The sequence below is a fragment of the Caretta caretta genome, chromosome 6 (genome assembly GCF_965140235.1).
Source record: "Caretta caretta isolate rCarCar2 chromosome 6, rCarCar1.hap1, whole genome shotgun sequence".
NCBI classification, from domain to species: Eukaryota; Metazoa; Chordata; order Testudines; family Cheloniidae; genus Caretta; species Caretta caretta.
Genome location: NC_134211.1, coordinates 84,013,515 through 84,085,603, shown reverse-complemented (window position 1 = coordinate 84,085,603; position 72,089 = coordinate 84,013,515). Strand labels below are relative to the sequence as shown.

Genomic DNA, 72,089 nt, shown 5'->3' with positions numbered 1-72,089 from the left:
GGGAGGTGAAATGGCAGATGGAGCTTGTACCAGTGCCAGTGGAGTAGGATGAAGGGAAGGACACTTCTGCCCTCCTTCCTAGTATTTCCACACACAGTTCCAACATGCATGGTGATGGCTAGAGAGGCTTTGCCAATAGTTAAAAGCTAGAAGATAGTAATTTGACCTCAATGTTTGTGTAGGAACTGGCTAGTAATTGTCATGATTATTCATATACTTACTTGAGTTCCCCACTGTGTGGGATATGCAGGTTCTGGCATCTGTGCCAGGGTTTCAGGCTGGGTCTGTGTTAAGTTGGATCTGGACCACACCTGGACTTTCCAGTGCCTAGCTGTACTCACTCCTCATTAACATTGGGCAAAAGATTTTCAGACAAATAGTTTATTCACACAAAAATGTGGTTTTGGGTTGACTGAAACTATTTGTGAATTCAAGTCGAATTCAGAGAATAGTTTCAACCAAAAAAAACCCAACAACTTTTTTTTCAAAAAAAGTCAAAGCAGTTTGTTTTGACATTTTGAAGCAAACTATTTTGAGACTTTTCATCTTGAAATGTTTTGTTTTAAAATGTAGCTAGATTTTTTTTAAACTAAGGGTTAAAAAAGCAACCCTAAGCATGAAATGAAACAAAAAAGAGAGGAGAAATTGTTTTGAGTTGAAGAAAATGTTTTGTTTGACCTGAAATGAATCTTTTATTTTTATATTTTTTGTTGTTGCAGCCCCCATATTTAAAAAATCAGTTTTGTTTACTTCTCACCTTGTGGGCCAGGAAAATCAATGACTTCCTTTCTGCACCATCCTGAAACCTGAGCCTGGCCCTGAACAGAAGACACTGTTTGCACAAAGGAATATTCTCTTGAGGGCTTAGTAGTTTTAATGCTTTGTAAGCCTTTAAAAACCTAGGGGACTTCTGGTCACTCTGACCCCTGAACAATAGAGGTCAAACAGATTACCAGACAAGTCTCTACTGAAGGGAATGATGCAGGATGGGAATGCAGTCAGAGGCCTTCTTGTACTGTTTGCCCCAGCATCAATATAACTTTATCAAGAGGGACTTCGTTATTCCCAAATGAGAAATAATTATACCAAATAACCTGAGAGAGATTTCAGTGTGAGACAGAGGTAAAAGTAGCCACAAACATGCTCCACCAAAACAAGGTGCATTCTACCAGTGCAAACTCTAGTGCAACAACCAGTCACAAAGCTCATGTTCAGCTGCTTATCCCCCATGAACCTTACATCTATTTCGAAGTTCCTGCTCTCCAGGATGCTGTCCCCCAAAGCATAATATAGATAGTCCATCATTGTGAGCTACAGTCTTTATTCCTAGATGTCTGACCTTGCTTTTGGCTGTATTAAAAAATGTGGAGTTCAAATGAGCCCAGTTTACTAACTGATCCACATTTGCTTTGTATAACTTACCTGTCCTTACTATTAATTATAAAATTATTATTAATACTACATTAAAATGATTTATTGGTGAAACAGAAACTTACTTTTTAAGATGATAATATAGCTTGATTTAGTTTGTGGGGCTTTCTTTGGAAAGGGTATGGGAGTTTTAATAAGCACACAAATTGATGAGTGATGAAAAAAGTGAACAAAAAGTGATCCATTCCATTATCCATATATGAGCCACTGATGTCGTTGACATCTGGAGTGCTTAAAAACTCATATAAAAAGAATATGTATATTGGGCCTGATCCAAAACACTCTGACATCAATGGAAAGACTCCCATTGACTCAAATGGGCTTTGAATCAGGCCCTTTGGTCCTACACATAGGAAGCACATACAATCAAGGAGTAAATATATCTTGGCCTCAATGATAAACTCCTTAGCCTCAAGAATAGAATCCAATACAGCACACACTTGATGTATCGAGGTAATTGACTTCTCAGATCTCACCCATAGTGTGGCAGAGATCTCTTGTTTAATTATTTGTTTTTAAAACAATAGTTTGAGTTTTTCTTCCTTATGGGAGAGAGAAATGGGACAACTTGAAGCCAAAGTTGCAGCCATTAACCAGATTGACACTAATGTATTGCACCGTAACAAATATTTATGCTCCAATAATCACAACTTAATTTTTAAACTAACTTCTTTACCTTAACTAATTTCCAATTAGTTTTTGGGAGGGGTGGCTTTAGTATGAAACTTTCTGATTAAAGGATAGATCTGTCCCTTCCCCCTTCAGATCACATCTTGATTACATCCTGGCTTCCTGGTAGATACCCATCTAGAACTAGCCCATAGAATCGATGTAATCTATTTATTAGATCATGTCCTAATCTGGCAGAGGTCTTTGTGATATCTCACTTTCCAAGCCAGAAAGTATGATTAGAGAATCCCTGTTAATTAAAGATGTGGTTATTTAATGATTCAATTAAAATCTATGAGAGTTGAGGGCGCTGATGGCCCTTATGGGTGGAGTCATGGAATTTGCCATGGAGTTTATCCCATGCTGCAGAATAGTATCTCAGAATCTATCTGCCTGACAACAGGATACTTCACGTAGTGTGAATCGTGTGTTTCAGTGGGCTAGCCCCACTGAAAACAAGGCGTTAGCTTCAATAAAAATGTTTCTTGTTCTTATCATTGCAAAGTTAACCTTTCAAATGTGACCCAATGCAAACCAAGGCTGCATTGATTTAATAGACTCAAAGAAATGTAGGGCTGGAAAAGACCTCAAGAGGTCATTTAGTTCAGTCCCCTACACTGAGGCAGGACCTAGTAGACCTAGATCAGGGGTCGGCAACCTATGGCACATGTGCCAAAGACGGTACGCGAGCCGATTTTTAATGGCACGGTGTTGCCTGCCGGATCCCAGCTGCCAGCCTCACTCAGCCCGCTGCCGAACACAGGCCAGGGCCCCGGCAGGCAGCAGCATGCCATTAAAAATCCTGCCCACCCTGGCCCGCTCTTCTGCGCCTCCCACCCTGGGCCGCTCTTCTGCGACCCCCACCCCCACCCCCGAGCAGGGTGAAGAAGCTTGGTCCTGCCAGCTGCTGCTGCAGGGCAGGCAAGCTCCCCCCTCCCCCGCCTCTTCCCCCAGCATGCTGCATTCCTGCCCCTCCTCCTCTCCCTGCCGCCGATCAGCTGATGGCCCTCGCATGGGAGGGGGAGAAACAGAGCCGCAGCACACTCGCTGCTCTGGGGAGGAGGCGGAGAAGAGGTGGGGATGGTGCCTTGGGGAAGGGGGGTGGAGTCAGGGCATATCCCCTCCAGCCCCCTGCCGTGAGCCGCTCTGGGCAGGGGGCTGGGAGCACCCCCACAACCCCAGCCCACACCCCCAGCTCTCTGCCCTGACCCCTACACCCTCCCACACACACTCCCAGCCCCATGCCCTGAGCCCTGCATCTCCCTCACACACTCCCGGCCCTCTGCCCTGACCACTGCACCCCCCACACACCCGAGCCCTGACTCCAGTACCCCATACATACCCAGCCCTCCCACACCCCATTCCCTGACTCCTGCACCGCCCACACATACCCAGCCCCCTCACACCCGATGTCCTGATTCTTGCACCCCACACATTCCCACCCCCACCCTGAGCACCAAACAGGAGCTCCTGCACTCCCCGCCCCACATTCCCACCTGCACCCCTCGCACCAAATGGGAACTCCTCAGGTAAGCACTCTACACCCAAACCTCTTGCTCCAACCCTGAGCCCCCTCCCTCATTCTAGCTCCTGACCAGACCCTGCACCCCAACCCCCAGCCTGCTCCTCCACCCCCAGCCCTGTGCTCACTGAACTCTCACCCTCAGCTCAGTGCAGAGAGAGAGAGGAAGAGAATGGGTTGGAACCAGGGAGAAGGTAGGTATCCACTCTATGTGGGCAGGGCCAGGATCCCAGACCGGCAGCGGGCTGAGCGGGGCTGGCAGCCGGGACCCTGGCTGGCAGGAGCAGGCGGACGGAACCCCAGATTGGCAGTGGGCTGAGTGGCAGCGGGCTGAGCTGCTCAGCCCACTGCCGGTCTGGGGTCCCAGCCGCTGGCCCCGCTCAGCCCACTGCCGGTCTGGGGTTCTGGCTGCCAGCCCCTTGCCAGCCAGGGTCCCGGCCGCAGGCCCCGCTCAGCCTGCTGCCAGCCTAGGTGAACGGAACCCCAGGCTGGCAGCGGGCTGAGCGGGCCGGCGGCATAAGATCAGCATTTTAATTTAATTTTAAATGAAGCTTCTTAAACATTTTGAAAACCTTGTTTACATACGACAATAGTTTAGTTTTATATTATATATAGACTTATAGAGAGAGACCTTCTAAAAAACATTAAAATGGATTATTGGCAAGCGAAACCTTAAATTCAAGTGAATAAATGGAGACTCGGCACACCACTTCTGAAAGGTTGCTGACCCCTGACCTAGATCATCCAGACAGATGTGTGCGTAATCTGTTCTTAAATACTTCCAACATCAGGAATTCCACAAACTCCCTTCGAAGCTATTCCAGTACTTAACTATCCTTATAATTAGAAAGTTTTTCCTAATATCTCACCTAAACTTCCCTTGCTACAGATTAAGACCATTACTTCTTGTCAGACCTTTAGTGGACATGGAAAACAATTGATCACCATCCTTTTTAGAACAGCCCTTAATATACCTAAAGACTGTTATCAGGTCCTCACTTAGTCTTCTTTTCTCAAGACTAAACATGCCCAGTTTTTCTAACCTTTCCTCACAGGTTTTCAATACCTTTTATCATTTTTGCTGAGCTCCTCTTGACTCTCTCCAATTTGTCCACATCTTTCTTTATGTGTGTGACCCAGAAGTGGACACTTCATGCAACACTTGTGTTAATATACTCTAGAATGATTTTGCAACTGCATCACATTGTTGGCTCATATTCAATTTGTGATTCACTATAACCCCCAGATCCTTTTCTGCAGTACTCCTGCCTATTCCCCACTTTGTATTTGTGAATTTGATTTTTCCTTCTTAAGAGTAATACTTGGCACTTTTCTTTACTGAATTTCATCTTGTTGATTTTGGAGCATTTCTCCAAGGTGTCATGGTCATCTTGAATTCTAATCCTGTCCTCTAAAGTGCTTGCAGCCACTCCTAGCTTGGTAGCCGCAAATTTTAAAAGCATATTCTCCATTCCATTATCCAACTTATTAATTAAAATATTGACTAGTACCAGACCTAAGACAGACCTCTGTGGGAGCCCACTAGATATAGCCTCCCAGTCCGACGGCAAACCATTGATAGTTGATCTTTGAGTATGTTTTTTTTTCAACCAGTTGTGTACCCACGTTACAGTAATTTCATCTAGACCACATTTCCCACTTCCCTGACCTTATCTACACTAGGAAGTTCTGTAGCCATATTTCAGCACGAGCGTGTCTGCATGGTGCTACTCACTGTGTAAGCTCTAACACTGACTGGACAAAAATGATTTACATAGGCAGAATTAGGTGGTATGGAAGTAAAATGCCTGTACCAATCTATTCTACAGCTTTCCTCTTCACAAGATAGTAAAACGTTTGCACCCAGTCTCCACTACAGTTTATACTATGACCCAGTAGTAAAAATACCTGTGCCAACTCAAGGACTGAGTTAGCACCATCATTAAGACCTGTGCAGCTGTAGCAGCACTGAAAAAAAAAAAGAAGTTGGTTTCCTGGTGTAGGTATACTCTCTGAATCTGTAGACAGCCTGATACAATAGTTCTTTGCGAAATGTGAGCTGCTTCCATTCATCTCAAGAGGGTGTTAACCCAAAGATGTTACATGGCCAGACAGTTAACTATTTTGCTGCTGAATACTTTTGCAGAAACATCCCGCTAATGTGTTTATCGCATAATTCCAAACCATTTCCCATACCTTTATAGTGTCAAAAGCTCTAACTCTCCTTACCCAGCTTTCACAACCTTCATTCCATGGCAATTTCTGTGGTGTAGTTATGTGTTGTCAGTTACTGAATGTGCTTGAATGTGTTGAAGAATTTCCATTGAGCTTTTGTCAGTAAATATCTACTCACACTGTAAATTGGAAAGAAATTGTATAAGTCTTGACAGTTGTTGTACAGTCATTATGTGGCTTATCAGTATGCCTGTGAAGCAATTAGAAAATGGAAATGATGTGCTTATATGTATTATGTATCCTAGCATAACAGTGTTAACCAAATATAGATGTGCAAGACCTTAACAGGAAGGCCAGTTCAAACATATCACTTGTGAAAAATAGTCTACTTTGTGGCTCTAAAAATATATGCTTCTTCAAAAGCAGGTTATAGATATAGCAGGGGTACCAGTTCCCCACCATCTCAGCATCTTGTTGGGTTATAGTGGGTATTAAGTGGGTTGAAGGAATAGTGACATGACAAGGTTCTCTCTTTAAAAGGCACTTTTATATTAGAGTACAGTTGAATAAAGACAGCATCTATGTAAACAGCTATTTCCTTTCATTGTGATACTTTGCATTTCCTTTGCTATTATTGCTAATTATGTAAGATAGTTGTTCTAAAAGGTCTTTCTCCCTCAAAGCCCACTTTTCTCTTTCCCCTTTATCCTGCAGTTAAGTCATAATCCTGTGCTCGCAACATACAGATTCTGCTTCACACGTCCCATGGGTTGTAGAAACCATAATAAATAAATAATTTCGACTCTTATGAAAAAAGAACTTGACTGTGTCTTTTAAATAAGATTTTTTTTAAATTAAAATCCTTTTAATAACCCTCATTTTACTGTACATTGTAGGAATTGGATTTTCTTTTGGAAGATTCTCTGAGGAGAGACATTTCATACTGGCTATAAACTGGGCAATGTGTTTGAAAAGACAGTTTTTAATTACAGTTGGTGTTTTTCCTGAGCCTAGCATGGCCTACATGCTGGTGAAAGGGGATATAATTTGGGAAGACAACAGTGTGGGAGGCCAATGTCACAGATTGTAAAGCTGTTTCCATCCTGTTTAAACATTAGGATAAGAACTTTAAGAAATAGGGTAATGTTTGCCCAGCATGAGTTGAAAGCTGTGTAAGCGTGATAGCTACTGAATTCACACTCTTAAGTTTTAACGTATGATAATCACCTAATAACGTATTGATTTTTGTTGCTAATAAATTGCTGGATGGCATGTGAACAGCTCTGGAGACAGGAAGAGATTAAAAGAAGAAAAAATTGCCTATCGGAAGATCAAATTTATGACTAATGGGGTTGCCACCAGCAGGATTCTCAGAAGGGAAGAAGTGCCATGTTCTTAATTAAGCCTTATTTTCAGAGAGGGAATTAAGATTTTAGACCTAGCAAAGAGTGTTCTCCACCATATTGGATTCAGAATTCTGCACTGAACAAAACAGCTGCAGCTTAATGTTAAGGCTGACATTGTGGTTGTTCAGATACACCTACATATGAGGCTATATAAATTGAACAATTGATGTTTTTAAATTGTCTGTTATTTTTGGCTATTTATAATCTCAATACATGAACAATAGGTGCTCAATATACTCCAACCGTTTTAAGAACTAGCAGCCATATTTTGCTTCCATTTGTGCTCAGAGAACTCCAGTTAAGATGTTCCAGTGTAACAGAGCAAAATTTGTTCTTTGATTTATCATATCAACTTTCATGGTTTGTACTTGAGCTAAAGTTTCCACTGCAAAAGAGAATGTTAGGGAGCAGACACTTTCATAACTCTGTGAGCCTGAACTGCCTATGCAGTTGCTGTGCTTAGATACGATAACTGATTAATTGTGCTTGCTAGGGCATAGGAAAGCAATTGTAGTTCTGTAACTGCATATGCAACTAAGGCATCATCAGTTATAAACTAATAACCCTAATCAGTACATTAAAAAAAATTACACTTGTATAATTTTTATAATGGACAAAAAGTAAAACCCCCAACATTGTACGGCCTAAAATAAAAAAGTTATCCTCTTCTCCTTTTTATCTTGTAGATAACACATTTGTAAATACTAACCAATACACTCCCCAATTGTTACAAACCTATTTACTGCTATACTCGTCGTTTCCAAGCTCAACAAGCTAATAGAAGTTAAAACCACAAGTGCCTACCTTCACTAGGATGTTAACATGGGTTTATTTAACTGTGGTAAAAATATACCGTTTTTCCTAGTGAAGCCACAGGCTTAGCCAAGGTAAAGAATAAAGGTCTGCAACCTGGGAGTGTCCACACTAGCCTTTACAAAGGTGTTAGCTATCTTAAGTTAATTAGCAATCAATTAACTCTAGGCAAAAAAACTATTGCAGGCAGGACCATATCAAATTATATGACAAGAATGAAGAGACTGAAAACTAAAGCTATGTGTACACAAGCACTTTGTCAGCAAAACTTTTGTCGGTCATGGGTGTCAACCTGCATGCCTCCCACCCCGCACGCATTGCCCCTGCACTGGGGTGTGAAAAGAATTCTTCCGCTGACCTAGCTCAGTGGTCTTCAAACTTTTTTTCCCAGGACCCAGTTGAAGAAAATTCTTGATGCCCATGACCCAACAGAGCTGGGGATGAGGGGTTTGGGGTGTGGAAGGGGCTCAGGGCTGGGGCAGAGGGTTGGGGTGCAGGGGTGAGGGCTGCAGGGTGGGGCTGGGAATGAGGGGTTCAAGGTGTGGGAGGGGGCTCTAGTCTGGGGCAGGGGGTTGGGGTGCTGGACGGAGTCAGGGCTCTGGGCTGCGGGTGCAGGCTCTGGGGTAGGGCCAGGGATAAGGGGTTTGGAGTGCAGGAGGGGCCCCAGGTTTGGGGTGGGGCTCAGAGCTGGGGTTGGGATGCAGGAGGGGGTCAGGGCTCTGGGCTGGGGGTGCAGGCTCTGGGGTGGGGCTGGGAATGAGGGCTTTGGGGTGCAGGAAGGCACTCCAGGTTTTAGGGTGGGGCTCAGGGCTGGGGCAGGGAATTGGGGCTTGGGGTTGAGGCGCAGACTTACCTCCGGCGGCTCCCGGTCAGCAGCGCAGCGGGGGTGCTAAGGCAGGCTTCCCGCCTGTCCTGGTACCGCAGACCGCACTGCACCCTGGAAGCAGCCAGCAGCAAGTCTGGCTCCTCGGCGAAGGCACGCAAGCATCAACCCCCCTCAGAAAGAAATGGAGGACTTGTGGCACCTTAGAGACTAACACATTTATTTGAGCATAAGCTTTCGTGAGCTACAGCTCACTTCATCAGATGCATGTAGTGGAAAATACAGTGGGGAGATTTTGTATACACAGAGAACATGAAACAATGGGTGGTACCATACACACTGTAAGGGGAGTGATCAGGTAAGGTGAGCTATTACCGGCGGGGCGGGACACCTTTTGTAGTGATAAGCAAGGTGGGCCATTTCCAGCAGTTGACAAGAATGTGTGAGGAACAGTTGTGGGGGCGGAATAAACATGGGGAAATAGTTTTACTTTGTGTAATGACACATCCACTCCCAGTCTCTATTCAAGCCTAAGTTAATTGTATTCAGTTTGCAAATTAATTCCAATTCAGCAGTCTCTCCTTGGAGTCTGTTTTTGAAGTTTTTTTGTTGAAGAATTGCCACTTTTAGGTCTGTAATTGAGTGATCAAAGAGATTGAAGTGTTCTCCGACTGGTTTTTGAATGTTATAATTCTTGACATCTGATTTGTGTCCATTTATTCTTTTATGTAGAGACTGTCCAGTTTGGCCAATGTACATGGCAGAGGGGCATTGCTGGCACATGATGGCATATATCACCTTGGTAGATGTGCAGGTGAACGAGCCTCTGATAGTGTGGCTGATGTGATTAGGCCCTAAGATGGTGTCCCCTGAATAGATATGTGGACACAGTTGGCAACGGGCTTCATTGCAAGGCTAGGTTCCTGGGTTAGTGGTTCTGTTGTGTGGTGTGTGGTTGCTGGTGAGTATTTGCTTCAGGTTGGGGGGCTGTCTGTAAGCAAGGACTGGCCTGTCTCCCAAGATCTGTGAGAGTGATTGGTTGTCCTTCAGGATAGGTTGTAGATTCTTGATGATGCGTTGGAGAGGTTTTAGCTGGGGGCTGAAGGTGATGGCTAGTGGCGTTCTGTTATTTTCTAAGGTGCTACAAGTACTCCTTTTCTTTTTGCAGATACAGACTAACATGGCTGCTACTCCGAAACCCCCCTCAGTTCCCATTGGCTGGGAACTGGAGCCGGTGCTCGGCGCGGGGGCAGCATGCGAAGCACCGTGGCCCCCGCTGCCTAGAAGCCAGATCCGCTGCTTGCCGCTTCCGGGGCGCAGCGCAGTGTTGGAAAAGGTAGGCACTAGCCTACTAGCGGTGCTGACCAGAGCACGGCAACCCAGTAGTGGGTCACAACCCACAGTTTGAAAAACACTGACCTAGCTAATGCCTCTTGGGGAGGTGGATTACCTACGCAGATGGGAGAATCCCTCCCGTCCGCATGGGTTGTGTCTACACTGAAGTGCTGTGCCAATGTAGCGTTATGCGTAGACATACCCTAAGAGCTAAATTCACATACTTGGAGTCTGTCAAGCCATTCTCCAGCAAAACCAGGTAAGGACAGAGTTCATATTTCTGACATTTCTAAGATTAAAAGACCAACAGATGTGCACACAAAAAAGTTCTCTCTTTCGATAAAAACTTTTCAGGCCTTTATATACCTCATAAATAAGCAAGAAAGGGCATAAGCTCCGTTTTTAATAAAATCCTTTGCAGATCACCTGTAGAACGGCTTTTTAAAGCTTGTACTGTGATTGGAGTTTCAGCTGGACAGTCATAGTTGGGAGTCTAATGGAATTTCAGTTTTAGTGGATAGAAGGAGAACTCCCAGAGTCAAGTTAAAAGTATACTAAAATAGTATGTACTCAGAACCTCACAGTGGAGCCTTAAATGATTAAAATGCAGCTAATAAGCTGCTTACTTTGACAAGCTAATAGAACTGAAAAAGTGCAAGTCAGTTGCTTAACTTTAAAGGTGATCTGCAAAGGGGAAAAAATTATTGGATTTGTGCTCTTTACTTTTCTTTTGCTTCTTTATGATTTATAAAGAAGGCCTAAAAGGGTGTGTGTGTCTCTCTCTCTCTCTCTTTTTTTTTTCCTGGTTGTTGTTTTGTTTGTGTTTTAATATTAGAAATTCAGGTCTAAACTGTCTTGAAACATCGGTCATGACTGGAGAACTAGTGAAATGATGACATCGTAAGAGCCAAAAGAGTAAAAGATGAGCAATTGAGAGTAGAAGAATAGTCAATTTTTTGGGGGGGTGGGAGTGTTGTGTGTGAACAGTTTGTACAACTTCAGTGTCTAACTTGAATTTTGGAGAAAGAAAGCTGTGATAGGGTGTGCTCTCCAAACGGCCCTGAGAGAGTAGAATTAGGCCAGGAAGGTGCAATCGGCCAATTAAGCTGCAAATAGGGGAGATTTAGGCTGTGTGGAGGGCACTAACTAGAAGGTAGCTCACCTGTGAGGGAACAAGCAGTGATTCCATAAAACCAGGCGGCTAGCAACAGTGTAAGGCTACATGGAGGAAGCCTGCCGTGCAGTCTGTCTCTCTGAGGAACCTCTGAGAAAGCGTTTACCTAGCAGGCCTAAGGGAGAAGGATCTCAGTAGGAAGGCTAGAAAGTGAAAAGCTTTGGGAAGGTTGGCAGGAAGTATTCCGGGGAAGAGAGTGGTAAGGTAGGTCTAGCCATACACTTTAACTGCTTGCTGTAGGGCCCTGGACCAGAACCCAGAGTAGAGGGCCATCTTGGATTCCCCTACCATCCACTGTAGAGTGGTATTGCTAGGGGCAGTGAATAGGAAGACTGAGGGCTTGTCTACACTACCTGCTGGATCGGTGGGCAGTAATCGATCCATCGGGGGTCAAATTATCGCATCTAGTATAGATGCAATATATTGAGCACTCTCCCATCGAGTCTGGTACTCCACCAGAATGAGAAGTGCAAGTGGAGTCGACGGGGAGCGTCAGCTATCGACTTACCGCAGTGAAGACTTAGATCGACCCTGTGCGGTAGTGTAGACAAGCCCTGAGGGAGGGACCTAGGGCATCAGGCATGAGGACTGATGCTGCTGGCGCAGAAAGACTTGAAAAGACTCCCCTTGCAGGGGACATGACTGATCTGGCTGGAGGGCTGAGTCATAAAGCAGCTGTACTGTGACTTTGTGAGTGGGAGGAGAGCTGTGTGTTGAAAGACCAGAAAGGGGATGCTGAACTAGGTGAAGCTAATTGCCAGAAGGAGACTCCACCCAGTGGTGAGCAGAGCACACCCTGATAGAAGCCTTTGGTAGAGATTCCACACCCTCATCCCATCAATAAAGGTCACCTTTTACATAACATGTGGGTTTGCTATTTGGCTGTGTAAACTTTTCAAAGTTTGCGGATATATGACTCTGAGGGCCCCATGAGATCCCGCTAGAATAGAAAAGGAAAAAGAGATCTGACGCTACTGTTATTTCTAAGCTAAAAAGCAGGCAAATATGCTATGAAGCTTTCAGGATTTCTTTATATCTCCTAAAAAGGCCAAAAAAAGGGCATATCCAATTTAAAAAAAAAAAAATCCTCTGCAGACTGTTGAAGTGTAAACAAGATACAATAAAATACTACTTCTACTAAACTCTGTTCATACCCTGATAGCTTCCCCTACCTACCCCTGACAGTTGCATATAAACTAGCTACAGTTTCTGTCTCTTCATTGGTGACCTATGAATCTGTGGTTCAGGAGAGAGCAGTGTTCTGTGCAGACCTGTACTTATATCACTGGGATTTAGTGTTTAATTCTAGAAACACTGGAATATGATTTTGGGAGAGGAGGTTGATGCCTGTTTAAAAAGAATCCCCTTTCTTAATCAAAAAGTGATTTATGAGTCACAGGTTACTAAGCAAGATCTGAAAACTTGCAAGATAGGAGGGGAAAACAGTTGATCCTGTTAGGACCAGAAAAAAAAAAAAGTCAGTATTTCAATGTATTCTCTAGGCGACAACCTGAAGCAAATACTCACCAGCAACCACAGAACAAAAACGGTAACCCAGGAACCTAGCCTTGCAACAAAGCCCATTGCCAACTCTGTCCACATATCTGTTCAAGGGACACCATCATAGGACCTAATCACATCCGCCATGCAATCAGAGGCTTGTTCACCTGCACATCTACCAATGTTATATATGCCATCATGTGCCAGCAATGCCCCTCTGCCATGTACATTGGCCAAACTGGACAATCTCTATGCAAAAGAATAAATGGACACAAATCAGACATCAAGAATGATAACATTCAAAAACCAGTCGGAGAACACTTCAACCTCCCTGGACACTCAATTTCAGACCTAAAAGTCGCAATTCCCCAACAAAAAAACTTCAGAAACAGACTCCAATGAGAAACTGCAGAATTGGAATTAATTTTCAAACTAGACACCATTAACTTAGGCTTGAATAAAGACTGGGAGTGGATGGGTCATTACGCAGAGTAATAACTATTTCCCCATGCTAATTTTTCCCCCTACTGTTACTCACACCTTCTTGTCAACTGTTTGAAATGGGCCAGCCTGATGATCACTACAAAAGGTTTTTTTTCTCCTGCTGATAATAGCCCACCTTAATTAATTGGTCTCGTTACAGTTGGTATGGCAACACCCATTTTTTCATGTTCTCTGTGTATATATATCTTCCTACTGTATTTTCCACTGCATGCATCAGATGAAGTGGGTTTTAGCCCACGAAAGCTTATGCCCAAATAAATTTGTTAGTCTCTAATGTGCCACAAGTACTCCTAGTTTTTTTTGCTGATACAGACTAACACGGCTACCACTCTGAAACCTATTTTAAGATAAAAAGAAAAGGAGTACTTGTGGCACCTTAGAGACTAACCAATTTATTTGAGCATAAGCTTTCGTGGGCTACAGCTCACTTCATCGGATGCATACTGTGGAAAGTGTAGAAGATCTTTTTATACACACAAAGCATGAAAAAATACCTCCCCCCACCCCACTCTCCTGCTGGTAATAGCTTATCTAAAGTGATCACTCTCCTTACAATGTGTATGATACTCAAGTTGGGCCATTTCCAGCACAAATCCAGGTTTTCTCACCCCACCCCACACACAAACCCACTCTCCTGCTGGTGTGTGTGTGTGTGGGGGGGGGGTGAGAAAACCTAGATTTGTGCTGGAAATGGCCCAACTTGAGTATCATACACATTGTAAGGAGAGTGATCACTTTAGATAAGCTATTACCAGCAGGAGAGTGGGGTGGGGGGAAGTATTTTTTCATGCTTTGTGTGTATAAAAAGATCTTCTACACTTTCCACAGTATGCATCCGATGAAGTGAGCTGTAGCTCACGAAAGCTTATGCTCAAATAAATTGGTTAGTCTCTAAGGTGCCACAAGTACTCCTTTTCTTTTTGCGAATACAGACTAACATGGCTGTTACTCTGAAACCTATTTTAAGATAGTGCATCTGTAAAACATGTGGCATTAAAAACTACACGATGGTATGTATAATGTAGTATAAAGGCTTTACCGGTACTAATAAGTTATGCAAGTCATCCCAAACAAGAGCCATTAATACCATGCTATCAACACACACTTTACTGCATGTATTACAGAGAAACTACTGCAAATGTAAATGTAAGCAATAAGCTTATAATATCCTCAGGGCTTCTAACTGAGAATTAAATAGAATCTTTCAAAAATGAAGGTGTAGGATGGCACAGGGGCAGTTCATCTATCATTGAAAGACAAGTTTTCTATTTACAAGGTGTCATCTGTCAAATATAGGAAACACAACAATTATGAATAAGGCTTTTTGTACATCCAGATGTTGAGATGACATTTATAAATAAGCCTAGCTTCACACACCTTTACTTTGTTACATTTGTAACATAATTATTGGCTATACTGTGGCATTTTGCCATGGTAGGGGGTTGTGTGAAGCATCTCCAGCAGGTGCTTGGTGAGGCAAGGTGCTTCAGGAAGCAAAATTTCATTGGGTGCTCCCCATTCTGCAGGGCAATAAACACATGCTACATTATTCCTTGGGTTGGTACAACTTGCTCCTCAATGGGCTTGTTGTGTGGGCTGGTGCAGACGGATAATAGGGCCATGGTCCCAGTTTCTCTCCATTCCCCTTTGGGGCAATTTGCATCCCTTGGGGTGCTAGAATTATTCCTTGCACATGGCCTGAATGGCAGGTGAAAATGTACATCCTCACTGCACACATGTCCTACTATCAGGGACCATTTGGTCCTATAGCTTAGCTGTAATGGAAATGTGTGTACAACTTAAACTATGGCATTTGTTGTTGCAAATGCTACCTGTAAAATAAATAAGATAGAATGCAGCATGCTTTGGGGTCTGGATTTTTGCAGTGGAATTTTAGCAGGTCACTTTTCTGTACAGCTGATAGAATTCTTTGGGTTTCAGATAAAAACTAATTGGACCTAGCAGAATCCAGATGCTGGAGACAGATTTTTGGTGTGCTGCTGCACCATTTTGCAACAAGGTCTAGGATTTTTGATGTATAGGAGCTGCTGCATTTTTTCTCTATGTAGATTATAAACTGGGATGATCCAGGTTCTTCCACTCCTGTTGGACCAGCCCGCATCAGATTCTTTTAAGTGAAAGAGGAATTTAGGGATTTGGAGGCAAAAATTACTAGGATCTGACTGGATCTAGGTGTTGAATCTGGGGTTTTGCACCTGCCATGTTCCAGCATGCATGGGAGCAGGATATTCTCGGTGGCGCCTGAGGCAGCTACAGTTGTTAATCTATTTGGGCAGTGGTGCCAACAATTGGCAGGATCCCTCTGGAGCCAGGTGTGGATCTGGGGGGGTTGCAGCAGTCCTGTGCCAGACTCTATCATTTTTTAGTGCAGGAGAGGCTAGACTTTTCTCAGATACTCAACTTTGGGGCTTTGTGGCCAACATTTTGCTGGGACCCAGCAAGCTCCCGTAACTGGATCCCGGTTTGTGCAGCCCTCCCACTTACAGCTGCATTGAGGTCTCTGGATTGTTCTCCGCCCCCAATGTTTTTGATGGTCTAATTTGGGAGCTTAGGGCCAAAAATGAACCGCACCCAGCTTGTCCCCTGGGCGATCACTGGTGTCTTTCAGCTGGGAGGAAACGCACCTTGCAGGCGGGGGCTGGCGCGTTCTGCACGTTCGGCCTTCGTGCGCTTCGCTGGAACTGGCATGCTCCCAGCCGCTGTCCCCCGGGATGGAGGCGGCTGTACGGCAGGGAGGAGGAGGAGGAGGCGGGTGAGCCTGCGCGCTCCCGCCGGTACGTGTGCACGCTCCCGCCCGGCGGCTTGTCCTCTGTAGCATCCTGTTGGTGGAACATGGCACTTCCCATTCCCTCGCACGGCTCAAGGGCTGGCAGCAGCATGTGAGCAATGCATGGGGACGGGGGACCGCAGTGCAAATGGCAACGAGCTGGGGAGCCGAGCCGCCAATAGGCAAGAGCAGTTGCGAATCGGTAGCCAGCATGAAAAGGGGTTTGATCCATGCGGATAACCCCGAGAGCAGCGAGAAAGCCCAGGGCAGGAGTGAGGCGCAGCGAGCTGACCCGTCGAGATGCACAGGAGGAGGCGCTTGCCCAGTGAAAGCGGGGGAGCCCAGCGCCAGAGCGCGCTCTCTGAATCTGACCCCTCGCAAGAGGGCTCCTGCTAAAGAACACAGAGGTGGCCAGAGACTAGTGGTACAGTACCTCGTGCCCTGCATGAACTCCTACGGCTTGTGCATAGTAGACAATTTCCTGGGACACAAAACTGGAGACAAAGTCTTGCAAGAAGTCAAAGCTCTGCACCTGAGTGACAAATTCCAGGATGGAGAGCTGGCAAGTCAGAAATCAGGCAGCACTAAGGCTATTCGCGGGGACAAGATATTGTGGGTGGAGGGCAATGAACAAGGATGTGAAAATATAGGCTACCTTCTGTCCAGAATGGATAAACTCATCATGTACGCTGATGGGAAACTTGGGAATTACAAAATTAGAGGAAGACATAAGGTTAGTAACTGCAGTGACAATTACTTGTTTTAAGGTACCCCTACCCCCCCTAGTTTCTAGTCTGCGTTAAATGCACACAACATCTTACATTCAGATTTTCAGCAAATCCTGGGCACGCTGAGTGTTAGTGGACTTTGTTAAACGAGTCTTTATTTGTACCGTCTCATAAACTAATTACTTTTCATTAGAATACATTTTATAAACGAGTAGAGATTAAATGCTTTACAAGTAACATGGTATCATATTTGATAACTGGAGGGGAATGTGAAAATCTTACAATGCAGTGGTTACAGTAGCTGCAAGATTGCTGGGTTGTTTCTTAAAAGGGAAAATTGAAGCTGTACGTATCAGATTGAATTTATCACATGCAGTGTTACTTCCAGAAACTGACAGAATCCCATGCACTTCATGCCACAACACAAAATAGACCATTAAAGCGTTTTCAGTAAATAATTGGGGAAAGTACAGACGAGGCTCTTAAACAAACTTTTTTAAAACTTCCATTAAATTTTCCTACCCCCCAAAATTGTACCAGGCTGTTCTGATGTTGAAACTGGCATTGCTATTATTTCAGGGGACAATTTAAATGACGGACAGTTTAAAGCAAAAAATGAATGAGATCTTTAGTTTTAAACGTCTCATTGAACCATATAAGAGCGTTTGTCACAAGAAGGAGATACTTTTAAAAACTGATTCGGGAATGGGGGATTCTGTCTCCAGATGAATAAGACTTGGGGCAAGTTTGTTTTTAAACTAACTTTAAATCACCTCCTGGTAGTTTGTGTGTCAAGGTGTATGGGTTGAGGGGCGTCTCCCCCCTCCCGGAAAAAGATTATAGACCCTGGCAAACTCTTGCCCCAGCCCGTATTATTGAGTTAAGATAATTGCCACGAGCAGTTCGATTAGCACTTAATCTTTCAGCACCATTTGTTTACATTGCCTTGTAGTATGTGACTGTAGTAGCTGTGTACATGTTGAGGGAGAATTCCTCAATGGCGGAGACCACGCCCCCGGGATGGGTGGGTGGAGCCTGCTAAACCACAAGACACACCTCCTTTAGACTCATGGAAATCCCCCCGCCCCCCTCATGCGAATCCAACGGTGAAGCCTTTGAAGGGCTGAACTCGGTGTAACTCGTTGGGGGTTCTGACGGAGGCCACGCCCACTCGACCCACTGATTGGCTAGGTAAGTGCTGAATCGGGTTGGAGGGGGGACGGGGCTCCACCCACGTGCTGATCGCTGCTGAGTAAGAACACATTCTGCACGTAGCAGACGTATTAATCAGAAAGGGGCCATCTGCTGCTTTGGTAAATAAATCGAAAGGAGTTTGCACTTTGCAGGACTCATGAGCTCCAAAAAAGGGGGAGTTCACACACGTGGATCACATACAACCAGATAAAAAAGAATTCCAGAATCAGCAGCCTTCTGGTTAAGCACTTATCTGTCAGCAAAGGTGCGGCTGGTAGGCGGGAGGTGGGGGAGTCAGTTCGGGGGAGTAAGTGCACTCACCGTGCATTTAATTATCTAGTCTGGTAACCCAAAGGCTGGGTGGAACTGGAAATCTCCACTGAGGAGAGACATTGCTGTAGCTAAACTTTCCCACGCTGTCTTCGTACTTAACCTTGCACTCGTTTGCTTCGTAAATTAAAAAGTTGTACCTGCTGGTTGACTCAAGTTACTAGAGCGATTGTTCATCTCCAGCTCTACTAAGCACCGCTTTGGTGCATATTTGACTTAACTCTGGGAGGGGAAACGACCTAGTCAAGATGCCTCTGGGACCTATAATGAGATTAGATCTAGAGAAAATAGCTCTCGACTATATTGTGCCCTGTTTGCATGATATCGGCTTCTGCTATTTGGACAATTTCCTGGGCGAGGTGGTAGGGGACTGTCTGTTGGAGCGAGTGAAACAGATGCACTATAACGGGGAGCTGCAGGATGGTCAACTAGCCGGCCACAACAATGGTATCTCCAAAAGGCATTTGAGAGGAGACCAGATAAAGTGGATCGGAGGCACTGAGGAAGGCTGTGAGGCCATCAACTTTCTCTTGTCGTTGATAGACAGGCTGGTGATGTATTGTGGAAGTAGACTGGGCAAGTACTATGTCAAGGAAAGGTCCAAGGTAAGAGAGTGGTTCAGTCACTATTTGGATTTGTAACAGACTCTGGCTTTGTGGTTTTTCCTAAATGTATTTCCGTGTTCTAGTTTTACCAGGTTTCAGAGGAACAGCCGTGTTAGTCTGTATTCGCAAAAAGAAAAGGAGTACTTGTGGCACCTTAGAGACTAACCAATTGGTTAGTCTCTAAGGTGCCACAAGTACTCCTTTTCTTTTTGCTAGTTTTACCACTGAGTTATAAACCCCCTGCAATAGCACCTTACACTTTTAAACTCCTGAACTGTAGATATTACTGCTCCCAGATTTTTCATCCTCCTCCCCAATTTAAGCCACACTGTAGATTTTTCCTGTGAAGCACAGTGTGTGCATTAGCTGCCAGATCTGAAAGTACAGGAAATTGTTTATAAACAGTTCCTGTCAATTGTAAAGGGGAGGAATGAATATGTATATTAAATAAGAAAGTTTGTAAGTACATGACATACATTGACTATCTTGTCAGATTACTCTCCTTTTACTTCGCCTTAGAGAGTCTGCTTGGTCACTGTAGTATTAATGTTCATTGCTAGGCAGGCGCTTGGCGGCTCGTTATTATAAAACATAATACATTTAATCTCTAATTTATGCACATGTGTACCAGTAGAGGCCACAGCTGAGTAAATAAACAAATTTACATAGCAATCATTTAATTTTCTAGTGAGGGAAGACCAGAGCCTGGGTCCCAGCATAAAATGTTTTCTGGTATTTGACCCAAAGGAGAAGCTTTGTTTGCTTACAACCCTGTCCACCAGTGCCTTTCTTATAGTGCTAAACAGACCTGGAAGGGATGGCAGAAGTGCACCTAAGCACCGACTAATTGATCACAACAGACTAGAGTACTCTAACATGGGCTCTTTTTATCCCATCCCTTTTTGTCTCTAACTTTCAGAGGGGTTTTGAGGTAGATGGCTTTCCCTATCTGAAGGCGGGGAGGGTGATCTACATTTACTTGTGCACGTCGGCTGTTCAAATATGTTTGATTTTATTTGGCTGTTTAATACTATCTGATGGATGAAATGTTTCACTCCAACTAATTTCAATTCAGTGGTCACATATCAACTGTTTCATAACTAAAGAGGGGATATTGTGATTGATTGAACCATTAGTATCGCCATTATAGGTGTGAAGCCTGAAAAGAGAGATCTAGTGCTTTAGTGTTAAGAGCAAGGAGGTATAATTCTGTGAAAAGGAAGGCATAAACTGCCATTTCAAGTCCCCATTCCCAGTAGAGTTTGAACATTAGTTCATTTAGAGTGGGCTAACTTGGTTTCTCTTCAGTCTGTTTCACTATGGTAGAGTGATCCTGTATGGAATTACAATGGACAAAGTTATTAATTGTTGAAAACTTCCTTGCCTATTGCCTGCAATTTAGGACGCTGCTCGCCTCACTAATGCTGAAAGTGAGGCACTGCATTATTTGGCCACTAGGGGGAAGAAAGGGGAGTTTGTGCTAAAGCTAGAGCCAAACACGAAGGGGGATCACCATAATTGCACACACAGACCCTCACTAGATGTAACTTGTAGGGTTAGGGCAAGTTCTTCTGGGACTCACCTTGAGTAGTGGAATTTTTTTTTATAACCAATCTGTGGTATTCCGCCAGCCCTCAATGTTTGTGAATCATAGTAGTTATTACTCTTTATGGATAAGGAGTAATAACTGACTTTCATATAGTATCCTACAGAGAACTCAACCACTTTACAAACAGATGACAAAATATTTGTATACATAGATCTCTTCAACCATGAACATTTTTGGGTAGAAGGTGGCAGACTTTAAACTGTGCATAGAAAAATTACATAACAATTCAGGACTGAAAGGGAGGAATGTGGTATCTGATTTTAAATGCAGGGAGAATTTCAATAGGAAATTAACAAGAACACACAGGCTAACATCCCTATTCTCAAAAAAAGTGCTGTGGAATTTTTGAGGATCACAGGTAGCCATTGTTCTACATCTCCACTGAAAGATGGCAGCTTCAGTAAGACAGTGCCTGCTTGCACTGTACAAAGTTGTTGATTCAGAGGGAAAGATTTTTTCCCCTTTTGAATTGCCATAATAACTATCACAGCTTCCTGCACTACATGCCTGTTTCTTTGAAGCCTCCCATCCAAAATCAGGCCCATCTGGCTTTGTCTTGTGAGATTGGTGAACTTGGACAACAATTGCAATTATTTTAAATCTAGATATGTTTTTGCTATATACTATATTGCATCCTTTATTAAAAGATGCTTTGAGTTTTTGGATACTCGAAAACCTTCAGTAGCCTCGGCATGAGTGTATGTGTGGGGTTTTTTTTGTTGTTTTTTTTTTCTTTTCTTTTTTTTAAATCAACAGTCTCAGCATTTTTCAGTTTGACACGTTGTTATAATTACTCTTTTAGGAAAACTGGCATTTTGTGGGAGTGGGGTAGATCATGGGGGTGGAAAGGGGAGGGGAGGAAGGGAGGGTCACAGAAGGTGTTTACAAAAAGAAAAGGAGTACTTGTGGCACCTTTAGAGACTAACCAATTTATTTGAGCATGAGCTTGCTCATGGTTAGTCTCTAAGGAGCCACAAGTACTCCTTTTCTTTTTGCGAATACAGACTAACACGGCTGTTACTCTAGAAGGTGTTTAACAATCCAGAACAATTTGTGTTGTTTTTGTGTGTGTTTTCCCCCCCCCCCTCCCATGTAAAACTTTAGCTATGTGATAAGTATTCTGATTGTGGAAATGAATACAAGTGTCACAAGACTGATAATTATTTAGAAATCTACTCAAACTTTACATTTAGTAAAGTTATAGCATATTCAATTAAACATGAACCTTGAGTACTGATGGAAAGGAATTGATGGAATTGCTTAGGCTATGGGTATGTGTACACTTAAACTGCTTCAACGGCACAGATGCTATAGTGCTTCAGTGTAGGCCCTCCCATCAGCATAGGTAGGCCATTTCCCCAAGAGGTGGGTGACCTAGCATTGTCTACATCAGGGATTGGGTTGGCATAGTTATGTCTCTCGGGGTGCAGATTTTTCACACCAGCTATGCTGATATAATTTCCATCAGTTCAGGAACGCCACCTCTCTGAATGAAATTAGCTATGCCAGTCTTGGTTTACACTTGGAACAACCCGTTCTTTTAAGGCTTGTCTGCACTGACACTTTACAGCCCTTTACAGGGGTGAAAAAACACCCCCCTGAGCGCAGCAAGTTTTAGCGCTGTAAAGCGCCAGTGTAGACCGTGCCCCAGCACTGGTAGCTACACCCCTCGTGGAAGTGGTTTTTTTTAGAGCGCTGGGAGAGCTGCGGAAGTGCTTTAACGTTGCCAGCGAGTACAAGCCCTCAGCGTAGGCTGTGTCTACACTAGAGGGCTATGCCGATATAGCTGTTCTGGTGTAGTCTGCGTAGTGTAGACATACCGGTAGGGCCTGGTCTACACCTGAAACTTAGGTCAACATAGCTGTGACACTTGGGTGTCGACTCAGCAATTTCAATGGAAGATGCTTCCATTGATCTAGCTACTGTTGCTTAGGGAGGTGGAGTTCCTACAGCAATGGAAAAACCCATTCAATTGTTGTAGTCTGCATCTACGCTTTGGGGTTATGCCAGTATAGCGATGGCCCCAAAGCTATCCCACTGTAGTCCAGACATGGCCATAGTTTTAACTAACTAAATAAAGCTGAGAATCTGGAGTACAAGATTGCTGGTGAGAAGAGGTGTTGGTGCACTATCCTGCCATGCACCCCACAGTTCAAGCCCTGGGGGAAATTATATTGCTATGTAGTACTGTGCAGGAACTGGAATTTTTGTCCCATGGAAAAATTTTCATTTCTGAAAAAAAATCCATTGGAATGAGAAGTTGGAGATGCAAAATTTTCTGCAGGAGGGATGTTTTCAGAAAATCCCATTTTTGGAAGAACCAAAATGTACACTTCTGAAAATTTACCAGTCTGAGCTCATCAGGCTCCTGAGAAGCCCTCAGAGGCCAAGCACCCTGCCAGCTGAGCTGCTGAGGAGCTGGGAGCGGTGGAGCTTGGGAACCCAACCACCCTGGCAACCGACCAAGTGCTGGGGAGCCTGGGAAGGCAGGTAGGCTGGCCAGGCTGATCCCTGCCTGCTTTCCATCAAAAGCTTTCATGGATTCAACGCATTCCTGTGACCCCTTCCTATTCCATTGAATTGGCAATTTCCAAGAGAGAACTTTTTTCCACTGGAAAATATTTCAGCCAGGTATATTGCTCCTCCCTTTGCTGTTTGTTCACTGGATAAATCTGTCAGCCTTGCACATTTTACAGGCTCTAAATTCACTTATCTTAAGCCTGGTCTATGCCTAAAAGTTAGGTCGACAGACCTCTGTGAGGTAGGGGTGTGAAATATCCACAACCCTGACCGACATAGCTATACTGACTTATAACTGCGTCTACACTGGGGGTTGTTGATGGAAGAATGTATTGGTCAGTGTAGCAACCATAGTTCAGGAAGGTGTGTTCTCCTATGCTGACGGGAAAAACCTCTTCCATTGGTGTAGACTAGACTGTATCTTTTTTCTGAGGTTACACCAGCATAGCTAGAATGACATTGCTATGCCAGTGTAGTCTTCATAGCATTAGATGTCACTTGTGCCTCCATTTCCTCATCTTTAAAATGGGGATAGAGAGATTTACTTTACTTTGCGAAGGCCATTGAGATCTATGGATGGAAAGATGTATTACTGCCGTTGCTTTTTTTGTTTCTGTTTTGTACAGGGAGCATTTTAAAACTGTAAAGTAATAGATCTGTTTGGCGTATCCTTTCACGATGAGCAGGTGTGCTGTTCGAACATTCCTTTATGTGTACTCCTGAGCTCCATTCGCCACCCAGTGCTAGTATAGAGAGATGCAACCTGCATTCCCTGAGCTGTAAAGGCAGCTATGCTCTTTGAGAGGGGTGGTTCATCTGTTGGTGAAGAGCATGGTGGTGATTCCACCCTTGCCCTCTGGTTTTGCCAGGAAGTGGCAGCTTTAAAGTACAGCTGTGGCCCCATAAGAGTCCCACCAACAATGACTCTCCAAGGAAGGCACTGACTCAGACCATCACTTGGCTGATCTGGCCAGGACCCCTCCTCGGTCAGTTTCTGGCACTCTGTCAGAAGATTGCATACACCTCAACGGAGCAGGGGTTGCGGGCACCTAGCACTCATGCAATTATGGTGGAAGTTTTCATAGCCCACTTGCTCATTTTATCAGAGACTCCGCCACTACTTGGTGTGAACGTTGGAGGCTGTGACTGTCTCTGGAGGCCTGACCTCACAGAGGCAAGTGAGTTCCACTGAGTATAGGAAATTTTGCAACCAGTAATAATCACAAGAACTCAATTGTATTTAAGAAACGCAATGACATTGTTTTATACAGAGAGCTCAGAACCTAACCACTTCCAGACAGGACCCCATAAATGAAAGTGCATGGAAACCTCTTTTGAAAATCTGGGTGGTTCATTTAGGTGTCTTAATGAGGGCTGAGCTCTTCTAAGAATCGGGTCATATTCTGTATAAAGAGTGACAGTCACTGGAATGTGTATAGCAGAGAGGAGACAATCACTAACATTTTTTGTCTGAGTAGTCTCTCCTCCCACCCCTTCCAACCCTCTCCATCCATGTCATTGTTCAAGGTAATGACTAAAAAAACTTCAGTCGGTCCAAGTAGGCACCTTCATCCTCTCCAGCACCACCCTACGTGAGCCCATGCTGCCTTTGCCCTATAGATGGGAAAGTATTTATTTACTCTCCAAGATTGGGTGGTGTGGCCACAACTAGCAGGTGCTGGCCCCAAATCTGGGAGGATCGCGTTCAGAGCTCCCCGCCTGGCAGAGGCCCGAGAGTCCTAAGGTGACTTCTGAATCATGGCCTCCAATGTAATGATTCCTTGCTGAGATGCCTGCTCCACTCCCCTCCCCCACCCACCCCTTGCTCATCACAGGGATTTAAGGAATGCATGAATCTTCAGAAGCTCAGGTTGAGGATTTTCATCAATAGTCTTGTAATTCTGGGGGGAGGAAATATAATTTTTGTGTGTGTTTTTAATATATTAAAAAAGCAAACCTCCCAGCGATTTCTCTTGTTTAACATTAAAATCCAAAGTGAAACCCCTTAGATTCTGGTTCTGGGTACAAACCTAAGGAGCAGTGTAACAGGTTGATGATCAAATTGCAGAGGAACACAGGATGTAGAAATATAATAGTTTGTTATGTTACAAAGGATTTTTATGATACTTGCACAGCAGCATGCCTTGCAATTAGCTTACAATGGAAAGTCTGATGAATACTGCCATCCAGAAGAACTATGCATAATTTTTCTTCTAATCAAATGCACATGTTTTGGCATAATGGTCAGGTTCAAATCTGTTCTTGTGGATGAGTGCCAGAATGTCCAGTGCTCAGCAGAGTCCAGAGCCATCAGAACTGTAAATACAACAGACAAGTCATTTTATGATATCAGACTGAGGAATTCAGCTTTGGCAGAGATCCTAGAGCAGTTGCCTTGGATCACTGTCAGGACTGATTTCTATATCTATGTTTGTCAAGCAAGATTAGTTAGCCAGGTTAATTATACACAGGAATAGGGATATTTTTCTTGACAATCAAGCATTAAAACAAGATACCAAAGTTTATATCTACTCTTAATTTTGTTCTGACTCATTCTGCTCAGTGACTTTTTTTTTTTAAAACACTTCTTTATTGAAATGAGAACGCAAACAGAATCACAGGGCATGGTTACACTGGAAACTTCAAAGCGCCGTCGTGGGAGCGCTCCCGCAGCAGCGCTTTGAAGTGTGAGTGTGGTCGTGCGTGAGCGCTGGGAGAGAGCTCCCCCAGCCCTCCTGGCAATCCACCTCCAGGAGGGGATTAGCTCCAAGCGCTGGGAGCTTGTTTACACTGCCTCTTTAAAGTGCTCTGACTTGCTGTGCTTGGGGCGGGGAGAGGGGTGATTTTTCACACCCCTGAGCCAGCAAGTTAGAGCGCTATAAAATGTAAGTGTAGCCAAGCCCTCAAATTCCTGCTCCACCTAGCAGGACTTTGATGTTACAGAGAGAGGGTCTGATCCTACAGACAGTTATGCATTTGACTAACTTTACAACTTCTAGTCCTTTGAATGTCCTTTAAATCTGCATTTAGGCATCTAAATAGTGGATCTTTGGACTTGTCTACACCCCCCTGAGCAATGCAAGTTTCAGTGCTGTAAAATGGGGGTGTAGACAGTGCTAGAGCACTAGGAGCCATGCTTCCACCGCTGATAGCTATTCCTCTTGCGGAGGTGGGGTGTGTTTTACAGTGCTGGGAGAGCTCTCTCCCAATGCTGGAGCCATGACTACACAGCTAGGGTGACCAGATGTCCCGATTTTATAGGGACAGTCCTGATTTTTGGGGTCTTTTTCTTATATAGGCTCCTATTACCTCCCTACCCCTGCCCCTATTTTGTCACACTTGCTGTCTGGTCACCCGATACACAGCTGACACTAGCATCTGCTGTGTAGACATACCCTCAGTGTCTAAAAGCCCCAGAGTGAAAATTTGGCATACGTATCACCACTATCAGATGCTAAATGTAATGCACCTGCAGCCTGATCCAAGTCAGGAGTCTTTCCACTGTTATGTTCAGGTGGCTTTGAGTCAGACTCTTCGTCAGCAGGATTGCTATTGCCAGTTCATCTTTTCCTGTGAAAAGGAAGTTTGTGAAACACTTCACCACTCAGTGACCTTTCCTGTGGCCTTTGTCAGAGACCATCCATATGCTTTACTGTCCTAATACAGACAGGAAGACTGATGACCAGCTAATCCATTCAGGAATGGGAAATATTGGGGAACATTTGAATACTGTAAAGAACAGAGTTGTCAATATATCCTGAAGGGAACTCAGTGGGACTGCACATGCATTCGAGGTTGCAGAATCAGGGCCAGAGGAAATACAATTTAAGGATTAGTGTATTTTATCCCACTGTAGCCTGGGATTCAACAGTTTTTGAAAAGCCGTATTATTACTCACTTTTCCAACCCTGATATTCTATGATTCTATGATAGCAGATGGTGAGACTTCTGGAATCCAGTCATGGGCCACTGGGCCACTTTCTGATTTTTTCCATTGCCATGTTTCAAACTAGGATTAGTCGCATCAGTACAAGCCGCCCTATATAGTGGTGCAGTGGAGGCCTGCACTGATATTGCTATGCTGGGATATAACTACACCAGGGAAAATTCCCCACCATAAACAAGCCCAAAGTATTCATGCCTGAAACTCCATGAAAGAGTTGCTTTTTGTGAAGGTGCATATAGCTTGCTAACTGGCAGCATAGCTCCTGTGGAACCAGAGCTGTGGGCCTGAACTGTTACGGGAGTGAGAGTACTCTTTCCTGTGGATTTACAGGGTCTGTGGGATTGCATGGCAGCATGTCCCACCCCTTCTGCATCCCCAGATACATCCACAATTTTCTGGAAACTCTGCAAGATTCACCTTGTGGACTTTCCTGACCCCAGACCATTCCACACCTATGCCTTTCTCCATGCAATGAGATAATTTTCCCTTAGCTGTTATCATTTGTATGCAGTATGTTTAATAACTCTCTCATATGAATCTCCTTAGCATTCAGCTGCAATGAAATGAAAATGCATGGATGCTCATTACACTGTGGTAGGAGAGCACATATACTGCAAGGTAAACCTGTTTGCTGGCATACGGAGTTCCTTGTACCTAATTAAGTTAACAATTTACTTTGGTGTCTTTATTACCTTATGGAATCAACTCCTTTAGTAAATGTCCTTTTCCCTTCCCCAACCCCTTCCAAATTCATATACGTGGTGGTTTGCTGGTGTAGAAGGTTTATCCATGACGTTATCACAGCTGGTCATAAGGATTCAAATTTTACATCATCCACAAGTGAAAATAATGATGGGGATTTGGTCCTAAATTCTGGCAGAGGTTAAGGCCCTGATCTTGCAATCCGTTCCTCCTGCGTGGACCTGTGTGCCTGTTCAGAACCCCACTGATGCTAAGGGTCGCTCTCATGAATCCAGGTGCAGGATTGAGCCCTTATCCTGGTATAGCCAGACATGATTACCAGTCTCTGGCTTGGTCTACACTTAAAGAATATGTTGGTATAACTGTGTCAGTCAGGGGTATGAAAAATAATCCCCCTGACCAACAGCTATTCTGACAAAACCCCCAGAGTAGGCGCAACTATACTGCTGAAAGAGTGCTTCTGTCAACATAGCTAATGTCCTTTTCAGGAAGCTGGTGTTCCTACACTGACAGAAAAAAACTCCTGTCAGTATAGGCTGCGTCTGTGCTCGGGGGGGTCTATGCTGGCAAACATGACTATGCAAGTATAGGTTCTGTAGTGTAGACATCCCTCTGCTGAGCAGCCAGAGCAGGGGTGTTGCAGGTCAGGGCTCTGGCAGAGCAATGGAGAAGTCCTGATGGGCAAAAATGATCACCTTCCCCCCCTCCCCCCTCTTTTTCCAGTTGTGTTAACTTAACTGAGCTAGCTAACATGACTGAAAAGCTCTGTTAGGATGCCAGTTATAACTTGAGGCTGTGTTAGCTGGCTGTGCTGTAGCCTACATTCCCCCTTAGAACACAAGATGGCCAGCTGAACATGGCTTCAGACGTGCTGGCCTGCAACCTCACTTCTCAACCGTGTTAAGCTAACTTGATTGAGTTAACACAATTTAAGAAAACACTTTTTACCCAGCAAGAGAGGGCCTTTGTGAGGAGTCTTCATAATGCCTGAGCACACCGACAAATTCTAGCCATAGTCATTCCTCGCTTTGCTGTGAAATAAATTCCCCTTCAAAATGGGTGCAGGGTAGGAGGGAGGAAGGAGAACACCACACAACCCAAACATGAATACAGTGGTGATTATATTAAGTCAGTGTTGCTAAGCTGATAAGGACATAATTGGTAGGCACCGATTTGTTACACACTTTGATAGGGGTCTTATGAACAACAGACAGTAGACACAATTTTTTTTTTTAAAGTGTGTGTCCATGCTTTTGACTTGATTGAGTTTCCCTACCCCACACCATAATAGGCAGTGGCAAATTGCCAGTTGAATGCTGCCTGGTCTGCTGTGACACTAACATTACAATAGGTTTCAGAGTAGCAGCCGTGTTAGTCTGTATCCGCAAAAAGAAAAGGAGGACTTGTGGCACCTTAGAGACTAACCAATTTATTTGAGCATAAGCTTTCGTGAGCTACAGCTCACTTCATCAGATGCATTCGATGAAGTGAGCTGTAGCTCACAAAAGCTTTAGCTCAAATAAATTTGTTAGTCTCTAAGGTGCCACAAGTACTCCTTTTCTTTTAACATTACAATAGGCAGCCTGTGAGAATAAGCAATTCAGTAAGGTTTCCAAGTAGCAAGGGAACTCAGTAAGGGAACCTGTGCAAGTAACAGTCTCCAGCTTTAGATTCCTGGAGAGAAGGGTATGTATACCAACAAGAGTGAGTGTCACAGACCTGGCTTGTATTTAGCATGGCCATAATCCTTCTGTGATCAAGTGTAAGACTAAAACAGCAATGTTAGCAAGTCATTAACAAGACAAGACTCTCTCTAAGCTTCAGTGAAAAGGTTTTAATGGATTAAAAGAGGAGCCTTGTTTTTAGAAAAGTATTGAAACTGCTTTCAGTACGTGCGCTCTAGGTGGTGGATGGCTCATTGCAAACGCATGCCTTAGCAGGTCTGAGGGTGAATAATTGCTCTGTTACTACAAGATATGTTGTTGTATGATACCTTGGAAATGGTTTTGGTTTACGCATAACATTGCTATGTGACTTTTAGATGAATGTGGAAGGGAGTAGGCCAGAAGTAGCTCATCCTTTCTGTTAGACAGAGAAACAATGAAGGAAGGGAAAAGATGAAGGCAGCTCATGCAAAGTAGACTACATCCTTCTGTCTAAATGATTCACGGCCATGGCATTTTGTCGCCAAACCATCTCTGACTCTGTTCCCTCAAGCAATTTGGCAGAGCCCTAAGCCCCATTTCTCCTCCCTCCCTGCCTCCGTCCCCGCACTCTGTGTGTGTGAGAGAGGGGCTTTTCTTTGTAATAGTTTTCACTGTATTCTTAAAGATTATTAAACAAAGAAATTTAATGATGCCAGGCAAAACAATTATTAGAAGCTAATTAATGCAAGCAGTTTTGTCACTATGATGATTCAAAACCAAAATCTGAAATAAATTATACTGGACACCAAAATGTCCCCATAAAGCAGGTAAATGTTAAGCATTGTGAATGCTAAAGATGTCACCAAATCAGCGGCTAACTATGCTGTCCTCCTTAACTTTTACTTGGCACAAATTACTGGCGTAATATATGCAAAGACCTTGCCACAGTTCTGAAAATAAAGATCTGCTCTGATACAAAACTCTGCATGCTTGAATTAGGAGTTTAATTAAATCTTACAGTGAACACAAAGAAATAGGTATTGCATGCTTAGTACCAAAATGATTAATACCTAAATTACATTTATAACTTATACTGATTTGAGGGTCACATATTAGCCCTTTTCTGTATTTTGTTTTAAAAACAGTGTGTGTTTTCATTCCTCTGTCCTGGAGTCAATAATGATTATTGTATCAATTTAAAAATCTTACTTATTGCACTGGATTGGTTTTGTTTGGATTTGAATGTTTCTGAAAAAAAAATCAATAAAAGAAATATTTTTAAAAGGTTCAGCCCTAATTCAGCAAAGCACTTAAGCATATGCTCAAAGAGTCACTCTCTCTTTGTAAAATCAATGGGACTGAAGCATGTGGACTTAGGAAGGAAGAATCCCATGCACCACTACAGGTTGGGGACCAACTGGCTAAGCAGCAGTTCTGCAGAAAAGCACCTGGGGATTACAGTGGATGAGAAGCTGGATATGAGTCAGCAGTGTGCCCTTGTTGCCAAGAAGGCCAACGGCATATTGGGCTGTATAGTAGGAGCACTGCCAGCAGATTGAGGGAAGTGATTATTCCTCTCTATTCGGCACTGGTGAGGCCACACCTGGAGTATTACGTCCATTTTTGGTCCCTCCACTACTGAAGGGATGTGGACAAATTGGAGAGAGTCCAGTGGAGGGTAATGAAAATGATTACAGGGCTGGGGCACATGACTTACAAGGAGAGGCTGAGGGAACTGGGGTTATTTAGTCTGCAGAAGAGAAGAGTGAGATGGGATTTGATAGCCTTCAATTACCTGAAGGGGGGTTCCAAAGAGGATGGAACTAGGCTAGTCTCAGTGGTGGCAGATGACAGAACAAGGAGCAATGGTCTCAAGTTGCAGTGCGGGAGGTCTAGGTTGGATATTAGGAAACACTATTTCACTTGGAGGGTGGTGAAGCACTGGAACGGGTTACCTAGGGAGGTGGTGGAATCTCCATCCTTAGAGGTTTTTAAGGCTCGGCTTGACAAAGCCCTGGCTGGGATGAGTTAGTTGGTGTTGGTCCTGCTTTGAGCAGGGGATTGGACTAGATGACCTCCTCAGGTCTCTTCCAACTCTAATATTCTATGTGCTTAAGTACCTTGCTGAATAGGGATGGTTTGCTGGATTGGGGGCCTTAAATAAGTTATGAGGAAAATCTTGCACTGTTTCCCCTGCGCTCCCCCCAACGTGTTTGTATCCACCACTTGTCCTGCTTAGGTTTTAAGCAGGGACCATCTGAGAGGGTGGGTGGATAGATTTTGGTATGTACAGTGGGCCCTAATTTCTTTTGGGTGCTACTGCAATCCAAATAATATTCTCTCACTGTCTTTGCATCAGGATGTGTACTTGACAGTGTCTTGTAGCAAGCTCGTCTCACATTAAAATTAGTAATAGCATTTATTCCAGTAGTGCCCACAGTGTGCTAGGTGCTGTCCAAACACAGAGGAAGACAGTCCCTCATCTGAATAGTTTACAATCTAGGGCCCTGATCATCCAATGAGCTCCAGGCAGGTGGATCCTTGCACCGACGTACAGCCCCGTTGACTTCACATGGGAGCAGGGGTCTGCCCAAGCAGAGCACATTGCAGGACAGGAGCCAAGAAAACAAGCAGCTCATAGAGGTGAGGGAACAATCAGAAAATATATATATACACGTACACACACATTTTGATTTACATTAATAAAACAAATATCAAGAGCTGCTCAAGCTGGCTGGTGGTGTCTAATTTATTGTAGGCATCCTTGTAGAAGTGAGATTTGAAGGAAGAGGGGGCAGTGGCTGGAGTGCTATAGAGTGTCCTCGCGCTAAGGTATGTAATTCACTTTCTGCCAGCTGGTGGATATAAATAGAACAGGCTCCCCTAGGCTATACTGAACTCTGTTCTTTCCAGTATTCACCAATATTTCCCTTTCCTTAATGGATTAGCTTTTCATCTGTCTTCCCCTGCCTGTGAAGCATGTACATGGCTGCTGAACCAGGCCAACAGGAAAGGTCACTGAATTGTTAAATATTTTACAGACTGCATTTTCACAGGAGGAGGAAGAAGAGAATTAGCAATGCCAGTCCTGCTGGCCGGGTATATGAATATGAATGTCAGGTTTTCACATTTCAACATTAAACATCTAAAATCATATTTAGGCTCCTGATTTAAACAGACAGTGTCAACTTAGGTCACACTACTGATTTTTAAAAATCTACTAATTTAACACAATAACTAGGATGACTGTAAAGGATTAGAGCAGTGGTTTTCAAACTTTTTGTATTGGTGATCCCTGTCACACAGCAGGCCTCTGAGTGTGACTTCCCCCACCCTTTTAATTTAAGAACGGGGGGGTGGTGGTATTAATTTAATGGGGGCTCAGGGCTGTCAGCCTCATGGGGCTGTCAGCTCTCAACCCCCATGTAACCACCTTGTGATCCCCTGAGGGGTCACGACCCCCAGTTTGAGAACCCCTGGATTAGAGAAACATTTGTTTTGTATATTTGCTGACCTATGGTTGTTCATCTGTTTCATTGCTTTCCCTGTATAAAAATGATTATTATTTATATTCTAATACTTGGGCTAGTGGAGCTCATGCTAGCCCTCTAAAAAGAGCAGTGTAGATTGTGCTTTGAAGTTGTATCCTGAGACAGAGCCCGGGCTCTGAAGCCCGAGGAGGGAGGTGGGCTGACTACTGTCTACAGCTATTTTTAGAATGCTAGCATGAGCCCCACTAGCTTGAATTTCTTGCCCTGGGCTGGGAGGCTTGCTCCCGCAGCCTCCAAAATGCTAGACATACCCTTAAGCTTTGAACCTGCAAACATGCTTGTGTACTTAAAATTAAGTCCTATTGAAGCCTTGATCCTGCAGGTTACTCTGCCTGGTAGATTCCTGAACCTGTACAGAGCCCCACTGAAATTTGCTCTCTGGAAATCTCCGACAACCATAGTTACAGCAAGGTGTATTTGGAAGCACTGTGTAAGCATCCAGAAGATAGTACAACGGAGCAGAAACAGTTGGCTAGCATGAGTGTCGTGCCATATTGGTATTTACCCTGCTGCTGTCCCACCTAGTAAATTATCAAGGCTTTTGTTTTCTAGAGTGGATATGCAGCCAGAATTCATGGAGTAGCAGTCCTTGCTGTCATATGGGAATTGGGCAACTTATGTTCAATTCTGGACTCTGAAACTGGCTTGCAGTGTGAATTTGGGCAGCTGCTTAACTTCTCTGGGCCCTGGTTTCCGCACCTGTAAAATGAAGATAATGGGTTAACTGCCTTTATGAATCATGTTGATCTCCAGATACAAAATGCAAAAGTATAATGAATATAGTGCTGCATGCTGAGGGTTTATTTGTTTTGCACTGGATTATTTTTTAAGTCCCAGTACTGGTATAAAAAATGTGTAGAGAAGTGTTCATTGCGGGGTGGTGAAGGTTTGTTCTGTGGGGTTTTTGTTGTTGTCTAGTCTAATCCTAGTGTGGATGCAGTTATGCCGGTACAGTAGAACCTCAGAGTTACGAACTGACCAGTCAACCACACACCTTATTTGGAACCGGAAGTATACAATCAGGCAGCAGCAGAGACCAAAAAAAAAAATGCAAATACAGTACAGTACTTAACACAGTTAAATGTAAAGTACTAACACAATTAAGGGAAAGCAGCATTTTTCTTCTGCATAGTAAAGTTTCAAAGCTATGTTAAGTCAATGTTCAGTTGTAAGATCAACCATAACGTTTTGTTCAGAGTTACGAACAAACTCCATTCCTGAGGTGTTGGTAACTCAGAATTCTACTGTGTAACAGTGCTTTAAGGTATGTCTACACTTACATTTTATAGCGCTCTAACTTTCTGGCTCAGGGGTGTGAAAAATCACCCCCCTGAGCGCAGCAAGTCTGAGCGCTCTAAAGCACTAGTGTAGACAGGCTCCAAGCGATGGGAGCTGGGCTCCCCAGCGCTCGGAGCTAATCCCCTCGTGGAGGTAGATTGCTGGGAGAGCTCTCTCCCAGTGCTAGAACGCGACCACACTCACACTTCAAAGCGCTGCCGCGGGAGCGTTCCCATGGCAGCAGTTGGAAGTTTCCAGTGTAGACATACCCTTATACTGAAATAGCTTATTCCCCGTACCATATGGGGACAAGCTGTACTGGTACAAGAACGTTTATACTGGTATAACTGTGTTTACACTGGGAGGGATTGTACTGCTTTAACTCTAGTGGTATCTTCAGAAAAGGTCTTAGAGCTGAAAGACTAAAATTCATCCATTCCTTAGAGAACAACATAAATTATTTCTGAGGGTAATTTATCACTGGTAACTTTAATGGGTTTTACCCATAAATATCCATTTATGCACAAATCAGTGCAGGCATGAATGTACTGTTAGCTAGTCGACTTTCAAAAATGTAGAATTAGCTTTATTCCAAATTTACAGCAGGGATAACTGGTCTCATCAGTTAGCCTTAATTTAGCGGTACTGCTGGGATCAACATTTGTGTGCCATTCATCTCGGTGTTCATGCTGCTAAGTAGTGTTTGCATAGCTTCAGCAGCCAAGCTGGCCTTGAGAACTTTGGGATGGTACACAGATGAGATTTGGGGTTCCCTCCAAATTCAATTATATGATTTTTAAATTGCTACAGCTGCTCTGGCCCCGTATACAGGGATTGTAACTGTGCCGCCAGAGAGAGGGAAAATTCCTCGGGTGCAGAAGCAGCATAGGATCAGTGCAAGTAGCCCTATGCTGCCTTCCCTCAGAAGCCCTGTCATAGGAGGCATGCTGTGGGCAAGACGGCAGGGTGTCTGGGCAGAAAGGTCAATAGCTATAGACTCAGTATTGTGAGGGATTCTGGTCTGCAATGTGACGCTGGGGCAGCTGTTGTAAGTTGGAGTAGCCCAGGGTCCCCTCAGCAGCACTGAATCAGGGTAGTGCAAAGATGGCTTATTTATGCATAGAGTACACCACATTGAAAGTCCTGCAGGCAGTGTTACCATCTCCCACAGCGTCCATAAGTCAAAAAGGGATATAGGCCTGATCTTGCAGCCCTAACATAGGCAAAATTCCCATTTAAGTTTTGCTTCCGTTAAATCTAGGATGACGCCCTATATTAATGTTCTGGGACAGAGACTAAAATATATGCAATTACTTTAATTGTTTCTGGGGAAGGCATTACTTAGTCTATCAAAGTCTCTGTCAATATTTCTCTGGGTGATTAAAAACAGAATGATAAAGCTCTAAGTGGTGACAGGGAATACAAGGATCAAATATTAAAGGAACTATGACATTATCCCCCACGATATATAAAACCACTTGATTAAAAACTTTAAGGAGATTTATTTTCTGCTTACCATGCCTTTATTCCCCATTGACAACTGAACTTAAGGCGAGACTCTTTACAGATTTCCTTAATGAGCTTGTGTTTATGAACTTGTTTTTCTACAAGGTTGAGCTCTTGGTCACGGTCTCTCTTGTGGCTCATTACAGAGTACTCTGTATTGAATGTCTGATGCTTTCTAGTTAGAATAGTTCATCCCCGCTTTGTTTCTGGACAATAAAAAATGTAATAGTATGGAGTTTTTTTGGATGATGAGGCGGGGAGAGAGGAAGACAGTGGTTTAAAACACAAGTAAAAATGTTCTAAAAATCTATTTAGACCGTAGTGTCTCTCTTTGGTATCTAGCATTAAAAGAATATATATAGGAAATGAGAGTGCGGGAAGGAAGGAGGGCGTTCAGTAAGAATCAGAAATGAGAAGTACATTGACTGTATGTACTGTAAGTGTGTGTTTCCTTTCTTCGGCAGTCTCTCTGTGAGGTGTACTCTGGAGTAAAGTTTGTGTTTGATTGCCGATACCCTCACGCTCTGCACGTAGCACTGTCATTAAGCCATCATCTAGCTGGCCAGGAGCCAGAACTCAGTAGTTAAGGGGCGGGCTTCCTAAACCGAAACAGCTTTTATTGATACAATGATGCACCAAGCCTGTTTACATCTGCTAATTGGAGACTAAATCTGAATATCCTGACAGAAAGTAATTAATTGGCTTATAGCCTCATAAATTTCAGGTTTTATGGTGATAGCATGGCTGCTCTCAACATGCAGTAAGTGAATCCATTCTCAAACTGTACTGTCTGTGGGCACATAAAAAGCACACCAGCTGAATAAAATTTCAGCATAAAGAGAAGTTTAAATTGGAACATAATTTAAAACAAAACAAAAACAAAGCACTTTTTTCAGCATTGTAGAACATAATGAGCAGGGGAGTCCATGAGCAGTGGGAAATCAGAGAAATGTTAATCCTAGCAAATACAAACATATGTGCGTTAAGGAGCATGACAACACCCTTCTTACACAAGTGAAGATTAATTCTTTTGAAGATTAGAAGAGACAAGGATGTTACTCTAAGCAGAATTACAATCCTATTGTCATGATATTCCATATAACTTTGGTTTTATTTCTTTAGCTTTCAGCATTCTCCTGAAAATGCAGAGTTGACAAATGATACCTATCCTTTGCAGTTGGAATAGTTTTTGGATCATCGGCTGATCCTTCTTTGGGGACTTTCTCTTCTTCTTCTAGTCAAGGAAAGACCCTTAACCTACCCTGTGGCAATCAGAATAATGACATATGGTAGTATATTGGGGGAGCTCCTGAAAATTTCTCATAAATGCATCTCTGTACATGTGGAAGCAGCTACAAAGGTACAGCTGAATCATCAAGGCAGAACAAAAAGTAGATGCAAGCAAAGCAAGAATTTTTTTTCTGTTCCTGGAACATCCAGATCTGTCCCACAAGTATCCAACTACCAGGCCAACTGGCTAAGCTGATGTGTCCTGGGAACAGAGGAAAGGAAGCTAAATCAATGGATTTTTTTCCACAGTTAATTGAGATATAGTTCCTGCCTGACAGGAAAGTAGTAAAATATTGCTACTGACACTGGCAGTCCTAAGCTTGGAGAACAGATTCATGGTCATTGCTCTGGATGGTCTAGCACAGTGGTTCTCAAAGTTTTTTACTGGTGACCCCTTTCATACAGCAAGCCTCTGAATAAGATGTTTTTATATATTTAACACCATTATAAATGCTGGAGGCAAAGCACGGTTTAGGGTGGAAGCTGACAGCTCGTGACCCCTCATGTAATAGCCTCGTGACCCCTGTGGGGTCCCGACCCTCAGTTTGAGAACCCCTGGTCTAGAATATGCCTTCCCTTCTTCCTCAAGCCTACGCTTAATTTTGCAAGTAGTCGCAAGTCTCCCTTTTTGAGCCCAGTAGGTACCCTTGTAGTTTTGTCCTTTCTCATTCAGCCATTGAAGAGAATGGAAATTTTTGGGAGAGTAAGGTGAGCAGAATGTAACCTCTTGGAACTGGCGGGTTACCTTTCGAATGGACATGAGACAGTTTGTTTAGGTTTTTAACATCATTCTTCTCTCCCTTCTGTTCCCTCCCATTTATTCCTCTGTAAAGACTATTACATTAGGCCAGTATGGCTAGTCTATTCCTTGGTGTGGTGGTTGGGTGTTTGTTTGAATTTATGAAAATCTAAACTAATATTTAATACTAGCCATGTAAACCTTATACCTGACCACTATAAATTACACAATGGAAAACATTTGGGCACAATTGGGTGCAAAAAAAAAAGGTACTTGAGAAATGTTCCATTGTGCCCGTGTTATCATACGAGACTTGATTGAGAATCTCTTTGCTTTGAGCATTAGATATCAGACTCTTCATGCTGTTTTAATGTAGTGCATGCTGTGTATCTTCTTTTTTTTTCTCCCAGATGCACAGAATATTTGCAGTCTACAAACTACTCAACCTGTTTTTTAACGTTCACTCAGACCTGGGCCTCTGATGTGAATCCTGGTGCTCCTTCTCCAAATGTGTGTGTTTAATCTTTTTAGTTCAGGATTGCAAACCACATATTACACTCCACTTTTAGGCAACTTGGAGTAATTTAAAAATATATCCTAAAGCTTGTGTGTCAGAAGTAATGCAATTAATTATTAGTATTTTGGCTTTCCATCTCATGACTTCTAAATGAGAGGATGCAATTACATAAACCATTATTGCTTTGTGTTTACGTAGCACCTTTCATTTCACAGAACCTCAAAGTTCTTTCTAAACTTAACGAGCTCAACTGTCTCAAATTTCATTGCACCGCGACCTCCTTTTGACAACAAAAATTACTACACGATGCCAAGAGGGGGTACTGAAGCCTAAGCTCTCCTGAGCCCCACCACCCCAGGCGGGGGGCCAGAGCCCAAAGGCTTCAGCCCTGGACAGGGGGCCTGTAACCTGAGCCCCACCACCCAGGGCTGAAGCCCTCAGGCTGTGGCTTCGGCCCCGGGTGGTGGGGCTTGGGCTGTGGCTTCAGCCCCGGGGCCCAGCAAGTCTAATACCAACGCTGGCAACCCATTTTGGGGTCCCAACCCACAGTTTGAAAACTGCTGAGAGGGATCACTGTACCCTTTCCTGGGATCAAATATAGCAGCTGTTTAATGACAAACAGCAACACTACACAACAATCTGGTGCAGGAAATGGAAAAAATACCGGAACCAGCTGATACCTATAGAAGTAATTTAGGCAGGCAAATGGTAATTATCCAGGGCAGAATTTTATTGGGTCACTGGAAATAACAGCCCCGGGATTGGAGAAAGGTTTGGGACCTATAGTAGTCACAAATGTCAGTACCTTTATATTTACATCTTATCCTAAAATGTCATCTTTATAGTCCCTACTAGCATGACACTGGCTCAATGCTAACATAAAGGAAAAATGCCACCTTCTGACCCACCATCACCACCCAGGAATTCCCTGAAGAACTCCTTTTCAAATAGTGACTAACCCAACTCTACTTAGCTTGTGAAATCATCTGACAATTCCACAGTGTATTGTGAGGTGGCTGCAGGCCAGTAGTAAGAGAAATTAACCAGGGCTTTTCCCTAGTGGAAACATTGAGGGGAGAGAGAATGAAGTGAAGGGCGGGGGATAGGGAGACTATTTATACATCTGTAGCTTTTTGTATACTTCCAGTCTTCATTTGTATTTCCTTGCCATCTTCTATGACTTGCAGAATTCTTCCCCTGGTAATTCAATTTGTAATATATGGTATTTGACTTTATCATTATTTCCTTTTGTAAACCTTTTTGTGCAACATGTAATTCACTGATGCTCCCTGGCTCCTTGCTACAGATAATAATTACTACTCTTTTAACTGGTGGTTAGGTTTCCCAAGTGGGTAAACAAACATCTCAGATAATGACAGTGCAGAAACAGTAGAATTCTTGATTCCTTCATGGTATCCAAGTTCCCTAGGTTTGCTACATACAAGAAGACTTGAGACACACAGAAAACCAGTCACAAGCCCCCTCTATGATCTAATTACAGACAGGTAGTAAATAACACTCCAGGATTTTAGGGTTTTAATTTGTGATTGTCAGCTAGATAGCCTTTAACCAGCTAAGTAGTTTGTATGTACATTGATGTGTGAGGTTTTTAATCTGGAGTATTAGACCATAGTGTATTTTTTGGCATCAACAAATTGCAGACTAATGAAAGCAAATTCACCTGCTGATTCTGAGATTTACTCTTGAGTATTTGCAGTGGGAGGTTAAGCCTATTCACACTCCTTGCAGCTGATTTCACTGCTATAAAATAACAGCACAGGGCACATTCATACTTCCTGCTGCCTGATTGATTTATATTAAATCAGAATTGGCTGTTGGATAGACTTTCCCCCAAAGGAAAGTATTCTCCTTAACACATCAACACAAATCCATAGGGAATAATTATTGTTGTTGCACTGGCTGCTCCCCTATATAGGGGACAGTGATCTTGTTGATCTGATCCAGTCTCCATTTTTTGCATCAAGCCCGAGTGCTAACCTGGCAAAGACCAACGTTCAACAATTACCTAAATTAGGTCTAGGTCACTCGGCTCATCTCCTGTTTCTTGTTTGCTTACCAACGAATCCAAAAGCAGTAGTAATAGCTGGAGGCCCTGCTGAGGCTAGCTTGATCTATACTGGAGCTGCTCCAGTCAGTGCTCTGATAAAACTTGATATCATTTCAACAGGCTCTAGGAGGACCACAATGATTTCCCTTCATTGTTTAAGGCTTCATTCAAATATTACTAGTGCCAGGAAAAAGGATATTTCACTTCTGCTCTTCTGCCCCTGAGTCTGCTGCTGCTGGAAAGCTCCTATTTAACCTTTTATATAAACACGTTCAGTGCTTTGGATGATACGGTAATTGTTCTACTCATTCATCCCCAGGGACTCCTATAAGTTGCAGATGCAGACAATACAAAATAATAATAATTAATACCTTGCGGCATCTGCTGAGTAAAAGCACATGTTTCTTATTAGAATGTAGTGTGTGGGGAGGCCTGGGAAGATTCTGGCCTCAGTGTTAAGGCATTAGATCCAGAGCCTCAAAGATATTTAGGCACCACTGACCCTTTCATAACCACCACTCAGTTGCTGCCTAACCCCTACTCCTTCCGCTAACTTGCCACCGGATGACACTTGGAAAGCCACCTATGTTCTGACATTGCCCCACAGCTAATGAGCTTCTAGCCTGTAAGGTGGCAGATTGTTGTGCAAATCCTTTATTTCACATCAGGGGCTTCAACCAGGGTCTCCCACATCCCAGATGACTGCCCTAACCACTGAACTGAAACTTATGAGGGAAGGCCTCCTCTTCCCACCTGTTTTTGTGTAGGCTCTCCAGTTGGAGAGCTCTGAAGATGCCTACCCAATAACTCACCTGTGGGGCCCAAAGTGGAGAAATGCCTGTCTGTCCGCCCTCCCTCCAACCCCCAAATCCTGCATCGCTGTGTGGCATAGGCATCTGGACATGTAGAGTGAGGCAGCAAAGCGCACACACTGAGGCAGAAAATAGGTGCTGGGGGAACTTTTACTGTAGAAACATAGGCACCAAGAGCGTTGAGGCACCTACACGGTTCAGTGGCCGCTGAGCAAGGGTTTTGTGAATCCCCATGGGGCCTGATTCTGGAATTTAGGTGTCTACAGTGGCAGTGAGGCAGTTTTTGTGACTGGCCCCAAGTGCATGGCATCCTAGTGTGCTGTAAATTTAAACCCTCGCTCGCTGCATTCAACAAGACCAGGGAGAAGGTTCCAGCTGCTAGAGCATGGGCTACCTAAGCAGCTGAACTGGCTTCGGTGTGTAACTTCAGGGGAAGGTTTGCAGCTGAGGATCTTGAACAGAACGAGGAACTTATCTCTAGCCCTTCAGCCAGATACCTCATGTCAGCCAGTTAAGGGCCTAAGCCCTTCTTCTTTCCCAGCCCTGCTCCTAGGCATTTCACTCCTGGTTAGCTTAGGCAGCTCCTCACTAAGCCTGCTGGCTTCTGAGGATCCCTGACTTAAGCACAAAGAAAAGGAGTACTTGTGGCACCTTAGAGACTGACCAATTTATTTGAGCATGAGCTTTCGTGAGCTACAGCTCACTTCATCGGATGCATACCGTGGAAACTGCAGCAGATATTATATACACACAGAGATCTCTCTGCAATCCTGAAGGTTTCAACTGCTCAGTCACTGAGGCCAAACATCAACAAACTGACAGCACTGAAGCGTTGCCAGGTGTCTGGCAAACACTAAAAACTCTCTGGCAGGCAAAGAATTGTATAAAGTTGTTTGACAGTTTTATTACTTCTAAGAAATTCAAAATAAAAAATACAATATAAACGTTTTCTTTTCTGAACACCATCTTCAGTGACATTATTGGCCCATGGGAGGATTTGAGGACTGGCAGTGGCCCTAAGGTAAATTGAGTTTGAGACCCAGCGTATAGGGAGTCTGGGTACCTAGCCATGGGCTGAGGATTCCACTAGGTGGCAGGGCACCTACGGGGCTGGCATTGAAATACTGAGCTGATCAGCCCCTAAGTACCTTTAAGACTCTGGGCCTTAGGCTGTAACACAGCAGCTGGGGGAGGTGTAGTTCACAGCTGAGGAAGATGTACACACGTGCTAGCTCTGATTGAGTCAGCGCACTAAACATAGCAGTGTGGCTGCCTTCAGCCTTGGCGGCAGCTCTGGCTATCCACCCAAATACAACTCTGTCTGAGATCCTGGTATGTTCATGTCATGATGGGGACACTGCTCTTTTGGGGCACTAGTTTGAGCAGAGCTAGTACATATGTCTACCAGTGCTGGGGATTACATCTCTCAGCTGCTGTGTAGATGTACCCTTAGTGACAGCCTCTGACTTATTACACCACAAGAGCTCACTTTTTTCAAACTGCAGTCACTCTGAATTTTTATTTGAACAATTCATTGCTATTCAAATGATGTTTGCCCATTGAAGAAAGCCTTCCTCAGCCGTCCAGCACCACCATAATATTGTGTAAACGCCTTGTTTTCAAGCCAGGGCATCTCAATCAGCCAAAGAGTATTGTTCCTGTGGTACAAAGAATTAGTATTGTCCTTCCTCTACTGCCAGAGCTCACAGTCATCTGCTCCCTCTACATTGCAAATACAACAGTCAGGGAACCTGGTTCCAACCAGGTTTGTCCCTTAGCCTTTTTACTGAGCTATATTTCCAGTACTGCCATGGAGAATGGACCTTAGCACAGTTCCTCAGTCTGGTAATGAAATATCATTGAGGTTCAGCCTCCATTACAAATTGACACCCAACTTGCAGCCAGGTTCCCTGAAATGACTATAGTGAATAGGGCCTTAGAGACCTATCCTGCAAGGTGCCAGCACATCCTAAGAGTGCCTATTGATATTGATCGGAATTAAGAGCATGCATCACCTCCTTGAGATTCTCACCTTACTGTGTAGGATTGGGCCTCAAAATAGCTATGTCCATAGGGGCTTGAACAGCAGAGCAGATTATAAATTGCATCCTATAACAACTTGTTAGTGTCATTCTGGCAACCTTTACAGGAAAGGACAAGCAACGTGAAGGAAAGTAAATTACTGTAGTATTAAAAATAGAGAACTGTATGTGTGCAACTGTGTGTACAATCATTTCTGCAATTGGCACACCCTTGAGGGAACAGAGTCTAAGCTTAATTAGCAGAGGTTCAGAGGGATCCACTGTGCTGGCTGACGGTCTGCCACCATTGCTACTACCTATTCCATGCCTCCAGTGTTAATAATAGAAGAAAAGTTTTTGTGGGAAAAAGCTAGTATGGCCATATCTTTAGGACTAGAGTTTAGTGCACTTAGGTTGTCACTACCAGTTCAGACTAATAATTTAGACAAGTGAGGCATGGTAACCAATTGATAATCCCTTGAGCATCCAGTGCCCTGTCTGCTAATATCATTCTACTGGGTTGAATTCATGTTAAATGCGTACGTGCTGCAAAAGACCACTTTTTTTTTTTAAGTGCTCGATACATACTCCTCCTAGTCATCTGTAGTTCTCTCTTGTGGTTCAAAATGATTCATGTTTGTGTTTCTGTTGATTCTTCTCACCATTAAATGTGAAATTAACCAAACCTTGACTTAAATGGCCACATCAGCAGGTTTGGGGATGATCAAAGAAAGAATTGTGATTATGAAAACTTCTGGTTACTTCTGTGGCTCAGCCCGTGACAGCAAACATGTACGGCCTGGTTCAAGCACAGCCTAAAGATTTGCATATCTCTGCACGCTTCGCTCCTGAGGAACCTGAATTTGCAATTGCATGTGGTGTTTTTGGATATGAGCTATGTGTGCAGGAAACTTGGAGTGGAGGATGGGGACACAGCAAAACTTCGGCATAGTAAGATTGCTGTCTGCTTTCACTATGACCAAGAACTTCAGATTAATAGTGACCAGGCAGCCTTAGAAACCCTAGTAAACCTTTATTGAGATACTCTCTTGAACAACAAGCTGCAGTTGAAAGTTATGTTGCTTTTAAATAATAGTAACTTGGTCCTTTTATGTTTTAGCATATTACTCAAAATAAACTATTTCCCCCCTCCAGTGTACTTGCTCTTATACACCAAAGACGTTACGTGTATGGAATTGCCCGTAGGCAGGATCATATGGGGGAAGAAATTTGTGACTGGTCCTCTTGTTAGTATCCACTGGAATCTTTGGATTGATGCTCTGAATAATTTAGTATTTAGAGTCAAATCAACTGTTCAGGAAGGTTTTAAAAACAAAGCGAGAGTCTTGGGGAATTTAGTTGATGGATATTTTTCTTTCATTTAGGCAATGGTAGCTTGCTACCCTGGGAACGGAACTGGGTATGTTCGTCACGTAGACAATCCAAATGGCGATGGGCGCTGTATCACCTGTATTTATTACCTGAATAAGGATTGGGACTCAAAGGTATGTGAGCCATGGGTTTCAAAAGCAACCCCATATTTCTAGGCAAGGGAAGGCTGGCTCAGAAACAGTTCGTTGTTGCTATCAGTTGTTTACTTGCATTTCATATTTTCATGAACTCTTGAACAGCTGGTTTTAAAAACTGCACTTTTCAGTTACATCTTGGGTTTTCTTGCTGTTTTTAGCAACCCCTTTGGAAGCTTGAAACTGAAATTGTTTCCTTACCAGTTTTTTTTTCTTCCATTTCCCCTTCTCCCCCCGTCCCCCACCCCCTTCCAGTTTGTAGTCGTAGAACAGCTCATGTGCTGGGCTGCTGGCATTTTAGTTTTGTTTAGAGAAAAGAGTAATGAAGCATCTAGAAAGAAACCACATCCACTCAGGACTAAGTGGAATCTGGGAGCAGTTTTAACCAAAAAATGGTAGGTCACTTTTGGGGTCTGTCCCTTTAAGTTGACCTGCAAAGGATCTATGAAAATTAGGTTTGTGCACTTTTTTGCTGCTTATGATTCATGAAGAGGGCATGAAAGACATTTATTAATTTATGCTTGTTTTTTCACATTAGGGATATTAGGAATGTGAAGTCTGATCTTTCCTGACTTTGCTAGAAAATTTCTTGCCAGAAATGTTTATGATCTCTCTCACCTTAATTTAAAGACTTGGGTATTGTGACTGCTTCCTGGTTACATAAAGGCTGCTTTATGTCTCTATGGAAACATAAAAGTGCTACAAAGTGGGTGTAAAAGCCCCATGGGAATATCCTTGTTCAGGGATTCCTCCCCGCCCCCCTGGCTAAAGTAGAACTGATGTAAATTCTCTACACGAGCCCTCGTCTAGCATAGGGGGCACAATGAATGCATGTTGAGCACCAAGCCCCAATGTTGCTATGCATTATCCTGGGAGTCAGTCAGGGCCTTGCATGGTCCTAGAATACTGAGAACACAAAGGTGGTTTAAAGCTATCTTTTGGCCCCAAGCACAAGAACGGATTAACTACAGATTGGGTCCCTTAAGTCCAGAAAGACTACCTGCCTTCCTTCCCATCAGTCAGGCATACAGAACGTTTGGAGACTAGAATTCTCATGGTAGCCCATCTTCCTTCTACTCTAGATCCCTGGTCTGTTTTATTTTCCTGACTGCCTTTGGCACTATTAGAATCTGTCAAAGATGAACTTTCCATGATGGTTTGGTATTTTAGGGGTGATCTGTTCAGGCTTATGGGCTTGCAGCTTCAGACTCCATTCTGTGTGGCCTCTAGGAGTTTCCTCAGTGGATTGGAGCCATTTGTCATGTTTTCTGGCTCCAACTGTCTCATTAGACCCCTTAATACATGAAAGATGCAAGTTTTTGCTCAAGTGGTCTGACCCTGCTCCCACTGAATCTTATGGAAAAACTTTCATTGACTTCAGCTTAAAGTAAGATCAGACCCAGCAAAGGAAGCACTTCCTGAGTGTGAGAAGTAGCTTCGTTTCTTTATGACGCTACCTCCAGGGTCAGAGCCAAAACTGAGGTTCCTCTGCAGCACTGTCCCACCCTCTCTGTAGTCCTGTCCTGTGTAAAACCCCTCTGGAGAAGGAGCTCCTGTGGTCTGCAGTGGGGCTAGCAGCCAGAAGGCAGGGAGCTTGGCTGTATTTTGTGACACTGTCCCCTGCTTCACCTCATGGACATCTGAGTATGCATTTCCCTCTACAGCCACTGTTAAGCCAATGGCAGCAGGGCTGGGTGAGGACTAATGGGGCAACACTGAGGCAGGGGCTGTCAAGGCAGATCATTTCCCCACAGATTTCCTAGATTCATGGGATTGGGAGGCCTTGCCCCCTGTATACTCCCCACGTCTTTAAATCCCTTCCATTCAAGGGGTCGCAGCACACTTCATAAGGGGAATCGGGTAGAGTTTCCCTAACTCTCTGGCCACATCCCATGAGTTTCTTTGCCAAATGGGGTGAGCTGGCTCTCATTTCTGTTTCTGTGCACATTGTATCATTACAGGGCAATTAATTCAGCCCTGAGCAGGGGATTTATCAGACCTTAAATAATAAACAAGATAAGGGCTTGTAAAATCAAAGACTGTTTCTTCAGATTATCTGTTGTTAGAATGCTTTCAAACCTGTTCCCAGGTTATTTCCTGGTCAGATAATACTAAGGTCACCTTCTTCTTAACATGCATTGGTCATGTAAAGCTGCCATCCCTTTAAGCGCCAACACGCTTCCTCCACTAAATCCCAACAAGTGATTTAATATTGGAGAGATGCTGCCACTGAAAAATCCTGTATTATAGAAAAACACAATCCTGGACCTACAGCATGTTCTGAATAATACCCCCACATATTGAAATGGAAAAAAATGTAACCATCTGCTTGACCTGTTGCACTTCCCTTAATCCTCTAGGAGGATGGTAGCACAGACTTGTACCCTGTGCGCTTCCACTGATGCACGTAAATTGGTGCAAACTTTGTCCCATAAGATTGTCAGAAACCAGAGTGAGAGATGTGACAGAAGCCAGACCAGAAGGAGTGAGAAGAGTGGAGGATGTAGCCACAATTTTATGTATAAAATGCAACTTTAGATGGCTGGGTACACCCGCATATTCATGTCCAGTGCAGCATTCCACTGTCAGACCCAAAAGAGAACTCCTATGTGGGCTCAATACCAGGGTTTTGAAATGCCATTTGACAGTCATGCAGTGAAGTCTGATCTCAAACCAGAAAGAATGAACAAACAATCTTCTTATGAGTCTTAACTAATTTTAGAAATGACTGTGAGCTCAAGTGGTTTCCATGTGTTTGTGACAGAGCCTCTGTGAAGGGGGAAGTCCTGTCTCAAAAAAGCAGTTGGTGTTTCATCTTGGCTGACTTTTTTTTTTTAAACAGACGTTTATTATGCTCGGTCAATCCGAATGGTTTGCTAAAATCAAAGTGACTAACGTGAGGCAACACACAGCTTTCCAGCACTGCCATGTGCTGCTGTTGCGTTGCCCTCAACGTTTACTCCACATTTGTTGTGTGTTAAAGAGGAAACAATTGTCATTTTAAATGTGGGTGTATGTATGTGGGGGAAAATAACCCTTCACTCTACTTTCAGCTGCATGGTGGAATTCTTCGAATATTCCCGGAAGGAAAGTCCTATGTAGCAGATGTTGAGCCCATTTTTGACAGGTTACTTTTTTTCTGGTCAGACCGAAGGAACCCACATGAAGTGCAACCTTCCTATGCAACCAGGTAAATACGATGTTCAGTACTGACATGTGGCCAAAGATTAAAGAGCTTGGCTCTTTTCCAACACACACATAGTATATAAAAATATATAACCTTTATGTGGGGGGGTGTATCTGTATATATGCACACATGCATATGTACAGTACAAATACTAATGTGAATGGAGTTTATCTGGAACCATTGAAGCCAATGTAAATTTCCCCACAAAAATGAGCAGCAGGATCAAGCCATATACGTGCATAATATATATGGTGAAGTTCCCCACTCCCTCTACCCCATTTGCTGCGGCCCATGTATGCTGCTGTGGTAGCATATTGGAGCTGTAAGCCCTTCAGCTGGTGAGGAGAGAATTCCTCAGTGGCAGGCTCTGCACAAAACAGCCATAGTGAATATGAGTGTGGGGGTCCTTGGAGTAGGCCTGTATCATATAACATTACAGGGATTGGGAGTGCTGCAGCCAACTATAGGCAAGCCAGGCTACCATAAGTTAGAGCAACCCCTAAGCTGGCTAAGTCACCCCAGGGATTGTTTTAACATCTGGAGCACCTAGAATGGGAAGATCTTAAAGTGATTTCTGCCCTCCCTCTGCCAGATCTGTGCTATGCCTCCCAGAGGTACAGCACAAATTCTTCCCTGGATTTTACTTAGACTCACACACACAGAGTTTGTCTACAGAGATTCCCTGGTTTGTTTTATCACCCAGAAATCAAATTAGTTCTTTATTCGTCTGCTTCCAATTTTATAATAGACAAACGAGAGTTTTGAGCTCTCTGTATGAGAATAAAAACCCAGTGTCCTTAGGTGTTTTAGTGTCTTCTTGGGAGTCTAAGAAATAAATCCTTTCCTTTTGTTCACAGATATGCCATGACTGTGTGGTATTTTGATGCTGAAGAAAGAGCAGAAGCCAAGAAAAAGTTTAGGAATTTAACTGGTATGATTTTTTTTCATAAATCTATTGAAAATAATAATTCAAGGCATTTCTGTTTCACTTGGCTACCCAGCATGCACCGTGCTGTGATGTCACAGTCACTGCAGAACTACATGGGACCACAGAGCTGGCCTAACTCTTCCATCAACCTAACTCTGTAGTGTAGACAGGTCTAAATCTCTGACTGCCAAAATGAAAAGTCAAGGATAGATCATTCCAACTGTCCTGTTCCATACACTCTCCCTGAACCTCAGATACTGGAGACAGGATACTACTCTAGATGGGCCATTGGTCTGACCCAGTATGGCAGTTCTTATACAGATATATTCCTTTCCCCAACTGAGTCTTCTGATTACTGCTATTACATTAGATGTTCAAAACACTTACTTACTATAACTTAATTGCATTTTCAATTGTTCATTGTAGATGCAGGGAAGACAGAAGCAGCTCTCCATGAAGACTGAAAGTTATCTGCTGGCATAGTGCTTTTATCACAACCGTTTCTGAACTCTTTGCAAATGATGAGATCCAAAGACGACTTGTCCTTTTCCAGTGAAACATTGGACATTCTTCCTACCCACAGGAATGTACTTATTTGTCTGTCTAACACCTGCATATTACATTGATGGTACTCACAGTAGCCTCCCATCATGCCTGCATTTGGCAGAAGGAACCCTTGTTTTCTATTTGCCTTTAACTGAAGAAAGTAACCAGGATTTTAGTAAAAGAAGAATGTCACCAAAGCCTAATGCAGGTGGCTAAGCCAGCTGGCTTTTAGTAATAGTGGTAATAAAGATAACAAGTATTGGAACCAGTGGGAAAAAACCTGAGTCTTATTTGCACTTTATGTAAATTTCTTAGCTCAATGGAAAGGCGATTTACAAATTAAAATCTGTTGCAGATGCCGATGGGCAATGCAAGATATTGGAAATGTGAAATTAAACTAGGTATTTGTAGAGGGTCATCTTCTGTTATGCTTAACGTGGGGCTATTGATGGGCTGCTAATCACTTTTTTGCTGCACAGAGCATTGGCTTTACTCTCCTGTATTTTTACTTTCTAAAAGGATAATCTTCCATGTTGCCATCAAACTGCCTGGATTTTGTTCACGTTTCAACAGTCACGCAGTAGTAATTCAGTTGCTTTGCCCTTTTACAGCCCCCGGACAGAGGGTGGGGAGGCAGTTATGCATCTGTTCACAATTTTGTGAACTATTTTTTTTTCTTTTTGATTTGAGCTGGATCAATGTTCACTTCCCATTTTCAGTTTGTTTTTTAAAGCAGCTGGTTTCTCCGAAAGATTGGTAAGCTGGGGAAGTTGATGGCACACAAAATGCTTTAGCCCTTAGAGCCAAGAATTTTTAATTGAGTCTCCGTATACCAACGTGTGTACCATAGAAGTGTGAATTTGGAAGGTAAAGATATGTTTGGCAGCCTGACAAATGTACGATGAATAACTATGTCTAATTTAGAGTTTTGATTTCTCTCTCTGCTGCCCATCCTGAGCTCGGACATTTGGTTAATTCGTATGTATGTGCACTTTGAATGAAAAAGTGATGCTGTCCCAATTATTTCAAATTATTTTCCCTCCTGCATTTGAGCCACAAGATATACAAAAAGAGGATTAGGCTCAGATGAGCAGGAACACATTTTCTTCAAGTGTGTGGGGTTTTTTTTTGTTAATTTAAAAGCTAGATGAATAACTTCCAAGGTGTCCCTAAGCAGCTTAAACTTCCAAAACCAGGACTTAGCTGCTCAGTGTAGATCTCACTGATGTTGAGAAAATTGTCATGGTCACATTGAGCACATAAATAAATCGTTCTTGTTTTAACAATTGTACACCTAGTGTGTAAACTTTCCCTCTTCATATAGTTATACCAGGCTTGTCAATGTATGTCAGTACCTACTAACATCTTCCAAGTATATGCTTTCCCCTCTGGCCCATACTCCCATGTGTCAGGGGACCCCAATGGTTTTGAGGGGCCCTGCCAATTATGATTTTTCTTCCCCATTTTAACCAACCCACCCTTGACTCAGCTTGTCGCATGCCTGACCAGAAGGGGAGCAATTGGCAGGGCAGCCTTCATGGGCAAGCACATGGCTTCCACAGAACTTGACCCAGAGAATGAGTGATGATGTGAGTGCTAGGCACTGCCAAATTAGGACTTTTTGACATTATTCAGGCTTCCTAGCTAGGAGAAAAAGTACAACAGCAACACAAAATGTAAAAGCAGCAGCTTTTCTGGCATGAGAAATGGCAAAAGGAATTGAGTATTTTGAGCCAATTGTATTCTTTAAGAAAAAGAGGGTCATCCTTGTGCCCATTTTTTGAAGTCTGAATTTAAGTGAACTAGTATTGGCCAACCCCTCTTCCTCTCAGACTTCTACTGGGGATCCAGGTGTGATCATGTGGTTTTAACTCCACTTGGTCTGCGTGTCTGTGTCTTCAGGGCACACATCCTGCTGAATGAGAGAGATGTATTTGAGGAGGGGAGATGACACAACCATCCCTGATCCCTGTAAATCCTACTAGGTTCCCTCCAATAAGGCATGTAATTTGATACATTTCTTCTGTAAAGTAAAATTCTTCCACTACAGATGCATCTAAATAGCACAGAATGGGCTTGAAGGAAACTTAATCAACTTAAAATTCTAATTCCAAAGGAGTCAAAAGTCTTAACTGAAAGCAATAGGTGACTCCTTGAAAGACGAATTTATGTAAATAGTTAAATGTTGAACTCTCTAAAAGACTGGCTGCAGGGGAATATGTTGTAATAGTTTGAGTATCTCTATGCAAAGTTGACATTTTCTACATTTTAAAAAGTTCTTTAAAGGAGTTTTTTTAAATTATTTGAGGGGCCAAACCTAATAAAAACTCATTGCTTCTGATAGATTTCAGAAACACTAAACTTAATCAATGTTGCCTATTAGATAGTAATGTTAGTGCAAATCACATCAACTGCCTACAACAAAGTAGCTTGTACAATTTTTTTTTTTTAAAGGGTCTGGATATTAAAGGTACTTTTGTTATCTCTGTTGCCAGCATAAGGCACCAGCAGTGTGCTTGGGGTGTGTGGAGAAATCGGTGCATTTATTGTAAAGAAAATGTTTGCTAAACGTTTTCAGTTTCAGCCTATATTCTCTTGGTCTAGGTAAGAGTGTTGGTTGATTGATTGATTTTACCTGGAAGAGACAGACCTTTCATCTCTCAATATGTAAAATTTAAACATCAAGAAAATGAGTATACAGGATTATAAAATATTCCCTCTTTCCCTCACCACAGATCTGAGATCAGTTGAAGGATCTCTGTGGATGTTTCACACATTAATTTTAACAAGTCATTAATGAAGCCTTATTCTTGAAGTCTCTCCCACATTCTTCCCACTTTTTCTTGAGGGGAATGCTTGAAACTGCTACACAAGAACAAAGTTTTCTTTTAGCAGCTGTACCAATAATAAAATGCATGAATTGCTTCTCTAGATATGGACTTAAGGAGTTTCTTTCCAGCTTTGGGTTTCATGGCAAAGTGTTTAAAATATACAGTATATAGCTAAGCAGCGTGTGCCATCTGGCTATGAAAATGGACTTATTTCTCCAGTGTATTTAATTTTCAGTCTTCCCAAAGCCACCAACAGCTTGTTTACACATTTAGGTAAATGTGTGCCTTCATCATTCACGTCTGCAGAACTGCTGTACACCAAATGCAAGCAATGTGAAAGGTGGAGGTTTGTTTTGTTTTTGTTTTTGTTTTGTTTTTCTTCCATAGATTCCAAGGACAGAAGGGACCGTTTTGATCTTCTAGTCTGACCTCCTGTAGAACACAGGCCATAGAACTTCCCCAAAATATTTCCTAGAGCAGAGCTTTTAGAAAAAATTAAAATAAAATCCAATCTGGATTTAAAAATTGTCAGTGATGGAGAATCCATGGCTTTAAAAAAAAAATAATTAGTTGCCCTTCCCAATGTGACTTTATTTCACGTTAGGTGATGTTGGAAGATCTGCAAGCTCCACTAAGCTATCGTTCCCAACAGGGCCTACTGGTTGTGAAAGAAAGCTGAGAGAGGACAAACAACTTTAAAAACAAAAACAAGGCATTGAGAAATAGAGAGAGGCTATTTGTATTCTTAAGCCTGTACCTGACTTGTTGGCCTCTTGAGCAAAGTGGCCTCTCGTTAATCTTTTTTCCCCCTCTAGTTTACCCTTGCTCCTGTGAGTAAATGACTTCTGCAGAAGTAGAGTTTGAAAAGATCGTGATCTTTTCATTTGTTTTAAAACCCCTTGTTTCTGTAAAGTATTTTATTCCATTTCTGTTGAATTTAAAATGTTTGAATGTTTTTTGCAAATAGCTCGAACACCACTCGCATGTAAAGGAAAATGTATCTATTTGCAGGCAAATTAATTATTTTTACTTCAACTGTGATGTACTACCAGCTCTTTGAGAGTGAGTTATGGGTAAACCTTCTCTTGTCAGGTTGTATGCTGGTCAACAATCCTGGCACTTTGGAGTCAATAGATACTGATTCATGTGGTGGTATTTTACAATCCAGCACATTTTGTGTTCATGTTATTAAAAAAATGTGGAATGAAACAAATAAAGTGTTGCAGGAGTCAATAAACACTGGGTCATGTTAAATTCTGTGCTGAGCAAGTCTCTTCAGTCTTGTTTCTTATTCAGGAGGTATGAGATGTTACATAGCTGAATCTATAGAGTTGAGAAACGTGATGGCATCGAACATATAATCAATAATCAGCACTTTTTCATAGATGGTGGCAGTAGTCCTTTGGGGTACTGCACATTTCTGGAAAGCTGTCAGTGAAGAAATCCGTTTTGTTTCCAGCAGCTTGGTCTGTTTCCTTGGTCGCTTCCTGCTATTTTGAGGTTAGTCACCTAGCTAACTACACTCTTCTTGAAGTGCCTATTTGTTTTCACACTCCTGTTGGGCCAGATAACATTGTCAGCTGATATGTTTTATTTTTTAACAAAGTTCACATCCTTTCTCTGCTTCTTTTTCCAACTGAGTCGCAGTTTTCTCTTCCACAAGTATGGGAGACTGCTCTACGCTTGCACTAACATTTTGTAAATTGAATAACCAGGACATGTTCGCTATGCAGTGCTGTGAACTCCACTTGACTTTTTTCTTTTCTTTTTTTTTTTCCTTCTTTTTTTGGCAGTATTTTTATTGTGGGAATTTTTTTCCTAAGCAAAACCTGCCTGTGCTGGAGGGCTTGGCGTACTTTTTTAAGGGGGAACGCTACAGAATTCCCCCCTCTCACTTGAAGTGTTCTGTATAGCCCAGGTTAATGGTCTGATTCTGTGACATTGAGGATTCCTCACTGTGCAGATGGGAGAGGATCCACTGAAGTCAGTGAGGCCATTCCTGTGAATGTATGATCTTTACTGTGAACAAGCGGTGTAGAATTACGGCTCAAATGAAATTGGCCATTGTCCATCTAAATGCCTAACATTTAGTTGTTTGCAGTGTTGTAGTTATGCTCTTCCCACCATATCAGAGAGACAAGATAGGTGAGGTAATATCTTCTGTTGGACCAATTTCTGTTGGTGAAAAAGACAAGCTTTTGAGCTTACACAGAGTTCTCCTTCAGTTTTTTTCTCTGGCCAAAGTTTCCCAAACACATTCATAGTAAATTTATCTTGTGGTTATTTAGTGGTCTCTTCCCCACCCCCACCCACCCCAAAGGAATAGGGCTAAATATATTGCACTGAGAATTCCCATGACTACTAAAACTGTTACAAATATGAGAGGTTGAAGTCCAAATTAAAAAGCAGAGGGGTTTGTAAAAATGAGCCCCTTTTCCCACAGTTTCATATGGGAACATTCCCATTTAGATAACCCCCTTCACCAATCATGGTTAAAAGCACACAATCTTATCTATCCACTGGAAAGGTGGAATGAGATCTTAAAAAAAAACAGCAATAGCGACTAAAACTAGCAGCTGAACTAAAGCTCTTGTTAGTAAGTCTCACATGCTGATAACCCTAGTTAATGCCAAAATGTTGTTCTGTTCCTTAGCTGGACACCCACAGAGGTAAATCTTCCTGGAGCAAGAAAGAGATTATAGATTTTTGGTCCCTGATCCTAGCCTAGGCTTCTTTACACCCTGGAGTTTTTCTCTGGAGGGGAGGCAGAAGAGAGAAGCACTTCGGTAATGTGTAGCATCTGGATGGATCTGAGAGTATAATATATGATTAAGATATATATAATATAATATATAAGATATATATAATATATAGATTATGATTAAGCATGGAGAGAAGTAACCTGTGGAGTAGATTACTCCAAGCTAAGGAGCAGTTGACTATCACTGTAGCTGTATATTGCTGTTCTTGGTTTCCTTAGCTCTGAAACTTCTTTAGTTCCTCACTACTGAGAGTCTCATAGTAAGACATCTAGAAAGAGCAGAATCAGACTTAATCTTTATATTTGAGTGTATTTTGGAATCCCTCAAATATTGGGTTGCCAGGTGTCTGATATTCAACCAGACAGTCCGGTCAAAAAAGGAACCTGGCAATGTGCAGTCACCAGTGGTTGGGGGAGGTGCCCGATTATCAACTCATGCCAGCCACGGGCATAGTTGAGGGGAGAATTGCCTCCCCACCCCCAATTTCTGTGAGTGCCAAGTAGGGCTTGCTCTGCTCCGCCTTTTGGGGCTGAGGTGGTAGCTCTGGGATGCTGCCTCCTGGGTCCTAGTGCCTGTCATTATCCTCTTCCATGTGTGCTGGGTCCTGTTTCTGTACAATGATGAGCCCCCATGGGGGGGCAGGGTAAGGGAGGTGGAGTGGGGGAAGAGGCAGTGGGAAAAGGAATTGGGATAGGAACAGGGGACTAGGGAAGAGGAAAGGGGATGGGGCAGGGAAAGGAAGTTGCCAGGGAGATGGGGCATGGGGAAGAGAAGGGGATAGGGTAAGGGTGGCATCCGTGTCTTGGTGCTGTTTAGGGCTGCCAGGTGTCTGGTTTTTGGGACCTGGCAACCCTAAATAGCACCTAAACCAAAAGTCTGATTACCGCAGATTTGCAGGAGGCATTGGGTCATTAACCTGCGCCAGCCCCTACTCATACCTGCAGGCAGGATCTTGAAAGGATCTGAGGGGGGAGAGGCATGAGCAATGGGGATAGGGCCTTTTGGGGGGGGAAGAGGTGGGGCAGAGGGTGGAGCCTCAGTTACCAGTATTTAGAGTAGGGTTGCCACCTTTCTAACAGAGTCAATGCTCTGAAAATGTATTTAAGCAAAAACTCTGGGACAGTAATTTTTACTGTGTAGTAGCTGCCTAAACAGTGGAGTTAAGGCACAGAAAGGTGATGTGATTTGCTCAGGGTTATATGACAGGTGGAGGCAGAGCTTGGAAATAGAAAACCTTCCCAGCTGTGAAATGAAGACAATGGCAATTTATTTCTGCCCCTCCTCCTCCCTAAGCTCTATGGTAGAAAATTTCTATATAAGAGCTAGGTATTACCTTTTCGCTGCAAAGCTTAATATCTCTTTCTCAAACCTCCTGTGCCCTTATAGGATCTTTTGCCTTCCTGGGTAAATTAAGGCCTAGTTCCAAGCTAAAACTCTAGCTGTCTTGTGAGAACAAATACGTGCTGGCCCTGAGCCTGCCTTTCCAAGAAGAGGAAGAGACTTCATAGTGTTAAATATGTATATTTTTGCCAGTGTGGAGGCTGTTGAGAGTCCTCCAGTTCTCCCAATTTGTCTCTCTCAATCTTTAAGCTGAGGAAGCTGAGCTATTAAAATTTGTGAAAGATGACATTTCTCTCTCACTCCCTCTAATACCTCTAAAAGAGATCTGCTACATCTCTACCATGCTGTAATAGAGAGACTGCTGCTTTGAACAGGTGCCAGGCACCAAGAAGATTAAAGGTGTGTGAGGATATGATAGCCTCATAGGGTTTCTGTGTGTTTCACTGTGTACCAGAGAGGGAGATTTCTAATGGGAATTAATTTTGGGAAGCTGCAATGTTCTGTTTCCAGCAAGCAATGCTGATAATATCAAAGAGCTCCTTTTTCTAAAGTGAGTGCAAAAATCCTCTAGGGCTAGATTCTCAAGGGGTTCTTAACTGCCACATTAGATGCCTAAGTCCAAAATTTAGATCCTCACAGCCTCCCCTGCTGCCTAAACCTGGTAGGTGCCTAAATTCCTTACTTGCCTAAGTTTGTGCTGGTAAAGTCCACACCTCAGTCCTGACACATGTGAGCATCTCCTTGCTTGTGTCCCATATGCAATGACCAACTAGGCATTGCCACCCCTATCCTGCGTGTGGGGCCTGAGCTGGTACACGTGCTCAGAGGGTGGCTAAGAACAGGGCTACCCTACTGGGTCTAACACAGCTGGAAGAAGAGGCACACTCCCCCACCCCCTTCCCTTTACACCAGTGATTAGAGCACTCAGAGGGGGTGGGGGAGAGCAGGGTTCACCTCTCCTCTCTGCCTGATGTGGAGCAAGGACTTGAATCTAAGTCTCTCCTCCCAGCAGCACTCTTTAACCATCAGGCTACTGTGTATTTGAGAGTGCACCACACCCCATCTCCTATAGAAGCTGCTGTAGTTTGTATAAAATCATTGCCATGCTACCAAATTTAATATTTTTTCCACCAGCCACTGGAGCTGTTAAAAAGTTGCAAAGCTTGCTAATGGTTCCCTTCCCCGTGCTCTCTTGATTCTGGAATGAAGAGGAGTGGGCACAATAAAAGACAGGAAGGGCTGGGAACTTCTGGTCTTGCTAGCTCATAACAAGGGACAGTCAATAAAATGAAGAAGTAGCTAATTAAACTGCAGATCTCAGGGTGGTATCCACAAAGGTACTGATGCACCTAGGGACCTACGTGTCAGGCATCACTGCAATCCATGAAACTCCCCCATGGCTATTGCTTAACCTTGTTTGTAGGTGCCTAAACTCACTCAGCATCTAAGTTTGTCCTCTGGGCATGTGCCCTACAGCCTCATTCTATACCCCCACTGTCCTGCCTGCACATGAACACTGCTGCCCCAGGCTAGGTGGCCAGCCACCTATCGCTCACCTGACTCACTCCCCTCCCTGAGGATGTCACAAACCAGAGAAGGTAGGTATGTGACTGCCCAATCCAGTAGGTGGCCTCTGAGCACATACAAGATAAGACTCCTTCCTCCAGGTGAGCTCACCTAAAAGAGCCAGGGGAAAAAAGGGGCCCTCCCTGATAAACTGAGGGTGTGGAGGACCATCCCTTTCCTCACTTCAAGTCCCTCCCACCTCTTCCTGAGAGGGTGGGGGAAAGGGGCTTTGAACATGGATTTGGCACCTCTCAGGTGAGTGCCTGCACCCCCTACGACTGTGGAATAGTGTGATTTAGGTTTCCCTCAATCTCTCCTCTCGAAGTTCCACTTTTATTAAACTATTGACTCATTCAGTATCAAGTGGGCTAAAGGCAGCATTGGAATGACTCTAGTTCAATGGTTAGAGCAGTTATCTGAGAACTAGTAGATCCCTGGTCTAATCTCTTCTCCGCAGTAGGCTTTGAACAGGGGGTTCCCATAGCCTACATGAGCAAGTTAGGCTAATGATCAGAGAGGAGAACCCTCCCACAACTGTTTTATTTCTGGCCCTGCCCATCATTTAAGCAGCTGAACGCCTGGATCTTGGTTCACTAGCGTCTTCCAGCAGCCTGAACTTAGAAGCTCATCAAGAGGGGAGTGAGGCTCAGCAAACACTCCTCTTGCCAATGTTCCCATGGGCTAGCTTCAGCTGGGGACCATCTAGTGTGGCCATCTAGTGGCTTTGTGGCTCCCAGGCTAAGGTGCCTATGTTTCCTGATGCACCTAACTTGGCTTTGTGGATCATAGTGTTTTTTTCTCTGTGCCACAACACTCAGCATTGTAAGTTCTGTCCTGGCTCGTACCTCACTGCCACAGGACATCGCTGAGGCAAAAAATCTTAGCGAGATTCCAAAAAGGGATTGGGTTACTTCCTCTGAAGCACATGGAGCTGACCTTCGTATCAGTGAAAGGATACGGAACACAATGGCCCTCATGGCCAATTCATTATGGACCGTCTTAAGACCCTTTTAGAATGGAGATGCTTGTGGAACCTTAAAGACAAGTGTTACTATAACTATAAGGTACATTCTAATTGTTCACTGCATGTACGGTATACAACGTGAGAAGTAAAATATTCACTTTTAAGAGGTACTGGTAGTTTCTATTATGTTTTAAAAAAAAACATAGGTGAAGAAAAAGGCTTAAAGGACTTGAGTTTATCTGTATGTAGAGAGTTGTCAAAGCTTACTGCAAACACTTCTGTTTCAAAGCGTGTATTTCTTTATCTGTGAGAAGCTAAACACTGAATAATTCTTTAATTGGTTCTCCCCAAGATGGCATCTCTGTAGCCCAGGCTTGCAACAGGATAATTATAACTTCAGTTTAAAAAGAAATGTCAATACAAAATGGTTATTTTGATTTCTCTTTTTCCCCTTTAACTGCAGATGATGGTCAGTAAGGTGGGAGAATCTTTCCTCAACTCTGTGAGAAATGGTTGTTTAACAAAAATTAAATTTAAAAGGCACTCAGCCCAAGTTGTAGATGTGCTATAGTGAGCAGCTGGTTTAGCGCCAGAAACTCAGGCCACATTCTAGTTCTGCTAGACAGAACGGTGTCAGTGTAGAACACCTTGGAGAAAAAGCTGGCTCTGATATATTCATACCTCAGCCTCAGGCAGGGAAAGTTTCTTATTCTTAGAGCTGCTAGTATAACCTGCTTTCACTACCACTCAGGCCAGCGGGACAGCTGGCTAATCAGTTTTCTAGGAAATGTTGGGTTTTAGGGATGTTGAGCATTCATCATAAATGGAAATAATACCAGGAGAAAGCAGGACTGCTGATTACTCTAGTCCCTTTGAAAGCACTCCAGGGAAGAAATGTACAGGGTTTTATCAGAATTTATTCTTTGATAGCCTCTAGGGGTTGGCTGTGGAAAGCCACAGTGTTCATCTATCTTGATTAAAGAGGTGCATGTAACATACACACTATTAAAAAGTCAGCATTTGCCAACGGTTATCACAGTTTGCATAGGAAGCTTCTTCAGTGCCAAGCTGTGGAAAAAGCTGTCGCAATTTCAGAACACATCTTCACTTGAACTATTAGTTGTTTTAACTAATTTGATTGCTACAGTTTACAAAGTCAGGACACCAGGGTTTGGTACAAGTCATGTTTAACTGAAACCTAAGGTTAAAAACAGCTAGCAACAAACGTGTGTCCTGGAAAAAGGCATAGGTAACATCTACACTAGAATGTACAATCATATTAATTAACAAATGTTAACTCATGATTAAAAATTCCTATGTATATGTATCCTGTGTGGCAGCTATTGGCAAATGCTGACTTTTAATGATGACCACTCCATGGCCCGAGTCCTGCAAATACAGTCACTGTGATTAAGCCCATGGCTATCACTGAAACCATTCCCATGAGTAAAGTTACTCACATACATAAACATTAGCAGAACCGAAGTACTTGTGGCACCTTAGAGACTAACCAATTTATTTGAGCATAAGCTTTCGTGAGGTACAGCTCACTTCATAGGATGCACACTGTGGAAAGTGTAGAAGATCTTTTTATACAGACAAAGCATGAAAAAATACCTCCCCCCACCCCACTCTCATGCTGATAATAGCTTATCTAAAGTGGGGGGAGGTATTTTTTCATGCTTTGTGTGTATAAAAAGATCTTCTACGCTTTCCACAGTGTGCATCCGATGAAGCGAGCTGTAGGTCATGAAAGCTTATGCTCAAATAAATTGGTTAGTCTCTAAGGTGCCACAAGTACCCCTTTTCTTTTTTTGCGAATACAAACTAACACGGCTGTTACTCTGAAACCTGTCCTTAGCAGAACCGGAGCCCTAAGTGCTTCTGTATGTACTGTGACTATGTACATGACTTATGGTATGTCTACACTAGGATAAAAGCTAACTCATTTGAAAATATAACACTTAACATATTCTAACAAACATTTTCAAGTGCTGGTGTATGCAAGGCAAGCTGTATATTACATGTGCTAACTGACTCAGGTCACTGAGCCATAAGCTGTCCCATAGGGTTCCCCTCAACTAGCTAATATGCTAAAATACAACTCACCTTGTCTACACTAGGTCTTTGAAATGTATCAGTTAATTAGAAACCCACAGATCACCACACTTACCTTCACCCCAAACACACCAAGAAATCTGCTAGCTGCAGCCAGTCACTCACACACCACAGAATATACTCCAAGAAGAAAGTCCATGCTATGCAGCTTAATTGCCTTCACCAAACAAGGACACTCCACTCTATGGGATAGTTGGGTGCCCCATTCCATGCCAAGAGAATCTGCTTCAATATTGGGGGGGGGGGCAGCAGAGGCAAACAAACTAAATAAAAACCAACCAACCAAAACCTTCTGGCTGCAAAGCCCATGTTGTCACCTACTGCACAGGTTCCAGTGGGGGGATCACTGATCAATTACAACCCAGAATGTGGTCTCCGTTGAGCATAATAGAAATCTTTCCCAGCCACCTTCTTCTGGCCTTCAAACAACCACCCAAGTTCATCATCAGAAGCAAGCTCCCCACAGACCAGAACACACCAACTCAAAGCTGTGCCCAACCCTGCCAGAACAACAAATGCAAAACCTGTAGGCATATCTCCGCTGCGATGAGGATCAATACTCACTCCTGTAAACACACGTTTCACGATCCAAGGGGCCTACACGTGCTGATCACATGATCCCGTGCACTAAATGCCCCAATAACTATTATGTGGGTGAAATGAGACACTCACTACGCTTTGAGTGAACTCACACAGAAAAATGATAAAAGACACAAACACCACAACATCTGTACATGAACACTTCACAAAGTGATCATTCCATATCTGACCTCAGTCCTCATCCTGCACAACACCTACAAGAGACAAGCCAGGAAGCATTAAATTCATAACTTTGCTAGACACTAAAAATCATTCACTCAATAAAGACATCGGGGCTTATTATAATAATCTGAAACCCATCAACACCCCCACACTGGCCTTTTTTGGGTCCTATGACTGCAGAGGTGTTAACTGGCCACTTCAGCTTGAATGGGCGCTTACAATATCTGTTATCTACACCTGACTTCTGATCTATAACATCACACTGTATGATGTCAATGTCATGGTCGCTAGGAGCAGTAATTTCTAGCTTGTGGTCAAAGGTTTTAAAAAACAGAACCAAAGTAAAAGAGGTAGTCACTGCCAGTGCCTTCTTCTAACAGATGAGTGCAAAGTAAAACCATTCAATCGATAAGATCCATCCATTCTCCTCTTTCACCCTGTTGCATAATATAAGAACATTCACAACTATGGGCCTTTAACCATTTAGAATAAAAGCAATTATTTCTTTATGCAATTTATAAACCACCTGTGGAATTATCTGTCCCAGGAGGGCCTTGAGGCAAAGACATTTGGCAGCATTTTAAAAAGTAACTACATCCATTTACAGTCCTAACTCTATTTCTAGCTGTGCTAAAGAAGGCCTACGAACAATCAAAATCCATGCTACAGGATGTAAAACAATCACCCCTGGGGAGTCATGCACACTGTCTGCCCCTCACTAACTACACTGTGGATAGGGTTGCCAGGTGTCCGGTTTTCAACCGGAATGCCTGGCCGAAAAAGGACCCTGGCAGTTCCCGTCAGCAACGCTCACCAGGCCATTAAAAGTCTGGTCAGTGGTGCAGCACAGCTATGGCATGCTTCCTGCCTGCCCTGTCTCTATGCAGCTCCCCGGAAGTGGCCAGCATGTCTGGCCCTTAGGCACAGGGAAGCTCAGGGCGCTGCCCGCACCCCGACCGTTGGCTCCGCAGCTCCCATTGGCTGGGAACTGTGGCCAATGGAAGCTGCGGGAGTGGTGCCTTGAGGGCGTGGGGTTGCATGCAGATCCCCCTGGCCCCTCTGCCTACGAGCCAGAGGGAAATGCTGGCTGCTTCTGGGAGCTGCCCGGTGCCAGGGCAGGCAGGGAGCCTGCATTAGCCCCACTGCGCCACCGACCCCGCTGCCCCAGTTCGGAACCCTCTCCAGGAACCCTAACCCCGAAACCCCTCCCACACTGCTACCCCAGCCCTGAGCCCCTCCTGCACCCAAACTCCCTCCTGGAGCCCACACCCTGCACCCCCTCCTGCACTCCAACTCTCTGCCCCAGCCTGGAGCCCCCCTCTGCACCCCAAACCTCTCATCCCCAGCAGGCAGAGCCAAGGGTCAGAGTAGAAATCAGCATCCAGGGGCCAAATTAGGGTTGCCAACTGTCTAATCACACAATCCCAAATACCCCTGTACCGCCCCTGCCTCTTCTCCAAGGCCTCACCCCACTTATTCCATCTTCCCTCCTTCTCCCACTTTCACCCAGCTGCAGCAGAGGATTGGGGTGGGGCCAAGGGGTTTAGAGTGTGGTAGGGAGCACCGGGCTGAGCCTGGGGCAGGGGATTGGGGTGCAGGAGGGGGTGCTTGGTATGAGATCTGGGAGGGAGTTGGGGTGCAGGCTCTGGGCTGGGGGAGGGGGTTGGGGCAGGGTGTGAGATCTGGGACAGGAGAGGGTGCAAGATCTGGGAGGGATTTTGGGTTATGGAGGCTCCAGGAGGGGGCTCAGGGCAGGGAGCTGGGGTGTGGGCTCTGGCTGGACAACAGTTACCTCCGGCACCTCCTGGGCAGTGGCTCAGCAGGGGTAAGGCAGACTCCTTGCCTGCCCTGGCTCCGCTCCGCTCCCAGAAGCGGTTGGCATGTCCCTACAGCCCCTGGTGGGGGCAGGAGTCTCCACATCCTGAGCACCAACTCCGCAGCTCCCATTGGCCAGGAACTGCGGCCAATGGGAGCTGCAGGGACGGAGCCTGCCTTAGCTCTGCTGTGCTGCCGACCAGGAGCCACCAGATGTAAGCAGGACCAGAGGTCATAGAATCATAGAATCATAGAATATAAGTGTTGGAAGGGACCCCAGAAGGTCATCTAGTCCAACCCCCTGCTCGAAGCAGGACCAATTCCCAGTTAAATCATCCCAGCCAGGGCTATGTCAAGCCTGACCTTAAAAACCTCTAAGGAAGGAGATTCTATCACCTCCCTAGGTAACGCATTCCAGTGTTTCACCACCCTCTTAGTGAAAAAGTTTTTCCTAATATCCAATCTAAACCTCCCCCACTGCAACTTGAGACCATTACTCCTCGTTCTGTCATCTGCTACCATTGAGAACAGTCTAGAGCCATCCTCTTTGGAACCCCCTTTCAGGTAGTTGAAAGCAGCTATCAAATCCCCCCTCATTCTTCTCTTCTGCAGGCTAAACAATCCCAGCTCCCTCAGCCTCTCCTCATAAGTCATGTGTTCTAGACCCCTAATCATTTTTGTTGCCCTTCGCTGGACTCTCTCCAATTTATCCACATCCTTCTTGTAGTGTGGGGCCCAAAACTGGACACAGTACTCCAGATGAGGCCTCACCAATGTCGAATAGAGGGGAACGATCACGTCCCTCGATCTGCTCGCTATGCCCCTACTTATACATCCCAAAATGCCATTGGCCTTCTTGGCAACAAGGGCACACTGCTGACTCATATCCAGCTTCTCGTCCACTGTCAGCCCTAGGTCCTTTTCCGCAGAACTGCTGCCTAGCCATTCGGTCCCTAGTCTGTAGCGGTGCATTGGGTTCTTCCGTCCTAAGTGCAGGACCCTGCACTTATCCTTATTGAACCTCATCAGATTTCTTTTGGCCCAATCCTCCAATTTGTCTAGGTCCTTCTGTATCCTATCCCTCCCCTCCAGCGTATCTACCACTCCTCCCAGTTTAGTATCATCCGCAAATTTGCTGAGAGTGCAATCCACACCATCCTCCAGATCATTTATGAAGATATTGAACAAAACCGGCCCCAGGACCGACCCTTGGGGCACTCCACTTGATACCGGCTGCCAACTAGACATGGAGCCATTGATCACTACCCGTTGAGCCCGACAATCTAGCCAGCTTTCTACCCACCTTATAGTGCATTCATCCAGCCCATACTTCCTTAACTTGCTGACAAGAATACTGTGGGAGACCGTGTCAAAAGCTTTGCTAAAGTCAAGAAACAATACATCCACTGCTTTCCCTTCATCCACAGAACCAGTAATCTCATCATAGAAGGCAATTAGATTAGTCAGGCATGACCTTCCCTTGGTGAATCCATGCTGGCTGTTCCTGATCACTTTCCTCTCATGCAAGTGCTTCAGGATTGATTCTTTGAGGACCTGCTCCATGATTTTTCTGGGGACTGAGGTGAGGCTGACTGGCCTGTAGTTCCCTGGATCCTCCTTCTTCCCTTTTTTAAAGATTGGCACTACATTAGCCTTTTTCCAGTCATCCGGGACTTCCCCCGTTCGCCACGAGTTTTCAAAGATAATGGCCAATGGCTCTGCAATCACAGCCGCCAATTCCTTCAGCACTCTTGGATGCAACTCGTCCGGCCCCATGGACTTGTGCACGTTCAGCTTTTCTAAATAGTCCCTAACCACCTCTATCTCCACAGAGGGCTGGCCATCTCTTCCCCATTTTGTGATGCCCAGCGCAGCAGTCTGGGAGCTGACCTTGTTCGTGAAGACAGAGGGAAAAAAAGCATTGAGTACATTAGCTTTTTCCACATCCTCTGTCACTAGGTTGCCTCCCTCATTCAGTAAGGGGCCCACACTTTCCTTGGCTTTCTTCTTGTTGCCAACATACCTGAAGAAACCCTTCTTGTTACTCTTGACATCTCTTGCTAGCTGCAGCTCCAGGTGCGATTTGGCCTTCCTGATATCATTCCTACATGCCCGAGCAATATTTTTATACTCTTCCCTGGTCATATGTCCAACCTTCCACTTCTTGTAAGCTTCTTTTTTATGTTTAAGATCCGCTAGTATTTCACCATTAAGCCAAGCTGGTCGCCTGCCATATTTACTATTCTTTCGACTCATCGGGATGGTTTGTCCCTGTAACCTCAACAGGGATTCCTTGAAATACAGCCAGCTCTCCTGGACTCCTTTCCCCTTCAAGTTAGTCCCCCAGGGGATCCTGGCCATCCGTTCCCTGAGGGAGTCGAAGTCTGCTTTCCTGAAGTCCAGGGTCCGTATCCTGCTGCTTACCTTTCTTCCCTACGTCAGGATCCTGAACTCAACCAACTCATGGTCACTGCCTCCCAGATTCCCATCCACTTTTGCTTCCCCCAGGTCTTCGCATGCTGCCCCACTCCATGTGCTGCTCCCGGAAGCAGTCACCACATCCCTGCTGCCTGGGGGGAGGGAAGGGGGCTCTTCACACTGCTCGCGCCTGCAGGCATGGCCCCCCAGCTCCCACTGGCTTCAGTTCCCAGCCAATGGGAGCTCCAGAGTCGGTGCTCAGTGCATGGGCAGCACTCGGAGACCCTTGCCCCCCCCCCCCCCCGGGGGCCCACAGGAACATGCTAGCCATTTCCAGCAGCAGTGCAGGGCCAGAGCAGGCAGGGAGCCTGCCTTTCCCCCGCTGCACCACTGACCGGACTGTTAGCTGTCTAAAATCTCCCAGTTTGGCTTCAGTAGCGCCGGGAGATAGAACTCAAGTCCAGTAGCCTCCTGGCAAAACCGGGAGGGTTAGCAACCCTAGTCCAAATAGGGACAGCTGGAGCCTGGAGTGAGGCAAGGCTGGAACCAAGACCAGAAGTAGGCACTGTCACAGCCATGAGTAAATGCTTTGCACAGCCACTTGCCTGCTGGTGGGCTAAAGAACCTGTCTGCTGACCTTTCCAGTCAATCAGGAGGTGTAGCCAATCAGGCAGCTTAGCACAGGCCAGCTGCTGCATTCATTTGGCGACTGACTCCAATGCAGGCCTTCCTTCCAGGCTGGCTCTGCTGCTGGCCCTGATGCCAAACACCTGGTGTCACTGTCAAGCTGCAGCCCCCGTCCCCTGACCAACCTCAGCAGGAGCAGCAGCAGTGCCCTAAACGTGGGGCAGGCCAGAGTTGCCTGCGCCATGGGCCATGCCCCCCCGCCCAAGTCCCCATGCCCACACTACCCCTTCCCTCAAGATCCCACTCACAGACCTTCCCTTCCCCCTAAGAACCTGCCCGCACACCGCCCCTTCCCCCAGAAACCTCCGCCCCGCTCACTCCTCTCCACCCTTTCCCCCCGCATTGCTCATGCTTACAGCCATAGGTGCTGTAACTAGGGGTGCTGCTGCACCCTCTGGCTGAAGTGGGGTCCATCAGTTGCAGGGTTTAGTTTGGTTCAATGGCTCTCAGCACCCCCCACTATACAAATTGTTCCAGCAACCAGGCTTACAGCTGGTAAAAAGTAGGAGGGGGGAATGGCCCCCCGCCTTCCCCCGGCCTCCCCATTCCAGTGCCCTTGAACCCCAGTGCAGTACTACAGAGTACACTAAAGGTCCAACCGTGCAAGATCCCAGAACATTAAAAATAAAGTAATTTGACAAGAACAGAATTTAAAAAAATGTTTTAAGTTTTCCATGAGCTTAGCCTTGGTGAAAGTTACCAACCTGACAGCGCTAGGGACTGAATCTGTTTTCTGTCCGCTCATCATAGGACAGAGAACAGTATCCACAAAACACTATGAGCGCACTGATGGATCTCAGCAATACAACAGCCGAGAGTCACTCTTTGAATTATATGCTGAGGCTGCCAATAAAGGTGCATGGTGCCATACAGAGGCAGATTACCATTCCGTGGGGCCCTGGGCCAGAGCAAGTGGAGGCCCTGCCCCATCCCTTCCACCTGCAGGCCCCCACATCCTTCCTGGTCCAGCTGCTGGGGAAATGAGGTTGGGGTATGGGGGCTTGCTTTGCCCAGCACCCAACCCAGCACTCTTGCTGGGGAATGGGGTTGGGGCTTGCCCCACTCCCCACCAGGTGCGCAGGGCAGGCGGAGTGGGGCAAACCTCCATGCCCTGACCTTGCTCCCTGGCAGGAGTCCTGGGTGGGCAGAGTGGGGCAAGCCCCCACACCTCTACCCTGCTCCCTGCCAGGAGCGCCGAGTGGGTGGATTGGTCAGGGTGCCAGGGTGCCTATTTTTGTGGGGGGCCCCAATTGGGGGGCTCCTGGGCACAGGCCCCATTGGCTAATCTGCCACTGGTTCCAATTGTAGTGGTGGGTTTTTTTGTTTTGTTTTTTTAATGATATGGACATGAACTGGCCTTTGGTAGCAATGAGTCACTGCACTGAAGTGAGAAGGTAGGCATTTTTAGAGAGGTTTGAGCCGAAGCTAGTCCCCTGAAGGTTTATCTATACTGCAGCAGGGCAGTAGTGCATTGTTAAACATTGAAGAGATCCAGTGCCCACACCACCATTTTTAGCATCCTAGCTTGAGCTGAGCGAGCATGAGCCTGTTTACCCAGGCTGGGAGTGGGACTCACACCTTGCAGTTGCTGTGTAGCCATACCCCAAGTTACCTAGGTCACTAGGGCTGCCTTTAGAAATAGTCAGCAGAATTCACCACTCTTAAACCAAATGTCCCATCAAAACTTCCTTTACATAACACTGGCACCTATATTTTACTTTTCTTGGTTCTGCTAGAACGATGTCAGTATCATAATCAAAATATTTCCCCTTTACTGTTAAACATCTCCTTTGCTTAGGGGCTGAGAATTTACACCGAGACCTCACACAAGGATTATGGAGGTCTCAACATCCTTATATCCTCTTCTAAGGAGGAGACTTGCAAACCCTGGTAAGAAAGTCTTTACCTGCAGTTCGGGCTATTTTGCAAGAGAGGTGTTTTCCCGCATTTCTCTAGCAGATGGCACTTCCTCTCATAGGTGAGTTAGCATTTTGAAAGCTATGCACTCCTCTGTTGCCCCTCTTGTCAATACACTCTCACGTCCATCGTTCACTGCGGTGGATACAATTGGATAAAGAAATCTAGGAGACTTTTGTTAGAAGAGCTGAAGACGAGCTAAACAAGCCTTTCACACATCATGAGAATTGGTGCTCTCAAGCAATTGCTGGGATAGTTTCTGTGCTGTGTGGCCTGTGAGAGACAGCACGGAAGGCACAGCACAATGGAAATGAGGTAAAGGTGGCCGTATACCACTTTTGCGCTGCCCACACTACCTATGCCAGCGGTGGCAGATTAGCCACTGGGCCAATGGGGCCTGTGCCAGGAGCCCCGGGCAACTGGGGGCCCCCAGAAAAACGGGTGCCCCTGTGCCCCGACCCTGCTCCCCTTTTTATTAAAAGTTTCTTTTCTACACTCAGACTCTGTGCTTGCGAGAGGGGAAGTATTACCTCTTAGATGCACCCAGTGGTTTGCGTGTAATTCTCCCAGGTTACTGGGTGGAGGCTCGAGCTCATTCTGCATGGTCTAGTTGAAAAGGAACCCCTAGGTATTGAACCCTGCTCTTGTTGCTGCCAACTCCAACTGGCAGAAGGTTCCAAGGTTGCGGAACGTAGACAGTATTAGGGAGAACTGTTTTCCTCCATTGACAATAAAAGATGCCCCTAAAGAAGCCTTCAGGAGCTCAGTATAGGAAGTGAAAAGCTCAGTTACAATCTAGTTTGCAGCAGGGGGCAAATTTGATAGGAAAATATCTGAAACAGAACAGCATAGACTGGGCTTTAGGCAATAGCAATCGTCCCACTGCAGAAGAATTTGAGGAGTGAAGCGGAAATGATGGAAGTCCTATTACTAAGGAATTAGCAGATTTACCTGAAGATAATGTGAGGAAAGTGATGGCGAATCGTCCAGTTTTCCTGGTGGCATAAAGGAGAGTGATGATAAAGAAGAATGTGGCTAACATGGAAAGGAGAGGAGTACTTGTGGCACCTTAGAGACTAACCAATTTATTTGAGCATGAGCTTTCGTGAGCTACAGCTCACTTCATGACAAAGAAAAATCTGGTTTACATAAAAAGGAGAGAAATGATAAAGAAAAATCAGCCTTGCATGATGACAGAAACAGCAATGAGAAAAATTGCACACTACAAATCGATACATCAGATCCTGCTTTATGGCCAGCAATCCTAAATTCTGCCAATATTGATCACATAGGATGCCAACTCACTGGCAGCTTCACAGCGCCTCCCACCCACCGTGATCAGCTGTTCCACAGCATGCAGGAGGCGCTGGGGGGCAGAGGAGAGGAGCAGGAAGAGGCAGGGGGAAGGGTTGGAAAGAGGTGGGTGGGGCAGGGCTTGGAGGAAGGGGTGGAGTGGGGGCAGAACCTGGAGCAGAGCAGAGGTCAAGCACCCCTGGGGACAGATGAAGTTGGTGCCTATGATTGATCATTCAATTTTGAATAGGCTGGGAAAAATTGAGGATATGATGTTTCCAGTAGTGCCACTTCACAAAGTCACATTGCAAAAAACTGCTTGAGAATGGTGAAAAGAAAAAGAGGACTTGTGGCACCTTAGAGACTAACACATTTATTAGAGCAATTTATTAGAGCTACAGCTCACTTCATCGGATGCATCGGATCCTTCTTAACCCTAGATGCATCCGATGAAGTGAGCTGTAGCTCACGAAAGCTTATGCTCAAATAAATTGGTTAGTCTCTAAGGTGCCACAAGTACTCCTTTTCTTTTTACAGATACAGACTAACATGGCTGCTACTCTGAAGCCTGAGAATGGTGAGAAACTGAATTGGCATTGGCTAGTTTATCTGAAATCAACTGACAAAGTGTTCTGTTATTGTTGCAAAATATTTGACAAGAATGCCAAATCATTGCTTGTGTTTTCCAGGTACAATTACTGGCATAACTTAGCTGATTCTCTGAAGTAACAAGAAAAGTCACCCAGCCATTTTAAGGCCTATTCCAAATGAATAGAGGTTGAATCCAGGCTCAAACTGAATAAATGCATAGATGCAGAAAACCAGCACATTATTAATGTAGAAACCCAGCATTGGAGGAACATACTCGAATGTCTGATCTCAATTACCCTCGTTCTTGCAAAGAATAATTTGGGTTTCTGGCGCTCGTTGGATAAGTTATTCACTGAACATAATGGTAATTTCCTTGGTTTGGTAGAGTTCCTTGGGAAATACGATGACGTCATACCTGATCACCTATATTGAGTAGTTCATAAAGAAGCTATGGACCTTACGGCAGCAAAATAATTCAAAACAAATTGATTGACCTTATGGCAAGGAAGGTGCTTGATAACATATTGATGCAGCTCGGCAAAGCAAAGTACTACACCGTAATAATGGACTCCACTCCTGACGTTAGTCACAGTGAAAAGATGTCATTTACAGTAGGGTTTGTTGACAATGAGGGTGGCTATATCCAAATTAAAGAACACTTTATCTGTTTCCAGTCTATTTGTAACTCTACTGGAAAAGGCCTAACAGAGCTCTTTTGTTTTGAATGAAAATAAAATAAAGCGTCAGGACTGCTGCAGCAAAGGCTCCAACAACAGCACAAATATGAAGGGAAGAAACCATGACGTCCAGGCAAGGATCTTTGTGCTGAATCCAAGAGCTTTCCTTGTGCCTCTTGGCTGCCATTCCCTTACCCTGGTTGTGTCAGATGCAGCGTAATCATCTTTAGATTCAGTATCTCTCTTCGGAGTACTGCAAAGGATATTCGTCCTGTTTTCAGCATCAACTGTAGGTGGAAGAGCCTCACGGACAATGTTACAAAACTGACCATGAAGCCACTAAGTGAGAGTCAATGGGAGAGCCGCACTGACAGCGTAAGACCAGTGAGGTAAGATAAGTGACTGAGGTTTACGATGCTCAAATGGAACTGGCGCAGTCGAGTAAAGCAGAATCCAACATGAGGTGCAAATCCTGGCAAACCAGATGACTGACTTAAAATTTCTGCTTTCAATTACGGTTTGGCATGATATCCTGTTCCAAGTAAATGCGGTAAGCAAGGCATTACAAACTCAATTGACGGACATTGTGACCATTACTACTTTGATGAGAAGCTGTCTTGATTTCGTTGTGGCCTACAGAGACAACAGATTTGCAGATGCCATCACTGCTGCCAAAGAAATGGCAGAAAACTTAGGAGCTGAGCCTGTCTTCAAGGAATCTCATATTCACCAGAAGAAGAGACAGTACGGTTACAAGGGCAGAGATGAGGTGAGGGAAAGCTTGGAAGAAAAATTCAAGAGGGAGTTTATTTGCTCGCTCGTTGACACTGCTTGAGTGTCCACTGAAGAAAAGTTTGGACAAATGAAGCATCATGTAAAGACCTGGGGGGAGAGGGAGTTGACCTTAGTAAGCTGCAGCGGACAGGAAAATACTTTTGAACAATTGTATGGATCTTCA

General features: G+C 44.3%; 1 protein-coding gene and 1 long non-coding RNA gene across 5 annotated transcripts in view; both read left to right on the top strand.

The window, feature by feature from the left end:
• Positions 1-430, top strand: part of LOC142072556 (uncharacterized) — a 6,307-nt gene extending 5,877 nt beyond the window's left edge. The window contains exon 3 of the long non-coding RNA XR_012668995.1: positions 1-430. This exon is cut by the window's left edge and continues 3,532 nt beyond it. This is a non-coding gene — a long non-coding RNA (uncharacterized LOC142072556).
• Positions 431-16,155: 15,725 nt separating this feature from the next.
• EGLN3 (egl-9 family hypoxia inducible factor 3) lies at positions 16,156-53,474 on the top strand. Of its 4 annotated transcripts, none has more exons than XM_075129751.1 (5): positions 16,159-16,873; positions 44,588-44,707; positions 47,782-47,918; positions 48,773-48,846; positions 49,270-53,474. In XM_075129751.1, exons 1-5 carry the CDS (start codon positions 16,289-16,291, stop codon positions 49,305-49,307), a joined length of 954 nt encoding a protein of 317 aa, XP_074985852.1. In that variant the 5' UTR covers positions 16,159-16,288; the 3' UTR covers positions 49,308-53,474. The 4 variants fall into 4 exon arrangements, with proteins under 4 accessions (XP_074985853.1, XP_074985852.1, XP_074985854.1 ...); XM_048854040.2 differs by lacking the exon at positions 16,159-16,873 and adding an exon at positions 18,341-18,997; XM_075129752.1 differs by lacking the exon at positions 44,588-44,707 and having other exon boundaries at positions 16,156-16,873.
• The last annotated feature ends 18,615 nt before the right edge of the window (positions 53,475-72,089 follow it).

Excerpts from the sequence above, each read along its gene's own strand:
- EGLN3 (XM_075129751.1), top strand. The coding sequence starts at position 16,289 with ATGGCAACGAGCTGGGGAGCCGAGCCGCCAATAGGCAAGAGCAGTTGC. Across the intron at positions 16,874-44,587 it reads AAATTAGAGGAAGACATAAG|GCAATGGTAGCTTGCTACCC; the intron begins GTTAGTAACTGC and ends TCTTTCATTTAG. Across the intron at positions 48,847-49,269 it reads AAAGTTTAGGAATTTAACTG|ATGCAGGGAAGACAGAAGCA; the intron begins GTATGATTTTTT and ends TGTTCATTGTAG.